Source organism: Acyrthosiphon pisum, chromosome X (assembly GCF_005508785.2).
Source record: "Acyrthosiphon pisum isolate AL4f chromosome X, pea_aphid_22Mar2018_4r6ur, whole genome shotgun sequence".
Taxonomy (NCBI): domain Eukaryota; kingdom Metazoa; phylum Arthropoda; class Insecta; order Hemiptera; family Aphididae; genus Acyrthosiphon; species Acyrthosiphon pisum.
In genome coordinates, this window is record NC_042493.1 from 82,619,044 (window position 1) to 82,672,155 (window position 53,112).

Below are 53,112 nucleotides of genomic sequence, written 5' to 3' on the forward strand. Positions count from 1 at the left end.
AAATTATATGGTTTCATAACAATAGACTTGATAAAAAATTTAATCTATGACAGTAAAGGTAATACAATTTTATATATCGATGAATGATTATGTTTTATTTTTATTTTGTATAATAAATGGATATTAAACAAATTCAAAAAGAATTAAAAAAAAAAATTAAAAAAAATGTTACATTTGAAGATCAAACACAAAACAATTCCAAGGTAGGAAATAATTTAAAAAACACATCAGATGTAAAGATTCAGACAATAATTAATACTAAAAAAAAATTACAAAATAGATTTAAAGATAAATTTTTTAAACCTAATGAAAAAGAGACTGTTTTTATAAAAAAAGATGATGAAGATGAAGATGAAGATAATATTAAAAAAGAAAAAAAACAACATAAATCTACAGATGTAAATAAAATAATTAATGTTCAAAAAAATTTACATGATAGATTTAGAAATACAATTGTAAAACAAAAACATGTAATTGAAGAACAATTTTTATTGTTAGTATTAGTATTATTAGTAAATAATAACTATATTAATTTTTAATTTTTAATTAAAAAAAAGAACGATTTTATATTGTATTATTATATTTTATGATTGGAACATAATATGGATAACTGCCATAGGCGTATTTAAAGTTCATATTTTCGTGGTAAATCGGTGTTTCTGTACAATGCCCATTGCCGGAACATTCTATTAAAATGGCCGGACAATATAAAAAATCTTTAAGCTGCAAATTGTAACTATTCAAATTTCCCATAAAATTCCCGGCTAATGCAGAAAAAGTCTCAATTTTTAGTTAATTTCTAGTCCTAAAAACTTTCGCTAAAATTGCAAACTACAATGGAACATTGGAACTAGTCGAACGGATATCTGCAAATTAGCTCGAAAAGTCAAAATGTTTTCAAATGTTTAGTAACTGGATTATATAGTAGGTACATAATATTATAGTCAGTTTTTATAAGCATTGAAAGTTCTAATTTCGACAAAAGGCATAATACAATCACGAAAATGTGCAAATTATTTTGAGTTAGAAACTTTTTCTTTTTAAATCTATCATATATATTTTTTTTAAATTCCTATACTTGATAAAATTTTCAAAATATTTTGGCTGTTCAAGGACATTTTCAATATTTTCAGTTTTTTTTCCATAAATATTAATACAATTTTATCTGTTGTGTCAAATAACGTGAAAATTTATTAAAAGGCTCCTGATATATTGTTACAAAAGTAATAAAAAAAAAATTAAAAATACATAGGCAAAATTTTTTTGAAAGCATTAAATTCAATTGTTGACAACATTTATCAAATTTTAAAAAAATGTTGTGGTTAAAGTTATATAAAAGGTTCAACTTTTATAGTTAAGAATTGACAATTTAAAATAAAGTTCCACGTAAGTAGGTTATTCTGTAACCAAAAAATCTCAAAATATAAAAATGCAGTTTTTTGTTGTTCTAATCCGGACGAAATTACATATTAAATAACCAAGAATAACGATTTTAGTTATTTTGTTGTAATTTTATAGTATTAATTCAACTTACCCGCTACCGTATTAATAATAAGTAATAACAATATAAATTATACACTGACAAATCGTCTCCGCTCAGAATCGTTTTTCGTATACAATGATATGATATCATTGAATTAAAATTTAATACTATAATCCATTATACAGTGACCCACTTGTAACCTACTGTACAGTAGAGTGACATCCACTTACCAAGGTTCAGAACTTGACTTGTTGTACTAAAAATTATCGAAATATGCAGTCAAAATTCTCAAAATATGCTTAAATATATGTACTATGTAGCAACATTTTTATATTATTTTTGAGAAATCATAAAACATATTGCAATTTTGGTAATAAAAAACTAAAAAATAAGTAGGTATATAAACGTGATAAATAAATAAATAAATAACAACTTATTTTTTAAAAATACGGACATAGAATACTAGGTTAATAAATAAGTAATGACGAATAACGTGATATGCGAACACCGTGATAAACGAACACGTACTGATGTTCATTCATTCGTACAATCTACAATCTAGATGTCAATTATAGTTTGAACACAGTTTTGTCACAAAGAGACTTATGAAATCTTACATATGCGAACATAGGGCCAACTGTAGCGAAGCTCCACCAATAACTTTAACAGCCCTCCACCTCTCTCAAACATTTACTTAATTTTTTTAAGCTCATTCAATTTTATAATAGTATGGTATTAGGCTTTGGCCTCCCCAAATCTCAAAATTATCGCCTATTGTACCTAACCAAACATAATATTTTTTAAGATATTTTTCAATGTTATCCAAATATCATTTTTCCCGACAATTGTATGTACATTTAAGTTGAAAAGTACACAAATATGCAAATTCAAACTTTGTATTTAATTTCGTCATTACATAAGACAAATTTATAACTTGCAAGCAGTCCCAAACCCTATAAACAATATATTTATTAGGAGGGAAAATGTCAATGGGGGGGGGGGGGGCTCAAACACCCAAACCTCACATGGCTACCCCACTGAGTCTACCAATGGGTTTAGCTCATAAAATACAACTGTACAAGTTTGAAACTTACCTAATAAAACCGTTATATTTATATCATAATCTATTTTTCTTTTCTTTTTATCGTAATTTGTAGGTACTATCCATGATAGTTTACTCAATTATAATTATAATATTAAGAAATTATATATTCAAAATTAAATTAGTACTCACAAACATCAGTATTTAAATACCTACCTACACTATCACTATGCCCAAAACTAAAAAATCATAATATTTTCCTTAGTACCTTATTATTCTGTTAAGTGTTTCAAATAAATATTGAAGCCTGAAGGTGTACACATAGTTATAGCAAAGATGATGTATATGAATTAATTATATATTACACCCAATGAACACAATTTCTACATTTTTTTTTTTTCAAAAACGTTTTTTGAAAAATAAAAATATCTTCTTAGAATCTTTCATTTACAGTAGTACTACAGGCATCTACAGTACTATAGCTGAACATGGAACCTTGCTTAATCTAAATAAAATCTTTGATGGCAGGTGCATATTTTTATTTTTTGTAGTGCACAAATTGTGTTGTAACTTGTAATGCACATTGCACACAAAAATAACCACTGCACATTACGACATATTATATCTAGTCTGGTGGATATAGATTTCAAGCGTAGATTTACCTGCAGCATATTATTGCATATATAAATATTATTATTTACCTTCCGTGACATGACTTACGTCAATATACATATATTACAAAATAATTTGCTGAAACTGCTTAGAAAAGGTTATGATGAGGCTCTGTGCAAAGGTCAACAAGTAATACTTTTTTGCGTTGTATAGGAAACAAGTAAAAACGTACTTGTAGAGAGGTATGCCTGAGGGGACTTGGTGAGTCATATAGGTATACACACGTTTTCCAATACTATATCATACGTGCTTATTAGTTATTAACGGGAGGCCCCGTAATTTTTTTCTATTATACGTAGAAACAGTTTCTTTTTGCGTGGTAGGGAAAGTAATAGTTATAATATATGTATTACTAATCTTTGTAATAAAAATTTAAATATAATCCCGAAACAGATAGATCAACAATGCCGAATATACAGGATATCGATGATACTCGTTTACCGGATTACCAAGTCTTTGGATTTTCAGCAAACATTTTTTAAAATTAAAAAATTATCGATGAACATCGCATTTGTTCAAGCAATTGAGAAACATCAATCATCACACTGATTATTTTTATAAACATACTGACACTGTATTTTATTGTATCTTTTTATTAGGGACAAAATAAAATTTAAATTCATAAAGAAATTAAAAATATATTACTTAAACTTTTTGAACCTGTTTATGTAGTTTTGTTTTCACTATAATACGCAGTGTTTGGAAGGAACGGATTCCTGGAACGAATTCCTTTTTATAAAAAAAGAACGAGAAAATGAACTAGTTTTTGTTTTTAAGCAAAAATAACAAAATTGTTCATTCCTTTCTAGTTCCAATAATTTACACAGATAAGTAGGTATGTAAAAATTTAAATTAAGATATATTTTTTTAATGTGTATAATAGATATTCCTAATTAGTGATTGTTATCGAGTATCGATGTTAAGACAATCGACATACGTTAGCCAACAATTTAATTTCGAAGAAAATCTCAAAATATATAATAATATATCGCATAAACAATAAAAATACCTATTTGTAGTTATATATTATAAATAAAAATTAAAGAAGTATGCATAATACGAAAAAAAAACCATTAATGATTAAATAAGAATTTTTATTTTATTTGGAACTAAAAAAGGAAATCGTTCATTTTTCAAAAGAACAACAAAGGAACAAATTCTTTTTTTATAAGGAACTTGCTAAACACTGATAAGTGATAATACGTCTGAATATAATCTATTGGTAGGTCGGAGATACATACTAAAATATACTTTAATACTTATATATTATATACTATATTATATATTATATACTTATTATATATTAATAGTTATATGATGTATGTAATCATTATAGGTTATGCCAGACACTAGTTATACTATTGTTTATTATTTAAATTTATCCAACTATATTTTTTCAGTGTAAGTTCTAAATATTAATTATTAATTATTAATATTTAGAACTTACATTGAAAATTATTGTGGTTATAAAGTAGATTAATATAGTTTTACTACCAATGTAATTATATGTAAGCGTTTATTAACAACTGTATTCCGTTTCATTAGCTATTTAAAAATGTATGACTAAGAATAGTGTAGTAGGATATGTACACTATTATTAATACCTACCTACCTTTAATATACGTTTAAAACCTATATAACATTATAAATGCACAGGTTTATTATGAACATAAAATATTATAGGTTATACCTATAATATAGGTATTTCTTTTTTCTTTATAATACGTACCTACATTATAAATTTTTCTCGGTTCATCGAGATTTTTCCGGAATCTCGTCGAGCCTGTCAGGGCCTCTGACCTACAATATATATGCAATCAACCTGGTGTAATATCGCGCCAAGTAAATCGACCTATTTATAAAAAAGTTTACATTGTTTACGATCTACAATATATACATTTATACCTAATACCTGTATATATATATATCAATAGTCACTGGTAATTTCGTAACATATAAATTATACATATTATAATTATAAACAACATTGTGGACTACATATAATATTATATTATGTTACACGTATTTAGCGCCAAGCATGTCTTCGTACATTTTGCGATCACAGTGTAGGTAGTCTATAGTATATTACTGAGTTTTTTATATACTGTTTAATACCTATCGGTTATCACTACCTATTTAAATATATTATATATATATTTTATATGATTTTCTTTCCTTCGCATATTACCATTTATGAAGTTGATTATTATGGCACGCGTGTCGTTATATATATTAGCGCATACCTTAGCGTTAGTTGCAGCCTGTAATGGTACATATAATGTATTATCCGTGATCCGTAAAATTGTCCGTTCGTTTGTAGTAAAACAAGAAGTTGGAATAGTAAAAAATCAGAGACTTGTATAATATACATTATATAGGCAGTATAGGCACCTATTAATAGAAATTAATGGATACCTAAATACCTGAATTATAGTGAATACCAGTCACAAGCTATATCACTATATCAGATATTATATGCAAAAATATTTAAATTAACACGTATGGGCAATAACAAACGGGTTTTGAATCAGCGATTTACTGATGGAGCTCAAATTAAATAAAAATAGTAACGCTTACTATTATTTAGGGTGTGTGCGTATATTTCACCATATATATGTTTACTATAAAGTATAGAGTATAGACTAGGTATAGAGTATTATAGGTATATATAACACAATATACTATACGTTTACGTTAAGACGGTTTTAAATATACACGAATACACGCCTTGAATTGAAAATTACATTATTATCCATGGATTTAAAACTATTTTAACGTTACCATAAAAAGTGTAAGCGTAGTTATTGATATGTACCTTAGGTAGGTACCGTACTACGTCCGTACCTATATACAAATAAACGTAGGTAATGTACTTAGTACTTACGCACTAAAGACGACAGTATAAGCAGCAAAGCAATTGATGCTTATTGCTTTAATATCTATAATATAATATGGTATATAGATAGTAGATACTAGAAAACCATATTACCAAAAATATATTTAAAATTTAAATATATATGCATATATTTATTATTTATTTAAGGTATACCGTATACGTAAAAATTGTTGAGCTAATATTAGGTACATCTAAATTATAATAATAATTGCGAATTACACTTAAAATTAAAATTGGTATAAAATTAACTATTACATCTCCTATTCTTATAGACTATAGATTATAATATAATCTAATATATCATACTATAAAATATATATACTTGGCAATCGGAAGAAAATCCACAGGAAAAAAATCCCCGAAAATAAAATCCAAAATCCCCAAAGCAAATACTTATATATTATATATAATTGTACATCATAAAATAATAAATACACTCATAACTCGTTTTAAAATTAAAATATAATATAAAACCTTAAGATATTGCCTAGATCAGTGTTTCTCAACCTGGGGGTCGCCAACTTATTATTTAGGGTCGCGTATGAATTAAAATTGTTTGCGTATTATATGTATCTGTAAGTATTTGGTATACATTTTGTTGATTAAAAATAATTATAATATTATATGTTGTATATTTATATATAGTATTATATTTTATGTTGTGTACAATGTACAGTAATTTTCGTATTGATTATTAATAGTATTTTTAAAAATATATGCAGGGGGTCGCTAAAAAATTGAAATTCAAAAAGGGGGTCGCCACAGTAAAAAGGTTGAGAAACACTGGCCTAGATAATAATCTTATCTTTAAATTGCATGAGAAGTCAATTCACTCTAGTGGCGTATATAGAAATAATTTTTGTGGTGGACTTTAATGCTATATGATATGATTGACAATTAAATGATACTTTAATTTTACAGTAAAATCTAAACAAATTTGTTACTTATATAGTCGTCGAAATTACCTCCCACTAAATATAAATAATTGCGGTGTTTTTACTTTATTTCGTCTAGATAATGTTATTAGTTATGACTTTTATTATAAAATTGATAATCGTAATATATTACTTATTAACACTTTAGTTAAAAAATCATTTAAGATGTTAGGATTCATAAACAGGAATACGATTAATTTAAAAAATATTAACTCATTTATAATATAATATTATTTAATTTCAGTATAATATTTGTCAAATTGAGATTCAACTTACTATATCTACTTTTCATTATTATTACCAAAGGGTATACCTATCCGTTTGTAAATAAACAAATGAATAAATATTTATATAGCAATATCATATAATATTATAATATGTACCTATTTATCAATATTATAATAATTATCTTTCAAATTATATATATTTTTATTATTATTAATTAATATTTTTGACAGCTGTACCCAACAGTACGGTTAGGTATAGCTTTGAGGATTTTTTTTCCTTTGGATTTTTTTTCGGGGATTTTTTTTCCTAGATTCAGATACGTATAGTGTCAATTATTAGACAACAATACGATTATTGTTGATTCATTTTCTGAACCAAACTAAAAAAGTAGTACCGTTTTTAAATATGTAATATGTTTGTGACGTTTATGTAAATTGCAGAATGTGGACATTTACCATCGACAAATAATTCATGAATAACATTTAATAGTTTAAAATTACTATATTTTATTGCCAGAATCCCGAACGAAAAATTCGGGGACAAAAAGTCCGGACTCAATTTTATTGTTAGACAAAAAGACCGAAAATACAAAATATTCTATTACATTTTGATTAATAATTGTATAATAGTTAATACTATATATTTCATGTATAAATATATAATTAGCATTCATTAAAAAAATTTAGGTGATTAATATTGTTAGTGTTTGGAAGGAACGAGTTCCAAAAGGAACTGATTCCTGGAACGAATTCCTTTTTATAAAAAAAAAAAACTAGAAAATGAACGACTCCTTTTTTTTTTTTGGAAAAGTAAAAAAAATTTTCGTTCCTAGTTATTTCCATTAATTTACACAGATATGTAAATAATTGAAATTAAGATATAATTTTTTAATGTGTATAATTAGTATTACCAATTAGTGATCGTTATCGAGTATCGACATTAATTGTTACTCATTAGTCATTAGTCACTTTATTAATGTTTCTCATAAGTTATAAGTTATAATTATTTATATAGAAATGACTAATGAGTACTTATATAAAATATATATTTATAACAATAAACGATAAGACAGTCGACATACGTCGGCCAACAATTTAATTTTGAATGAACTCGTTATTTTTCCAAAGAAACGAATTCTTTTATTTTATTAAGAAACGAGGGACTGAACGAATTCCATTTTTTAAAAAAAAGAACTAGGAACGGAACGAATATCTTTTTATAAGGAACTTGCTAAACACTGTAATTTTCTTATACAGTATTAAATATTAATATAATATTATATTTGATTACTATTCCTTTTACCTACAGCTTACAAAGTTACAAATATTATAGTTCTATACAAAAATTTAAAATAATGGATAATTTAAATATAAGTTCAAAATATACATAAGAATTAAGAAAAAATATAAACCTTTTAGGTTTTAAAAATATTATAAACAATTTTCAAAAAAATAGTCAATACAAACAGATCACTCTACAAATAATAACAATAATGAATTATTTTGAATAACAAGTATAAGGAATAATAGTAATCCTGTTACATTTTTTAAATGAATATTAATTATTTATATTATATGTAACTATATTATATACATAATATATTTTATTATTAATTATATGTATATATTTATAAATGAAAAATGTAATAGAATATATTATATTTGTAGACTTTTTTTCAAAACAGACTTTTTGACCGATTGCCATATTGCCTTTGCTTTGCCTATCTATATTATATGATAAGCTGCACTTAGCAACATTAATAGATGATATTCAAACATATAAACCAATAATACCACGACGCTATTATATTTTATAATACTTTAGTATTGTATAGGTAATAGGTATATTAATAAATCCAATTGATTTGGGAGTTGTGAATAGGTAATAACTATGTATATAATACCTTGGTAGTAAAATAGAAATATTACAAACTGTACCTAAACAATACCTATGTCCTATGCCATACACTGCATGTCTGCATGACAAAATGCCAATAATTATTTAGTATTTACATACCTACCTATAGGCTATATTATGTTTTCAGTTTTGTGATAGCCGATAGGTAGGTACACAATACACATTTTTCGAACAAGGTATCGATCGGTTTCCGGTCGCGCATCTGTCACGACTCACGAAACGTCTGTCGAAAATAATACCGTTCACGGGCCCGCCTGATTGCTATAGCTATATCCTGATTCCTAACATTTTCTTAACATTACTCATAGAAATATAAAACAACAGTTATCTCAAATCACTTAGAGTTTAGACCCATAGGCCATAAGGACTAAGAGTATATATGGACTACATTTAATAATAGTAATATATATGATTTAACTATCGGTGGTAGCTTATACTATATAAATTGGTATTGCTAGTTATTAAATAGGTAGGTAGTAGTTTATATATGTAATATGTTTATCGTAATAAATACTCAATCCATGCGGTTAAATTTTATCGTTTATAACTTTATGACTACCTTACGAAGTTACGAATAACGATAATGATACACCATATACCGCGTTGTTCAACTACAGCTAAGCTATTTACTTTAACAGAATTTACAAATTATTATTAACAACTTTCAATATCGTTTACATCATGACAAATTATATAGGTATCATCACAGCATTTTGATACGTATCCTCTGCTCTTTACTTCACCTATATCGTAGTTCTCCACTTCTTATTGGCTGTCAATCATATACATACATATATAATATAGAACAAAATCATTCAATGAGAAGTGGAGAACTACGATATAGGCCGGATGTGAAAAAAATGAGTATCTACTGCGCAAAACTAGTACAACTGTGATGATACCTATATAATTTGTCATGGTTTACACAAAGCTTGGGTATAGGTACCTATACGTATAGATAGTTCAAGTTCTTATAGACATTTAAGTTACTTACCTACTAAACTTGGTAGTTTTAACAGTTAACTTTTTAACTTAAGTTTAAAAATTAAAATAATGTAAAAACCAATGAGATAAAGTTCTTAGTTTCTTACCTTTAAGTTTGATAATATGAATATAAGGTAAATTCACTCTTTTAGTCTAATATTTAAGTCGAAAAGACAAAATTGGTTCTACTGAACTCAAATTTGATAGGTAGGTATGTGTTCTATTGGGGTTTTTTGTTTGTATTTATTATTTACACTAAAGTACTTAACGTATTTACGGGGGGGAGGGGGTCCGGGTCTCAACCCCTCCAAAAAATGGAATAGTGTAATTATTAATTCATAACTTACAAAACTCATATGTAGGGCTTGGTTTGAGACTTCTTGCATTAACATGTCTTTTATAGTGGTCGAACATTATTCAAGGCAAGTTATACATTTTTTTTTATGAAATGGCAAAATTAAATACAAAGTTTGTATTTGTATATTTTTAAAAATATCTCGTCATATTTTAGGAAAAGTGTATATTTGACTATTTGAGCAATTTTTTGCATATTTGTGCATATTTCAAATTTTTTTTTATATTTTTGTGTACATACATCTGTCGGGAAAAATCATATTTGGATAACATTCAAGAATATTTCTTAAAATAAATGATTGGGTAGGTTAACATAGGCGAAAATAATATTTGAGATTTGGGGAGTATGAAGCCTGAAGCCCTATTATTATAATATTGAATAAGGAGGAGGCTTGGCCCCCAACCCCCCCCCCCCCCCTATTTGCGAGTATTTGCGGAAGGTAGGTAAGGTACGTAAGATTTTATGAGTCAATTTGTGACAAAACTTTGCAAAAAACTAATTAACATCTACATTCTAGATTATACAAAGAAATGAAAATCAGTAGAAACCTATCACGGCCTAATTCTCGAATATTTATCCACAGATACCTATTGGCTATTGCACTAATGGATAATTATACAAGGTGTTGCATTGCACTTCCACACATCGATCACCTAATTCGGTGACTCGTCACTATATCGGCAACAAAATCATATCTACGCTGTAACTGTAACGTTGTAACGCTGTAACTAATATAACTGATCCATAGTATATTATAATCTAAGGTTATTCCTTAACCTAGTAGATATTCCGGTACTTTTAAAAATTAAATTGTTTTATCTATAACGATGGTTTAAAAATGCCTAAGACATGCAATAATGTCCATATGAATCAATATATATTATATTCGAATTAGTAAACCCGTGCATAAATTATTTTTAATAGTTTTTAAGTATCTACTTATATAAGAGTTTTTTATTTCCAAAATTGTCATATTATGTTTAATGCATTTTTCGAAAGTAATATAAAAATTTAGTTACTTATATTTAAGACTGCATATTTCGAACATTTTTATAAGACCTGAACTCTACATATATATGTATTTTCATCATATTATACACTTACTTATTTTTTAGACCCCTCCCCCCCCAAAAAAAAATGAAAATACGCCATTGCGTAAAATGATCGTTTTTAATTGAATTTTATATTTATAATCTTTTAGATCTTTTTGTAATTTTTATATATTTATATAAAATATAAATAGGTATTATGTACCTACGTATCATTGTCAAGGTGCAATGAGGAAAGTGCTCTTAAAAATAAACTACCCAGTGGCTAGCGTTCAAGTCAAATTCATACAATTTAACCAAGAATAATTTATATTATGGAAAACAATGTTGTAATCTGTAGACGCCAGAGTGCCAGACGATATAGTGAAATAGTGATTATTATTTGTGTATTATTAGTTATTACATAATAACACACAAAATACAAATATACAATCCATAAAAATGTCAATAACAAAGTAGGTACAGTAGGGTTTAGAATACATTTTCACGGTCCAGATTTTTACTGATTTAAATTTTTGAAATTCCAGACATTCACAGTCCAGATTTTAACATTCCAGGTTTTTACGCAGGTTTTGCTGTATGCTTATATGCCTGCATTTTATAGTAAATAATTTAAAACTGTAGAAAAAATACATAGGCACAATTTTTTTTTATAAGCACCTAAAGTTCAAATATTGACAGAATTGACGAAAATTTGCAAATTATTTTGAGTTAGAAATTCATAAAAATTTTTCTTTTTAAATCTAAGATTTGAAAATGTAATACAGGATTCTCTGTAAATTTGTCTACCTTTTTCAAAAAAAAAAAATGTCTACAAGAAAGTCAAATTAAATTTTTATGAACGTTTCAAATTCATATTTTTACAACATTTGATGTTCACTCGATTTCTCATGTAACGATTTTCTTATTTTATTGTAATTAAAAAACGAATGACTATAGATATTTGAAAATTTCAAGAATGTTTATATTAGCATTTTCTATACTCGATAAAATTTTAAAAATAATTTGACACTTTTTGAACTGTTTACAGACATTATTAGTTGTAAATTTTTTTTCTATAAATATCAATAAAATTTTATTTGTTGGGTAAAAAAGCGTGAAAATTTAATGCAAGGCTAATAATATATTGTTACAACAACAGTTGGAAAATATTAAAAATACATACTAAATAATAGTATACATAATAACTGAATTTAAAAGTTTTATTTTCATAAACTGTACTGATTCTATGATACTCAAAATACAATTTTTAATGATTTTAGTAATATTTAACATATTACTCCATGCCCGGATTAAGATAATTTTTGGCCTGGGGCCAAATTGTAATGATATGTATCCGTTATCCATATATTATATTATATTATAGGAAACGTATTACTCGCTATTGTTCAATATTCGTTGTGGGCCCGGCTGCCCGTGGCCATGCCCCCCTCCTTAATCCGAACTTGGATGTTACATAGATGATCTACTACAACCAGCTGGCAAATGACAACGTCGTTGAATATAGGTAGGTACTCATCTAGTTTATCTATTCACTATTAATATTTATTGGTAAAAAAACATAGGTACTTTAATTGCACAATTTTAGTGTTTAGAAGTTTTTTCATGTTTATTCATTAACATTAACATCACATTATTTTATTGCTTTTTCTTGGTACTGTAAAAACATTTCAATATTTTATCATTACGATTTACGAAAATGTTTAATATACTTTTTTACTCATTGTAATAGTAATATATTCAATATTCTATATTGTTATTATCACAAACTGTACAAATACCAACATTGACATTACAACATTGTAAAGAGGTTTAAAAGTTAACTAGTAACTATAACTTGTGGATTGTTGACAAAACAACTTGGATAAAATACTTCATAAAATTTTTCCTAACTACTACATATACAATTACGTTAATTTTAATTTTTATTAAATATTTCTTAAACTAATTTAATATTTTGTCACCCCCAGGCATGTACTCGGTGCTCACCGGTGCTCGTTCCCTAAATTTCGCCTTCGTATATTGATTTGCTCTGAAACATAGTAATAATAAATAATTACCTATGTGTTTGAGCAATTGAGCTTTTATGACTTTTTAAGAGTTTATATATATTTGTAAAATTGTACTCACTTATTAATTTAGTTTCAATATATGAATGAATGCTTGATGTTTAAACTTAAAAGACCGAAGTGTGAGCTAAAATGGGTTTGAAATAAATAAAATGTTAGGACAACTGCAGTCTGCAACTACTGCAGTACCTACCAATCCGACATTTTCGAAAACACGAACAAAACAGAAAGTCTAGGTGTTTGATTTTATTTAAGTATTTAACTACAATTTATCGTAAAGACACAAATATAATTGATTGATGATTGTCGAACAACATTTTTTGCACCTACTACCTTCGACCTACCTATATAGTATACATTAGTACCCAATACCTATATGGCTAATGCCTATATAATATTATTAATTACTAGCTGCCCGACTTTCCTCCGGAAGAAATTATTTTTTTATAATTTAATTTAAAAACATAAGACTATTTTTGGCTATACAAATAATATAATATAATCACATATTGTAGTTATTGTTATTGCTAAGTTCTGAAAATAATATATCCTACATTTTGAATTCAACCACTGGAGTGGTAAATTTTAATCTTTTTATTATAGAATAGAGATAAGGTAGAAAAATATGTAACAATAAATTATTTGTTCAATGAATAATATATATTTCAAATGGAAAAGTGCAAGTGCAAACAAATAAATAAATAATTGATAATAATATAATAATAATAATAATAATAATAATAATAATAATAATAGTAATAATGATAGTAACAATAATAAATAAACAAACAAACCGGTTTCCTTCGTCTCCAAAATAAAGTTAGATTCTTATATATATATAGATTGTCACCAAATTGTTTCCAATTTTGTTGCATACTTTATGAAAAAACCTAACAAACGTTGCTGCTTGGCAGGCCTTCTAAAGCTAAACATAATTACCAATTTACATTAATTATAAGGATTTATGTGAAAATCTATAGTCTAAATAAAAAAACGAAGTTGCTGTCACAGCATAATAATACATACACGGTAACACTTATATGATACCTACCCGCACAAACAAGCACATAATGATTCAATATAATATGGGTTGCCTACTTACTAGGTAGTCGTTATTGAGTATTTGAATGCTTGTATTTAAGTACCTTTTTATTCTTTTTGGTATTTCAAATACTTTCAAAATACTTTTTCTTTATATTTTATTCCAGAATACTAAATACCTTTTTATCTATTTTTACCGTCGTATTTCAACGAACAATATTTTTGTTTTGTATATTATTATTTATTATAATTATTTTAAAAATTGGTCTTAAAATAATATTTTATAATGCTTCTAAGAATATTTAAGATTTCACTAAATACACAAATCACACAATACCTACCTTAAACGCATATCTATACCTTGCGCACCTTGCTGAAGTTTAACTGCGGACAATAAAATAGGTTTGTGTATGTGACATCTGAAATTATTTAAGCAATTAAAAATGTATTAATATTATTAATAATTATTTATTTCTTAATAGTCGTAAGTATACATTTTTTTGTGATAAACGTACTAACATTTCAACATACTATGCAAATAAGTATATTGTTCAACAAAACATTTTGTTTAAAGTATTTTGAAATGTTGAATTGGTAATTTCAAAATGTATTTGTCTTTATATTCAAATACTTTTGAAAGACAGATGACAGTATTCAATAGGTACGTATTTCAAATATTAATCACACCAAGCATTCAAATGCGTATTCTGAATACATTTGAAAAGTATTCTTAACAAAACTCTTACAGACTTACAGTCTTACAGTCTAAGAGCCTTACTAGGTACTACGTACCAGTAACCAGCTAGGTACTGTAGTATGTACATCGACAAACAATATTATTATGTATCACTGTATCAGTACCTATATCTAGAATTATCTATCTCAACGAGTATGTGTAAAATATAATCAAAATCTCCGTAGTTTGTTTTTGATATACCTACCTATTGCGAACGATCCTCCACAGCGAGCGATGCGTTTTCTTGTAGGACGCGACTGCAGTGTGACAATCATTGCAACTCAAGGACTATGGAGTTCAAGGTATCACTCCTACCAGGTGGGGTGACCCGAATTCTACAGAACTACTGAAGCGTGATCAAAAATATTAGATAATATATTATTGTTATACATGTCACGATGCATCAATTCAGGTATATAATATCGTAGGCTTAAAAACTCACTAGTCACTAACTATAAAAATTGGCTTACGATTTTCTGAAAGATTTAGAACTCCATATACATCACGTTATAGTGATTTAATGGCCAAAACCAAATACAAGTAGGTATCTTTGGATAAAAAACTCATTATTGACACATAGTCAATTTTTAATATTTGAAAAATAATGTACCTAAATAAATAATTTGAAAACGGAGGAAGTATAGGTGTCCGCTCTGCTGTGCATACCCATAGGTATCGAGTACTCGAGTGTACCATAATTGAGCAAGTATAAAAGTGTGAAGTACGTATGTGTTAAATTTTAATTCAATGATAAATCATTGCATACATATGAAAAACGACTCTAAACGAAGACAGTCCTAAGTCTGTATTACTAATTATCAAATAAATGTAATAACATATGAATTTTTAAACATTTAAAAAAATATATTTCGACTATGTATTTTTCAATTGGTGTATGATCAATATATTATTATGAGGAACCTGAAATTGAAAATTATTTTCAAAATTCTTGACCAAGCGAAAATGTTTTAACGATATTTAAAAGAAACTAATTTCTTGATTATTTTAAAAAATAAAATGTTTTACTTTTGCCCCTTAAATGTACCAACTAGATTCAATTTGCTACCAGAAATCACTCACAAAGTTGAAAATTGAAGCATTTTTCCTTCTAAAAAAACTGAAAATTAGTCTTCTGACATAATAAATTTAAAATAAGGTGAGTAAGTGGATGTCGCTCTGCTGTACAGTAAGTTACAAGTGGGTCACTGTATAATGGATTGAATTTGAATTCAATGATGTAAATATTATATTATCATTGTATACGAAAAACAATTCTGAGCAGTGGCGGTTTGTCAGTGTGAATATTTTATATCATATTTATATTGTTATTACTTAATACCTATAGTTATTATTAATACAGTAGGCTAGTAGCCGTAACAGTTGAATTAATATTATAAAATTACAACAAAATAACTTATTCGTTATTCTTAGTTAAATAACTATATAAAAAAAACAGTGTTTTTATATTTTTGAAATTTTTTTTGTTACAAAATAACCTACTTACGTGGAACCTTGTTGTAAGTTTTTAATCCTTAACATAAAAGTTAAACATTTTTAACTACAAAATCATTTTTAAATTTTAAATTTGATAAATGTTGTCAAAATTCGAATTTTAAATGATTATAAAAAAATTGTGTCTATGTATTTTTAATATTTTCAACTGCTATTGTAACAATATAATATCAGGAGCTTTGTATTAAATTTTCACGTTTTACCCAACAAATAACATTTTATTGATATTCATATAGAAAAAAAAATTAAATAATTTTAAAACTGACAAATGTCCGTAAACAGCTCAAAATGAGTCAAAATATTTTCAAAATGTTATGGTTTATAGAAAATGAAAATATAAACATTTGTGAAATTTTCATGTACCTATCTACAGTTATTCGTTTTTTTAATTACAAGAAAATAACAAAATCATTACATGGGAAATCGAGTTAATATCCAATCTTGTAAAAATATGAACTTCAAACGCTCATAAAAATTATATTTGATTTGCTTGTAGACATTTTTTTTTTATGATAAAGGTAGACAAACTTATGAGGAATCTTGTATTACATTTTCAAATCTTAGATTTAAAAAGAAAAATTTGTATGAATCCTTAACTCAAAATAATTTCCTAATTTTCGTGATTTTTCCGTATTTTGTCAAAATTTGAATAGATATGCGAAATAAACAACCAGTGAAAATGTCATATAAATAAGTTTGTTTTAGAATTACACCAAAAACCATTCCTGTTTTCCCTTAATTTTATGTTGTTTTTCCTGGTGCTTTTAAAAACTATTGGGAATTTCAAATTTTGACCTCCCGAATGCACTAACTAGATTCCCATCGAACAAGATACTGTTGAAGAAAATCGAAACAGTTTTACTGCCCAAACGGTGGTGACAGACACAAAAATAAAAAAATAAAAAACCCACATCATTGTAAAATCAATATACATTCATCGCTCCGCTCAGAATCTAAAAGAACACACTATGTAAAATCAAATATCAATATTATAGGTATATTGTATTCGCTCAGAATCTAAATTTTATCAAAGTATTATTATTTGATATTTATTTATTAGCTATTACCCAACATTTCAGTTTTTGCTGTTGGTAAGATTTTGCTTGAAGCCGACGATATTATCTAATTCCAATTTCCAATATCTTAATATCTATCTAGATAACCGTATCTATGAGCGTCACAGACGATACACAGAATAGATAAAATCTATTATTTACATACATTTTGTGGTCGATATAATATTTATCCTATAGGCCATAAAAACCTCCGTCGATAAAATATATTAGGTAGCAACAATATGCAGACTACTCTAAAGTTTTTACCATGAATCAAAATCTGAATTTATTTTCCAACTTTATAGTTTTTACGATTACGATTTTCCAAATCTATGATAACAGCATTTAAGCGTTTAATTTCACGTACCGCGCTATCGAACGATTTTAATTCCGATAGTGAGTTATTACCGCCGCTGACCGAACACGTTTCGAATAATAATTAATCATTGAATTAACGATACTGATAACTCTGATATTATTTATGAATAATCATCAAACTATTATTATGTATTCACCTCCGATACGACGATACAACGATTAATTTATTAAACATACATCGACCAATCGGCAGTAACTACGACGATTTCGAATAGGTACTAATATCGAATGGTTATCCATAGCTGGTTTCCGATATCACGAATGATAATAATTTAGAAAACATAATATGATTGTTGTGTTGTTCTTGTGAAAAAACGTTAGTTTAATTTGTCAGTTAACTATTTTCTAATATGTTGTCGTTAATGACGTTTTCGTAGTTTCATAACGTTGCGCGCCCAAATGGGAAACATTCTGCGTAACTATCAACCAGACGGTCAGATTTATCGATCTCACCATTGCATCATAACGCAGTGTCAATTGTTCTTGTTTTAGGTGAGTATTCAATAGCCGTTGAGCGAATTTGTATAGATTCCATTCGGTTTGAATGATTTGCACCTATATTATCCTAAAACCCATTTATGCTGTTAAGTTACGCCAAGTGGTTATTCGTACCGATGTTTCCTTAGCGTTTACATTATTGTGCCGCTTACATGTATTTTCAGGTTAATTATTCCTTTCTGTTAGTATACAGTTTTTATAACATTTATTCAGAGTTTCAGTTGATATTACTTTTATAATATAATATACAATTCACATTTAGTAGACATTTGAAGTATTACAAATAACCTTGTGTCAATTGTAAATGAAGTGAAATTGGTAAGTGTATTTTCTGTAGCGTCTGTAGTACTATACTCACATTCCTTATATTCTTATCTACACACTACACCTTCATGGTTTGGTTATATTTTTATTTGTTGATAGTATTCTTAGATCATATATAATGGATGGAGTCATAGCATATTACGCGTATAAAATGAGTTGAAGCCAACATAACTATAGGAACTATAGGACCTGTGACATCTGCGCTTGCGCAACTGTTTATCTTAACTGCGCGTCTGCAGCACTTTGCGCCAAACATTAATGATAAGAGACCAAGCGCATGTGCATATCACTGAGGTCCTACAGTTATGTTGGCTTCATAAATTGTTTGTATGACTCTATCCATTGTATATGATCTAAGATAGTATTACATTGGTACCTATACTAACATTTAATATTATCATTTTTTGCCTTTTATATTGAATGATTAACAATGCAAATGTAAAATCGATCATTTCCAACAAAGTAACACAGATACCAAAGTCATATTCCGGATTAATATTAATTAGACGTTAATTTGTTTATTATATTCCAGGTTTGATAGGTGCATATACCTAAATTAATATAAAACCGAGTATAAAACTAATATGGTGGTGATACTGATATTTTATTTTTTTTCTGGTTGAGGAGAAATCGTTTGTACATCTAAAATACTCATAACTCGCTTTAAAATTAAAATGTAATAAAAAGCCCATGGTATTGCATAGATAATAATCTTACCTTTAAATTTTATAAGAAGTCAATTCACTCTAATTTTTAAACCGACAGAGCTTAACGTGATCTGCTGAGCGTACAATTTATATTACGCACTTGTAAGACGAAGACAAAAAATGTTGGTGTAATGTCCTCTTAGTACAAACTCTAATTTAATTTGAATGTAATATAATATTAACAAATTATTTTAATGTTGATTTAATGTATTTTATAGTAGGTAGCTTGTCAAATATGGAACTAGATATTGATGAAATGCCCGATAACTCTCATCATAAAAAGTATTCTAGTGAATTAGCTACCCAAGGTATATTATATATATGATTTACTTATGTTCCATACTATCATTAATTTTAAAAAAAAATATTTTTATTTAGATAAAATGATTATTAGAATCAAAAAGCAAGAACCAGACGTTGACATCGAAGGTAAAGATTCATCCACAGAGCATGATGAAGTTGTGTAAGTTTCAATACAATTGATTAAAAAAATACACAATTTAATAATCTGGTCTCAGATTCTATAGGATTTGATAATTATTATAGAATACAGAAACAAATTGCAACGTCAGCTATTTTATTACATTTATTGAATCAATAGTGAGCTAATGGTCCTTTAAACATGATTTAATGGCTCATGATTGGTCTATTAAATTGTATTGATCCATTAAATTAGTTCATTTTTATGCAACCTGGCATAAGTGTTTAATATTTATTCATGGGCTCAGTCTTAACAGTTTTTTCTGCAATATTTGAAAAAAAATTACTCTATTTATTATTTTTTTTTTATTTATTAAATAATGATATTTTATGTATCATGAATTATTTATCAAAAAAGCTTCATACCTATTTAAGTTAAAAATATTTTAGACTATTAAATATTAACAATCAATGTATTTTGATGAATATAAAAAAAAAGTTTTTTAATAAAGGTTTAACAAATAATTGTATTTTAATTTATAGATTTTTATGCTTACAAAACTTTCATTGAAGTATTATGAAATAATAATTTTATATAAAAATTAAGTTCGGAATGATTGTCTATATTATAATTGTAATATGTAAGCATACAATTATTTAAATACTTCAAAACGATTGAAATGTCGTTATCAGATGAAGTGTGCTGTGCTGTATCAATTGTTATATTACCCTGTAATTTATAGACGTAATATCAAAGCTGATAAACGTAAAACCAGTGGTTCCCAGCCGGGTAGAATAGTGATGATGAAATAACAAAAATTTTGTTGTTAAAATAATTATGTCATTTTACAATCAGCAAAATTGAAAACAAGAAATTAATTTTACTTATAATTTATTATTAATTACTAAGTTAATAAGTCATTTTAGTTGTATAATATATAGTTATTTTTTATCACTAAATAAAAAAAAAGGTAACCTGAATAAGAATGTCATAAGCCCGACCTGCGTGCAGTGAACCCGTTTAGGTCGGCCGCCCGAAAACGTTCTTATTCTGGATAGAGTATAGAACTATTTTTATTTTTAAAATAATCTTGAATAGTAAAGCTTTCAGTTTAAAGATCAGTTCAATTAAAAATAATTTATTTATCTTTTTGTAACTATATAACATAAAATGTAATCAATAATAACTCATATACAAATACAATTTATTTTTGTTGCTATTTTCTATATTTTTCATAAATGTAATATTTTATTTTTATTTAAATTTAATAGGTTGTGTTATAGTTCATTTAAATCAGAATATTATTTAAAATAAAATATATATACAAATTATAGGTCGTACACGTGCGAATTTGTTCAAAAAGTTGATGAAACTGAATCAGAGTTGATTGACATATGTGATGAACCAATTGAATCTATTCGTCAAGATGAAAACTATAGTAAGTTAATTCAAAATATTTGTTTTTATTATTTTGATTTAGTGAAAATCAGAATAGTTTGTTATAGCTTAATTCCAGATTTATATGTTTAAAGTTTTTTTACATGTCATTATTGAGGTTATATAGTCTTAAAAGAGTAAAATAATGTGGATGATTCATTGAACAGAGTTCATAGGAAAATTTTTTTTTGCATATTTGAAAATATTTCATGAGTTAGGGAATATTTAGCATATTTTGTAAATTATGAAGAAAAAATACTCATTAATTTAATTTTTAATATTATGGTACCTAAAAAAATATTTTACCAACCTTAGTTTTTATAAAATATAATTTTAATTAAAAAATAACACTCAGCTATTATAGTACTATTATTTCTCTGTGCCATCATGTATTACTTTACCAAACCTATACTGATAACAAAAACTTATTTATTTATCAAAAGTACAAAAATATTTTGGGTTTGCAATTGTGTGTAATTAAGTTTATAAAATTAATAAAATAAAAAATCTACAAATAATTATATTTATTTATAGAACCATTTTACATAAAATACCCTATTTTAACTGTTTTAACTTTTACTAAAATGCAATTATTCCATTATGCTAGTATAAATCTGACTATTCTAAAAAAAAAATTGCATATTTAAGCATATTATAATAAGATTTATTGATTATTTTTGCATATTTTGTCTAATTTTTGAGAGAACAATATAAGAACATTTGTAGGTTTTTGATATGTAAATGTCTTATGGCTGGGAGTACTTATGGCTTATCCGTACGTACTCACAACTCTCCCTTTTAGATTCTGAGTGGAACGATGAATGTAATGATTTCACAAAGATGTTTTTTTTTTTAATTTTTTTTTTTTGTGTCTGTCATCACTTTTTAGGATAGTAAAAGTGCTTGGATTTTCTTCAACAGTATCTTTTCTGAAAGGAAAGTGAATCTAGTTGGTACTTTGGGGGGTCGAAAGTGAAAATTTTACAGTAGTTTTCAAAAGCGCCGTGAAAAACAAAAGAAAAATTAAGGAAAAACGAGAATTTTTATACAAAATCTGTTTTCGAGAAAATTGACTTTGGTTTTTGGTGTAACTTTACAACAAATGACCGTAGATACATGAAATTTTTACTGAATGTTTATATTAGAATTTTCTATACGCGATAAAATTTTGAAAAAAAATTGACTCTTTTTGAGCTGTTTACGGATATTGTCAGTTTTCAATTTTTTTAGTTTTTTTTTCTATAAATATCAATAAAGTTTTATCTGTTCGGCTAAAAATGTAAAAATTTAATACAACGCTCCTAATATATTGTTACAATAGCAGTTGAAAAATATTAAAATTCTTATGTCAACTATATTCAGTAGAAACAAGACATATACATGTACCGATGTATCTGTATGTAGTGTAGATACTCTTAGTTTTTTTTTTTAGAGAAAATCAGCATCGTATTTAAGGTGTTTTAAGAGAATCTAAATCCGGATTTAGTTGTAACCTACCCATACATTGTAATATAATATAGTATGAAATATGAATATGAGATAAATATTATAACCTTGGATAATATAAGGTAATTTAAGTACCTAGATCAGCGGTTCTCATCCTTTTTATACCCACGTACAACCTAATATACTCTGTTCGCCGAGAGAAAACGCCGCGGCCTGACAAAAATTGGTTCGTTCTGCACATTCCCTCACGTCACTCACCCATAGCTGCCAGCGGCAGGATGTGACTGCCGACAGACCAGGCATCTTGGAGGGGAAATAGAGCCTCGGCGAGCCATGTGCAGAACTGGCGTGTTCTCTCGGCGAACAGAGTATATACAGTTTAACAATTATCGTAGCCTCTTATAACCAAATAATCTATTTTATTTTTTTATAAAAATGTATACGTTATTTTACATGACATATAGAATTGTATTTTATTTTATAACTACAAAGTTATTTTGTTATAACAATATAACAAAAATAAAATGAAATATGTATAATTATTATTTATATCAAATAAACCAAATAATATTTAATATAAGTTATGATCTATTGACAATTCCTTTTTTTGTTTTAAAGGAAAATTTTCTTCGCTTACCACCTATAAGCCTTCCGTGTACGACAGAATAGAAACGCTGATCTAGATATTTGACTTCTTTATTTATTTGTTTTAATCATTATTACAATATTCATAGCACCTGCATAATATTACCAATCCTATAAAACATACTGGGTATTAACTAAACATTTTGAATAATAGTACCTATATTTATAATTATATTTTTATTATTATTATCAATACTAAATTTATTTATATTATCTATCATTAATTACTGCTGTTTTTCTAGATTTATAGATATAAAGTTAAATTATAAAAAAAAACTTTTTCATAGACAAATAGGTAATAACTATAGTTCCTGGGCGATTAAGTAAGTTGTAGTCAAATTTTTTTTGAAATGATAGTTAAATTCAGATAATCCGAATCATTTAGTGAATTATCACTCTTTAGTAAATATTATATCAGATTTTAAATAATTTGTTTTATATTATGTAATATTCATTATATTATTTACTAATGACATTTTTCATGATTTTTAACATTTTTTAAATTTCTTTAGTTTCCAACAACCTGAAAATGTATATTTTCTCCATGTGATATCAATAATTTATAAAGCAATATAGATAGATTGTTTGTATGGTATGTAAATATATTTGATTATATCTGAATGCCTCTAATTGTATAAGAAATGCATTTTGATGATGTATGAACTTGGAATGTGCAAGATTAATATAAACTTTTTTAGCTTTTAAAATTAATATGCCAGAAAGAAATATTAAAATATTGCACTCGCTTTTGTGGAAAAGTTTCTTATTTCTTAACAATATATTTGATTGTCATGAACTATTAAGACAGGTGAATTTTAAAGTACTTGCATTTAACCAAAAAATAATTGTATGTACCTTTTTATTTTTACTACTCGTCCTACCAATATTGTTTACTTAAATGTATTAACAAACATTAATTTTAGTCATAACATTTTTGTAAAACTAATGGAAAAATTTTAATAGACTTGTCATTCCTAAAAAAAAAAAATGAAATGTTGATAATATGATAGTAAAAAATACTAGTTTATTGTCAGATTAAACATTTTTATTCAGATCATATATTATGTCTATAATTTTATTGATTGTAATTATTAGATGCATTTAAATTGTAAATATAAAACATGACATTGGTATAATCGTTGGTTATATTTAAGTAATAAATACCTAATAATATTTAATAATTACTGTTTTTTTATTGTATACATATACAATTAATACTGTAACATGTTAAATATTTAAAATAAAATATAAATAAATACGTATAAAAATTATATTTTAACAATTAATTTTCACAATAGTATATCCAGCTGTAACTAACTCTGATGATGAAGATACCAAGGATGTGACGTGGCAACCACCATCTAATATTTTAACTCCTGGGGAACGCTTAACACGCAAACATATTAAGTGTTTGTATCCAAAAGTTGAAAAACCTGTATCAAAGAAAAATAAATGTAAAAATAATAAGAATAACGAAGTACCAATTAAACGCTTGGTATGTAATTCGTAAAATGGTACCATTCATTGAATTTGAATAGTTAAATATTTATAACCTTTTATTTTACTTCAATTAGAAAAAGGGTCGTTTACCAAAAAGTAAACAAGTTTTAGAAGACATAGATGTTTCAAAGCCAGCTACTGATTTAACAGACGAAACAACTGTTGGTGAATCAATAGCAAAAAAAAACTGTGATTCACTGCCTCCTAAAGGTAATATTTTGCAGTTTTAATCTAAAGTAAAATTTAATACATATAGATATAAGTATTCATAGCAAAACCCTTTTAACATGATTGTATTAAAGTTAAAATGCTAATACTAATAGGCACTATAGCTTTTACCTGTGTCTGTTTAACGTTTAAAGTTATGAGTTTAAATACCAGATTGTACTGTTTTTTTTTTAAATTTATTTTTGGTCATAATAATGTTAATTTGCAATAATTTGTGTTTTAGTTGGGAGACCAAGAAAAGGTATGGCGACACCAAAACAACGCCTGGCACGTATTATAAAAATACACAAAATGATAAAATAATTACTCAGTAAAAATCAGAATAGAATGCATTTTAATATTTAAGTGCCAAATAGTTTATATTTTTAATAACCGGTAGTAACTTATAATGTTCCAGTAAAGCAATTGTATATAGAAGTGTAAATTAAATTACAACTACTTAAAAGTATTCTTACTTTTGCTGTCATTTTGTATAAATCAAAAATTGTTATTAAAATGTATATTTTACTCTACACTTTATATCCAAAATAAAAATTATATTAAATGTTTTTTGTTGAAATATTCTTTAATCAGTATTCTACTTCATAAAGATAACTTTTTATGTAAGGCAATATTTATTTATTTTATTACTTCATTTTATATAATAAATAAATTCAACAATGATGTTTTTCACTAAATTTGCTTGTTGTAAATGTTAGAGACTAAAAACGACAGACTGTATTTTGTTAGATTTTTAGATATTACATGTAAGAATTTAAAAAAAAATAAGTAGTCCATTTATGAATTAAAGTATTGTAGCTTACTTATCTTTTATAATTAAATAAATCTTAAAAAATTATTATAATAAAAAATATTTTGAGTAATAACACAAATGAAATAGTCAATTTTCTTTGTAATATTGTTATGCTCACTACCAAAATTTCAAATTAATTTTATTGTGTTTACTTTATGATAAATAATAGTACTAAATATTTTACCGTATTTATGATGTGTATAAAATTATTTTAAAATAAATATTATTTTGAACAACATTTATATTAAGTAAAAACAAACTACAAAGAATTGTTGTATTTATAGAATTATAAAATAGAAATTATCTTAAAGTTAAAATATTTAGTTAAAATTTGTAAAAATATTAATTTTATTGAATACCTACATTTATATTTTTATTATTATTGTATTCATTTTAGAATTTAATCCTATTTTTGTAATTTGTATTTTATTTACACATTCATTTTTTTGTTTTCATATTTAGATAAGTACAAAGTTTTATATGAAAAGTTTATTAAATAATCTGTCTTAAAGATATTGATGAACACAAGCTTTATTTAAAAAATGAAAATATATAATTTTAAATAATGGCCTCGTTTTGTAATTTAAAAAAAAAAATAGGAAGTTAAAGTATGTCTAAAGGTTTCTATGCTTTTTTTGTAAGTATAAAATAATATTGAACTAATAGATAGTACTGCACGTCATAATAGAAGCATTGAGAATGGTGTGTCAACATCTAGGGAGTAATGCAGCCCGTCTTGACATTAAGTGTGCATATTGAGAATATTGCTTAGAATTATTAATGTATTGTAGTGTAACTCATAATTACAGAAGATTTTTCAAGTATTTGACTGATTAATTGACGTAAATATTTCTGTTAGCAGTGTTAGCCAATCGCAAGTATAATACCATACTATAATATATACAATGTGGACTATTATTGTCAAATTTATATTATGGTCAAGGTCTAATATTATCGAAAGTTGATAATCATAGTGGCTTGTACCCTGATTGCTATTTAAATGGTCCATGGCCAATCCACGTACCTACTACCTAGTACCTATAAATTAGAATTCAATTTTGTGGGAGTGAACTATTGATGTCTAGGGGGAAACCTTCCTTCTGATGGCCGAAGGAGACCTAGTTATTTTATAATTTCTATGAAATAAACTAATACGATAAAGACCTATAGAAGTGTGATACAATTACTATTTGATATAATCAATATACCATATTTATATTATGACTTATGAAGAACTGTCAGCTATAATTACAGACCGCACATATTACAAATTGTTATACCTGTTTTAACTTAACCTATGCCTGACGAAAACTCGGACTACTTGAATACATTTGGGCTGATAACTTATAAATATTTTTTATCAGCCCAAAATTGGGCCGAATTTTCTGTTTTCCCGGGGCCAATTTATATTCCCAGCCCGGCCTTGATAGGTAAATAATTGCAATAATATTCAATCATGACTAAAAAAACTTATTTAGTCATACATTCAATAATTACAATTTTAGTCTTTAACTGTGACTGTCGACAATATCAATATAAGACTGTTTCTTTTAATAAGGTAGGTTAACTTTTATCCATGTCATTTTTTTACAACTATAATTTTATTGTATTCAGTTTTATATTCTGAGTGGAACGAGAAAGCTAGTGGTTTTCAATGGTGTTTATTTTATTTATTTTTTTTTTATCCTGTAAGTATACAAAATGTCTACTAGAAGGAGTGTTTCGATTTCAACATATGTATAGTATTTTATCTTTTAGCTGTGACAGCTTGAGTCATATTGCTCATGACCCGAGAGTCATGTGGTCGAGCTAGGTCGCCAACCACGAGCCGAGACCCCAAAAGGTCGGAGCGCCGTGGATTTTTATGTTTTGGAATGCCAGAAATGTTAACAATAATAACAATAAATAGACATGACACACTGTTCAGGTAAAAATATAAGTATATTAATTAATTTTGGCGCCGAAAAAGCAGTCAGCATAAAACTCGGACTGAGAAAAATAAAGTAAAAAAAAAAACACACACCACAATAATAATATGAATCAGCCAATATGGCAATAATAATATAACTTCTAAATTATAGGGATACGGGGTTAAAGATATATATATACAAGTTCAAGTACGTTACCACCATGTCTCTTAGGTGCCATCCGATGGTACTACGGCGATCGCGGCACCCTACTACTCCAACATTGCGCTTGGACCAACGTCTGGTTAGAAAGTGTCGTCCGATGGCTTAGTCGAGCACAAACGTACGAAAAAGACGACGGATGACAGAGACAGTGGGGAGTAGAGAGACAGAGCGAGAGCATGTGGTCATGTGGACACACATTAATCAGCCGATATCCCTATACACGTTATTAGTCGGCGTGGCCCAGACCACGGAGACAAAAGAGGGGAGCGTCTGTGCTTTCGTCGCACCGGCAGGTATTGTCGTCGATCGGCGGACTTGGACCCACGGGACAAAGTCGGCTGTCGCACGCACATGCAACATTTTTAAAATTACAGCCTAATGTGTACAAACGTTGGTCGAATTGTCACCCAACTTTAATCGTCACATAGCAAATTCGATCAAGATGGTACTTTAGACAGGTAATTTTTCGATTTTCTCAATAATTATTTAATGCCACGAGAAAAACCACCGACAAATTACAAAAAACCGCTAAAAATGGGCTTTTAATTGCTAACGCTTTGTTTATCACCATAGAAACGAATAAAAAATAATCTATACATATAAAATCCAAATACCACTGACTCACTCCTCGCTGAAACTCAAAAACTACACAAAGTACGAACATGAAATTTGGAATAGAGGTTCTTCTCATATTTTCACAGTGCAATAAGAAATGATTTTCAAAAATGTAGCAATTATAATTATTCACCTCCAATATGACGTATTGTGCCCGTGGGTAGTGATGGGCACTATCGAATAGTTTTTAGTATCAATTGTCATTTGATAGTTTAAAAAACAACCGAGTGATTTTTCAACTGAATAGATATTATTACTATCGATTTCATTGAAAAATTATCGAGTAATACACTCGATAGCTTAAAACAATCAGACAGTGCCCATCACTACTCGTGGGTATCCAGCATTCCAGCTACCTGCAACTTATCCTTTTTGTCCGACGGTCAACAGGAGAAATTGTTCCGAAAAGTTTATCGATAAAAAATAATTTTATGCATTGCATGTAGATACACCAATACTCCAATTATATTTTAAACGATAATATTATAACCCCCCAAAATATATTAATATATAAGTATTAAATACTCCTAAAAATCCGGGATGATCAAACTATGACTTCAATACTATTTTAGGTACACTGTATACAAATTTTTTTTCAACTAAAAAGCTTTACTAATATATAGGCTATATTTTATCTCCCATCTCGTTGTGTCCTACCTGATAATACACTGTTCGCATGACCATAAGCGAAACTCACGGGCAACATCACGCGGGATGGCTAAAAATTAAAATATAACATGATTTGCTTCTATAGTTCTATACCTAAGCAGAGCGAGTTATGCTCAAAAGGAGATAATTAATCACAATTTTTTCACGGGCAACGCCGGGTTATTCAGCCAGTAATATTAGGTATATAATTGATTCAACTTACAAGCTATAATGAATAAAACCAATATAAAATATCCTGACTGACAAACCATCTCCGCTCAGAATCGTTTTTCTTATACAATGATATTACATCCTTCAATTTAAGTTTAATACAATTAATAATACATTGACCAATTTATAACCTACTGTACAACAGAGTGACATCCACTAACCCGCTTTTTTAATATTTGAGTATCATTGTATCAAAGTATTTTTAGTTTCCGCAAAACTTGCTGAAAATGTAATCATCGTAAAAAACCAGACTCATACATTTCGTCTTCACTGTTACGACGCTGTCAATTTCGACGCCGAACGTTTCACAGCTGAATGTTTCGCCACCGCAATTTTTGCCACCAATCACTGTCGGTTCAATTAGGGGCTATTGCCCCCCTCCCCCACACGAAAAAAATACTACTTGGTGACGTCTCGGGCCTTGGCCAAACCTGGTAACTTCACGTCAAAAACCTAGTACTACTCGGCCTAACCTGGTGGCTTCATTGCCAAACCTGGTAACTTCTCAGCCAACCAGCTAACTTCTCGGCCAACTGGATGACTTCTCGTACTAAGCCTGGTGACTTCTCAGCCAAATCTGGCGAGTTCTTGTCAGAAACCTGGTGAATTCTCATCAGAAACCTGGCGACATTTCAAGACTATTCTTTTTTTTTATATCTATTTTTCCAATGAACTCTTGCATCAATTGGTCAAGATTGAATATTCATCGGTATTGAGTCTTATACGTCTTTTTCAGTTTATAACCTTCTGTATTTCCCTAATATTTGGATGTCCCATAGCAAAAAAAGTTTATAAAAGCGAAGTTTTCTGGTTATTCGCCTAATTTTCCAATGAACTATTGCATCAATGGATCAACAGTAAATATCCATCGGTATTGAGACTTCTCCGTCTTTTCCAGTTGATAATCTTCTGTATTTCCCTATAGGTTTAGCTGAGAAATCACCAGATTTCTGATGACAACTCACCAGGTTTGGCCAAGGCCCGAGACGTTACCAAGTAGGCCGAGACGTCACCAGGTTCATAGAGAAGTCATCAGATTTGGCTGAGAAGTCACCAGGTTTCTGATGAGGACTCACCAGGTTTCGGATGAGAACTCACCAGATTTGGCCGAGAAGTCAGCCGGTTGGCCGAGAAGTCACCAGACATGGCCGTGAAATCAGCTAGTTGGCCGAGAAGTTAGCTGGTCGGTTGAGAAGTCACCAGGATTGGCGGAGAAGTCACCAGGTTCGCCTAGAATTCATCGGGTTTAGCTGAGAAATCACCAGGTTTCTGATGAGAACTTATCAGGTTTCGGATAAGAACTCACCAGGTTTGGCCAATAAGTCAGCCGGTTGGCCGAGAAGTCACCAGACATGGCCGTGAATTCTAGTAATATAGTAATAACAATAACAATAACAATAACAATATCAATGGTAATGGTAATGGTAATGGTAATGGTAATGGTAATGGTAATGGTAATGGTAATGGTAATGGTAATGGTAATGGTAATGGTAATGGTAATGGTAATGGTAATGGTAATGGTAATGGTAATGGTAATGGTAATGGTAATGGTAATAGTTATAGTAATAATAATGATAATTAAAGTAATAGTATTAACAATAATAATTATAATTATTAAAGTTATAATAATAGTAAAAGGATTCTGTAGTGCATTGCTTAACACATTTATTATGCACAACACCTCTTTAAGAAAACTTAAAATTCCTGCAACAGCATAATAAAAATATTTTGGATACCTATTTATTGTTTATTATTTACCTATTACTCGAGTAACATCTTTATCTGCTTGATCATCTATTTCAGAATTTAATAATGTCACAATAGCAGTATAGTTTTTCAACATGGCCTCACAATTCTTGTAGCGGCAAACCCACCAAGTATCACATACTTTTAAAATGTTTCCATTTTTCAAACCAAGGTTTGTCTGAATTTCTGATAGTTTTAAGTTGTTAGATGGATGGGAAAAGTGAACATATACAGCCTCTAATACCATTTAATACATTGCGTGCACTCTAAACATAATTAAATAAAGATAAATAACAACTAATATAAATTTTAAATTAGTACATTATTGTAGATACATATACCTTAATATTTTTACAAAAATCTACCATAACTAAGTTGAGTCGATATGCCATGCGCATAAATTGCACACGGATGTATTTCTTTTATTTTCGCTTGAACACCATTGAGTTTTCCTGACATCACATTTGCTCCATCATCCCAATGATTGCGCAATGATATTCAACGATTTGGTGTCAATTTGTTGGAGTTTAAAAAAAATGTTTATAGCAGTTACAATACTACTAGCACCCTGGCCACTAGAAACATTAACAAACCCAATAAACCGTTCATGTACTTCTAAACCAACTACATATCTCACACAGATTGATAGTTGTTCTTCTCTAAAACACCTAGACAATCAAATCAAACATAGTTAATGATAGACTTAGGTTACTTTATTATTGTACAAACATTACATGATTATTTAAATTTTTATTTATAAATAATCATATTAATAAATAGCAACAAATTTGTACACCTTGCATCGTCGCGCATTATAGAGAAAAAACCAACATCAGATAGTTCACTTAAAATTAATCGTTTGACCTAATCAGCACACAATTTGATTAAATCTTCTTGTATTACCCAGCTAGTAAGGTTAATTTTTTTCAAATACATGTCTTCACATTCATTGTCATATTTTGAGAAAAGTTTGCACATTTCTTTAAAATTGCCTAGAAGTAATGAATCACAAATAATAATTTGAAATAAATAAAATAATAGTTGCTTATGAATGCTAACCTTGATTGTTTGAATCATATTTTTCATCATGACCCCTAAAAGAAATTCCTTGTTTGGCCAAGTACAAGGCTATATCAATCAAATGTGTTAAATAATTACGATTTCTTTTTATTTGTTGCTGATGTTGAGAACATAATTGTGATAACACTGTACCATTTTTTTACTACATTTATATTCATTTATTCTTGAAAGACAAACTAAATGGTTAGTAGTAGAAGCATGTGATTTAAATCTATAAGAGAGCTGGAAATCAAATTAATAATTATTATAATTAATTAAACAATAGAATTAATAATGTAACTTGCACTTTTCCAATTATTGAATCCAACTTTTGTAAATGAATCTTCAGCATTTCCAGATTCACTGGAAAACATGCGGCAAACGTAGCAAAAACCAGAATCTTTATTAATACTGTATTCTAGCCATTCAAAATTCTTAAAAAATCCAGCTGAGAAAGAGCGATTTTGTGAACCAATTTTCTTTTTAGGGAAATTCTAAATAAGCAATATAAAAAGCAATACTAATAGAACAACTAATCATCTAAATTAAGCGAAGGAAATTACTTGCAAGTGATATTAAAATTAAAACAAAAAATATAATGCCTGGGTCAAATGTTAATAAAATACATACTTTTAGAATAGGTCTTCTAGGACCTGAGTCAAAATCACCAAGATCTAAATCATTGACATCACTAGAAACATCAAGTCCAGGGTCATCAATATCTTTTTCGCATTTAGAATGGGGTAAATCATAGACTGCAGTCGGAACATTATTAAGACTCGAGTTTGGTTTTTTAATATTAAAAATACCAAACATTTTATTAATAATTATTGTATTGAATAGTTTTCACTTTACTGCGATATAATACAAATTAAAAACACTTATAATTTATATATTAAAATTAATTATAATCAAGAGTCACAACGATAACAAGTATTGAGCACCGCTATAATAAATATCACGGTTCACGGACCACGGTTTTCACTTTTCTTATTCTAAGACCGTGAATACGATGTTTACAAAATTTACGACACGGACTATGGACCATGGACGGTTTTTGTGGAAAGGGGATCAAGTCAGTTTTTAAAAATTAAATATCATACTTGAATACTTTTGTTTTGAAACTAATTTTACGCGGGATTGGCTGGTGGCACTGATATATGGCGCTATCTTATTCTCAATAATATTATCTATCGAGATAGCGGTTTTCAGAAAAACCGTTCATTTTCCATTTATAGATTCTTCGACCGTGATCACGATTAAATATATTATAACATAAATCGTGCCCGTGATTAAAAATGACACTGATAAAATGAATCTGATAATAAAATGTTTGATAATTATACAATGTTGATAAATTAAAATTATTAAAGACAATCAACACACAACTTAATAAGTTATAATATGCCTTATGGGATTCGGGAATCACACATTACGTTCGAAAACTGGGTGGGCTAAGCCTACCCAAGCCCCACCACCCCCCATATTTGCGCCTATGATCCTGGTTACTTCTCGTCCGAAGTTTTATAACTGCTAAGACAAATCTGGTGAGTTCTCGGTGAACCTGGTGACTTCTCTGCCAATCCTAGTGACTTCTCAGCCGACCGGCTAACTTCACAGCCAAATCTGGTGACTTATCGGCCAAACGGCCGAATTCATAGCAATCCTGGTGACTTCTCGGTCAACCGGTTGACTTCTAGGAAAATCCTGGTGAGATATCATAAGAAACCTGGTGAATTCACAGCCAAACCTGGTGACTTCTCTGTGAACCTGGTGCCTTCATGGCCAAATCTGGTGACTTCTCAGCTGAACGGGTAATTTCTCGGCCAAATGGCTGACTTTACGGCAAATCCTGGTGAGTTCTCATCTGAAACCTGGTGAGTTCTCAGCCAAACCTGGTGACTTGTTTGCGAACCTTGTGCCTACATGGCCAAACCTGGTAACTTATCGACTGATCGGCAAACTTCTCGGCCAAATAGCTGACTTCACGGCAGAGTCTGATGACTTCTCGGCCAACCAGCTGAATTCCTAGCCATCCTGGTGACATCTCAGTTAACCTGCCGACTTCTCGGCAAATCCTGGTAACTTCTAGGCATACCCTGTTGAGTTCTCGTCAGGAATCAGGTGACTTCTCTGCGAACCTGGTGACTTCTTAGCCGACGGGCTAACTTTTCGGCCAACTGGCTGATTTCACGGCGAACTCTGCTGACATCTCTGTCAACCAGCTGACTTCTCAGCTATTCTGGGGAGTTCTCATCCGAAACCTGGTGAGTTCTCATCTGAAACCTGGTAAGTTCTCAGCCACACCTGGTGACTTGTTTGGAACCTGGTGCCTACATGGCCAAACCTGTTGACTTCTCGGCTGATCAGCTAACTTCTCGGCCAAATGGATGACTTCTCAGCTAACTTGGTGACTTCTCATCCTAGACCTGGTGACTTCTCTGCGAACCTGGTGACTTCTTAGCCGACGGGCTAACTTCTCGGCCAACTGGCTGATTTCACGGCGAACTCTGCTGACATCTCTGTCGACCAGCTGACTTCTCAGCTATTCTGGGGAGTTCTCATCCGAAACCTGGTGAGTTCTCATCTGAAACCTGGTAAGTTCTCAGCCACACCTGGTGACTTGTTTGGAACCTGGTGCCTACATGGCCAAACCTGTTGACTTCTCGGCTGATCAGCTAACTTCTCGGCCAAATGGATGACTTCTCAGCCAACTGGCTGACTTCTCAGCTAACTTGGTGACTTCTGATCCTAAACCTGGTGACTTGTCTGCGAACCTTGTGCCTACATGGCCGAACCTGGTATTTTCTCGGCTGATCGGCTAACTTATCGGCCAACTGGCTGATTTCAAGGCGAACTCTGCTGACATCTCTGTCAACCAGCTGACTTCTCAGCTATTCTGGGGAGTTCTCATCCGTAACCTGGTGAGTTCTCATCTGAAACCTGGTAAGTTCTCAGCCACACCTGGTGACTTGTTTGGAACCTGGTGCCTACATGGCCAATCCTGTTGACTTCTCGGCTGATCAGCTAACTTCTCGGCCAAATGGATGACTTCTCAGCCAACTGGCTGACTTCTCAGCTAACTTGGTGACTTCTCATCCTAGACCTGGTGACTTCTCTGAGAAACTGGTGCCTTCATGGCCAATCCCGGTGACTTCTCAGTCAACCGACTGACTTCTCGGCAAATCCTGGTGACTTCTCGTCCTAAACCTGATCACTTCTCAGCAAAACCTGGTGACTTCTCAGCCGACCGGCTAACTTCTCGGCCAACTGGCTGATTTCACGGCGAACTCTGGTGACATCTCTTCTAGGCATATCCTGGTGAGTTCTAGACGAAACTGGTGACTTCTCTGACAATCCTGGTGACTTGTCTGCGAGCCTGGCGCCTACATGGCCAATCCCGGTGACTTCTCAGCCGACTGGCTAACTTCTCGGCCGATTGGCTAACTTCACGGCCAAGTCTGATGACTTCTCGGGACCTGCCGTTTTCATAACCATCCTGGTGACTTCTCAGTCAACTGGCTGACTTCTCGGGAAATCCTGGTGACTTCTTAGCCGACCGGCTAAATTTCAGCTATCTTGGTGATTTCTCGTCCTAAGCCCGGTGACTTCTCGGCAAAACCTGGTGAGTTATCAGCCAAAGCTAGTGACTTCTCTGCGAACCTGGTGCCTTCATGGCCAAACCTGTTGACTTCTCGGCTGATCAGCTAACTTCTCGGCTAAATGGATGACTTCTCAGCCAACTGGCTGACTTCTCAGCTAACTTGGTGACTTCTCATCCTAAACCTGGTGACTTGCCTGTGAACCTGGTACCTACATGGCTAATCCTGGTGACTTCTCAGCCAAACCTGGTGACTTGTCTGCGAACCTTGTGCCTACATGGCCGAACCTGGTATTTTCTCGGCTGATCGGCAAATCTTCTCGGCCAAATGGCTGACTTCACAGCCAGGTCTGACGATTTCTCGGCCAACCAGCTGAATTCCTAGCCATCCTGGTGACATCTCAGTCATCCGGCCGACATCTCGGCAAATCCTGGTGACTTCTAGGCAGACCCTGGTGAGTTCTTGTCAGGAACCAGGTGACTTCTCTGCCAAACCTGTTGACTTCTCGGCTGATCAGCTAACTTCTCGGCCAAATGGATGACTTCTCAGCCAACTGGCTGACTTCTCAGCTAACTTGGTGACTTCTCATCCTAGACCTGGTGACTTCTCTGCGAATCTGGTGCCTTCATGGCCAATCCCGGTGACTTCTCAGTCAACAGACTGACTTCTCGGCAAATCCTGGTGACTTCTCGTCCTACACCTGATCACTTCTCAGCAAAACCTGGTGACTTCTCATCCTAAACCCGGTGACTTGTCTGCGAACCTGGTACCTACATGGCTAATCCTGGTGACTTCTCAGCCGACCGGCTAACTTCTCGGCCAACTGGCTGATTTCACGGCGATCTCTGGTGACATCTCTTCTAGGCATATCCTGGTGAGTTCTAGACGAAACTGGTGACTTGTTTGGAACCTGGTGCCTACATGGCCAAACCTGTTGACTTCTCGGCTGATCAGCTAACTTCTCGGCCAAATGGATGACTTCTCAGCTAACTTGGTGACTTCTCATCCTAGACCTGGTGAATTCTCTGCGAACCTGGTGACTTCTTAGCCGACGGGCTAACTTCTCGGCCAACTGGCTGATTTCACGGCGAACTCTGCTGACATCTCTGTCGACCAGCTGACTTCTCAGCTATTCTGGGGAGTTCTCATCCGAAACCTGGTGAGTTCTCATCTGAAACCTGGTAAGTTCTCAGCCACACCTGGTGACTTGTTTGGAACCTGGTGCCTACATGGCCAAACCTGTTGACTTCTCGGCTGATCAGCTAACTTCTCGGCCAAATGGATGACTTCTCAGCCAACTGGCTGACTTCTCAGCTAACTTGGTGACTTCTGATCCTAAACCTGGTGACTTGTCTGCGAACCTTGTGCCTACATGGCCGAACCTGGTATTTTCTCGGCTGATCGGCTAACTTATCGGCCAACTGGCTGATTTCAAGGCGAACTCTGCTGACATCTCTGTCAACCAGCTGACTTCTCAGCTATTCTGGGGAGTTCTCATCCGTAACCTGGTGAGTTCTCATCTGAAACCTGGTAAGTTCTCAGTCACACCTGGTGACTTGTTTGGAACCTGGTGCCTACATGGCCAAACCTGTTGACTTCTCGGCTGATCAGCTAACTTCTCGGCCAAATGGATGACTTCTCAGCCAACTGGCTGACTTCTCAGCTAACTTGGTGACTTCTCATCCTAGACCTGGTGACTTCTCTGCGAAACTGGTGCCTTCATGGCCAATCCCGGTGACTTCTCAGTCAACCGACTGACTTCTCGGCAAATCCTGGTGACTTCTCGTCCTAAACCTGATCACTTCTCAGCAAAACCTGGTGACTTCTCAGCCGACCGGCTAACTTCTCGGCCAACTGGCTGATTTCACGGCGAACTCTGGTGACATCTCTTCTAGGCATATCCTGGTGAGTTCTAGACGAAACTGGTGACTTCTCTGACAATCCTGGTGACTTGTCTGCGAGCCTGGCGCCTACATGGCCAATCCCGGTGACTTCTCAGCCGACTGGCTAACTTCTCGGCCGATTGGCTAACTTCACGGCCAAGTCTGATGACTTCTCGGGACCTGCCGTTTTCATAACCATCCTGGTGACTTCTCAGTCAACTGGCTGACTTCTCGGGAAATCCTGGTGACTTCTTAGCCGACCGGCTAAATTTCAGCTATCTTGGTGATTTCTCGTCCTAAGCCCGGTGACTTCTCGGCAAAACCTGGTGAGTTATCAGCCAAAGCTAGTGACTTCTCTGCGAACCTGGTGCCTTCATGGCCAAACCTGTTGACTTCTCGGCTGATCAGCTAACTTCTCGGCTAAATGGATGACTTCTCAGCCAACTGGCTGACTTCTCAGCTAACTTGGTGACTTCTCATCCTAGACCTGGTGACTTGCCTGTGAACCTGGTACCTACATGGCTAATCCTGGTGACTTCTCAGCCAAACCTGGTGACTTGTCTGCGAACCTTGTGCCTACATGGCCGAACCTGGTATTTTCTCGGCTGATCGGCAAATCTTCTCGGCCAAATGGCTGACTTCACAGCCAGGTCTGACGATTTCTCGGCCAACCAGCTGAATTCCTAGCCATCCTGGTGACATCTCAGTCATCCGGCCGACATCTCGGCAAATCCTGGTGACTTCTAGGCAGACCCTGGTGAGTTCTTGTCAGGAACCAGGTGACTTCTCTGCCAAACCTGTTGACTTCTCGGCTGATCAGCTAACTTCTCGGCCAAATGGATGACTTCTCAGCCAACTGGCTGACTTCTCAGCTAACTTGGTGACTTCTCATCCTAGACCTGGTGACTTCTCTGCGAATCTGGTGCCTTCATGGCCAATCCCGGTGACTTCTCAGTCAACAGACTGACTTCTCGGCAAATCCTGGTGACTTCTCGTCCTACACCTGATCACTTCTCAGCAAAACCTGGTGACTTCTCATCCTAAACCCGGTGACTTGTCTGCGAACCTGGTACCTACATGGCTAATCCTGGTGACTTCTCAGCCGACCGGCTAACTTCTCGGCCAACTGGCTGATTTCACGGCGATCTCTGGTGACATCTCTTCTAGGCATATCCTGGTGAGTTCTAGACGAAACTGGTGACTTCTCTGACAATCCTGGTGACTTGTCTGCGAGCCTGGCGCCTACATGGCCAATCCCGGTGACTTCTCAGCCGACTGGCTAACTTCTCGGCCGACTGGCTAACTTCTCGGCCGATTGGCTAACTTCACGGCCAAGTCTGATGACTTCTCGGGCAACCAGCCGTTTTCATAACCATCCTGGTGACTTCTCAGTCAACTGGCTGACTTCTCGGGAAATCCTGGTGACTTCTTAGCCGACCGGCTAAATTACAGCTATCTTGGTGAATTCTCGTCCTTAGCCCGGTGACTTCTCGGCAAAACCTGGTGAGTTATCAGCCAAAGCTAGTGACTTCTCTGCGAACCTGGTGCCTTCATGGCCAAACCTGGCGACTTCTCGGCTGATCGGTTTATTTCTCGACCTAATGGCTGACTTCACGGCCAAGTCTGGTGACTTCTCAGCCAGCCAGCTGAAATCATAGCCATCCTGCTAAATACTCATTCATCCGGCTGACTTCTCGGCATATCCTGCTTAAGTTCTCGACGAACATGGTGAGTTCTCAGTCATAGCTAGTAGACTTTTCTGCGAACCTTGTGCCTTCATGGCCAAACCTGGCGACTTCTCGGCTGATCGGCTAATTTCTCGACCTAATGGCTGACTTCACGGCCAAGTTTGAGGACTTCTCGACGAACCTGGTGACTTTTCTGCCAATCCTGATGACTTCTCATACGACTGGCTAACTTCACGGCCAAGTCTTGGTAACTTCTCGGCATATCCTGGTGAGTTCTCAACGAACCTGTTGACTTCTCTACTAATCCTGGTGACTTCTCAGCCGACGGTTGACTTCTCGGCCAACTGGCTGATGTCACGGCGAACTCTGCTGACATCTCTGTCAACCAGCTGACTTCTCAGCTATTCTGGGGAGTTCTCATCCGTAACCTGGTGAGTTCTCATCTGAAACCTGGTAAGTTCTCAGCCACACCTGGTGACTTGTTTGGAACCTGGTGCCTACATGGCCAAACCTGTTGACTTCTCGGCTGATCAGCTAACTTCTCGGCCAAATGGATGACTTCTCAGCCAACTGGCTGACTTCTCAGCTAACTTGGTGACTTCTCATCCTAGACCTGGTGACTTCTCTGCGAAACTGGTGCCTTCATGGCCAATCCCGGTGACTTCTCAGTCAACCGACTGACTTCTCGGCAAATCCTGGTGACTTCTCGTCCTAAACCTGATCACTTCTCAGCAAAACCTGGTGACTTCTCAGCCGACCGGCTAACTTCTCGGCCAACTGGCTGATTTCACGGCGAACTCTGGTGACATCTCTTCTAGGCATATCCTGGTGAGTTCTAGACGAAACTGGTGACTTCTCTGACAATCCTGGTGACTTGTCTGCGAGCCTGGCGCCTACATGGCCAATCCCGGTGACTTCTCAGCCGACTGGCTAACTTCTCGGCCGATTGGCTAACTTCACGGCCAAGTCTGATGACTTCTCGGGACCTGCCGTTTTCAAAACCATCCTGGTGACTTCTCAGTCAACTGGCTGACTTCTCGGGAAATCCTGGTGACTTCTTAGCCGACCGGCTAAATTTCAGCTATCTTGGTGATTTCTCGTCCTAAGCCCGGTGACTTCTCGGCAAAACCTGGTGAGTTATCAGCCAAAGCTAGTGACTTCTCTGCGAACCTGGTGCCTTCATGGCCAAACCTGTTGACTTCTCGGCTGATCAGCTAACTTCTCGGCTAAATGGATGACTTCTCAGCCAACTGGCTGACTTCTCAGCTAACTTGGTGACTTCTCATCCTAAACCTGGTGACTTCTCTGTGAACCTGGTACCTACATGGCCAATCCCGGTGACTTCTCAGTCAACAGACTGACTTCTCGGCAAATCCTGGTGACTTCTCGTCCTACACCTGATCACTTCTCAGCAAAACCTGGTGACTTCTCATCCTAAACCCGGTGACTTGTCTGCGAACCTGGTACCTACATGGCTAATCCTGGTGACTTCTCAGCCGACCGGCTAACTTCTCGGCCAACTGGCTGATTTCACGGCGATCTCTGGTGACATCTCTTCTAGGCATATCCTGGTGAGTTCTAGACGAAACTGGTGACTTCTCTGACAATCCTGGTGACTTGTCTGCGAGCCTGGCGCCTACATGGCCAATCCCGGTGACTTCTCAGCCGACTGGCTAACTTCTCGGCCGATTGGCTAACTTCACGGCCAAGTCTGATGACTTCTCGGGCAACCAGCCGTTTTCATAACCATCCTGGTGACTTCTCAGTCAACTGGCTGACTTCTCGGGAAATCCTGGTGACTTCTTAGCCGACCGGCTAAATTACAGCTATCTTGGTGAATTCTCGTCCTTAGCCCGGTGACTTCTCGGCAAAACCTGGTGAGTTATCAGCCAAAGCTAGTGACTTCTCTGCGAACCTGGTGCCTTCATGGCCAAACCTGGCGACTTCTCGGCTGATCGGTTTATTTCTCGACCTAATGGCTGACTTCACGGCCAAGTCTGGTGACTTCTCAGCCAGCCAGCTGAAATCATAGCCATCCTGCTAAATACTCATTCATCCGGCTGACTTCTCGGCATATCCTGCTTGAGTTCTCGACGAACATGGTGAGTTCTCAGTCATAGCTAGTAGACTTTTCTGCGAACCTTGTGCCTTCATGGCCAAACCTGGCGACTTCTCGGCTGATCGGCTAATTTCTCGACCTAATGGCTGACTTCACGGCCAAGTTTGAGGACTTCTCGACGAACCTGGTGACTTTTCTGCCAATCCTGATGACTTCTCATACGACTGGCTAACTTCACGGCCAAGTCTTGGTAACTTCTCGGCATATCCTGGTGAGTTCTCAACGAACCTGTTGACTTCTCTACTAATCCTGGTGACTTCTCAGCCGACGGTTGACTTCTCGGCCAACTGGCTGATGTCACGGCGAACTCTGCTGACATCTCTGTCAACCAGCTGACTTCTCAGCTATTCTGGGGAGTTCTCATCCGTAACCTGGTGAGTTCTCATCTGAAACCTGGTAAGTTCTCAGCCACACCTGGTGACTTGTTTGGAACCTGGTGCCTACATGGCCAAACCTGTTGACTTCTCGGCTGATCAGCTAACTTCTCGGCCAAATGGATGACTTCTCAGCTAACTGGCTGATGTCACGGCGAACTCTGCTGACATCTCTGTCAACCAGCTGACTTCTCAGCTATCTTGGTGATTTCTCGTCCTAAGCCCGGTGACTTCTCGGCAAAACCTGGTGAGTTATCAGCCAAAGCTAGTGACTTCTCTGTGAACCTGGTGCCTTCATGGCCAAACCTGTTGACTTCTCGGCTGATCAGCTAACTTCTCGGCTAAATGGATGACTTCTCAGCCAACTGGCTGACTTCTCAGCTAACTTGGTGACTTCTCATCCTAAACCTGGTGACTTGCCTGCGAACCTGGTACCTACATGGCTAATCCTGGTGACTTCTCAGCCAAACCTGGTGACTTGTCTGCGAACCTTGTGCCTACATGGCTGAACCTGGTATTTTCTCGGCTGATCGTCAAATCTTCTCGGCCAAATGGCTGACTTCACAGCCAGGTCTGACGATTTCTCGGCCAACCAGCTGAATTCCTAGCCATCCTGGTGACATCTCAGTCATCCGGCCGACATCTCGGCAAATCCTGGTGACTTCTAGGCAGACCCTGGTGAGTTCTTGTCAGGAACCAGGTGACTTCTCTGCCAAACCTGTTGACTTCTCGGCTGATCAGCTAACTTCTCGGCCAAATGGATGACTTCTCGGCAAATCCTGGTGACTTCTTAGCCGACCGGCTAAATTTCAGCTATCTTGGTGATTCCTCGTCCTAAGCCCGGTGACTTCTCGGCAAAACCTGGTGAGTTATCAGCCAAAGCTAGTGACTTCTCTGCGAACCTGGTGCCTTCATGGCCAAACCTGGCGACTTCTCGGCTGATCGGTTTATTTCTCAACCTAATGGCTGACTTCACGGCCAAGTCTGGTGACTTCTCGGCCAACCAGCTGAATTCCTAGCCATCCTGGTGACATCTCAGTCAACCGGCCGACAACTCGGCAAATCCTGGTGACTTTTGGCATACCCTGGTGAGTTCTTGTCAGGAACCAGGTGACTTCTCTGCCAAACCTGTTGACTTCTCGGCTGATCAGCTAACTTCTCGGCCAAATGGATGACTTCTCAGCCAACTGGCTGACTTCTCAGCTAACTTGGTGACTTCTCATCCTAAACCTGGTGACTTGCCTGCGAACCTGGTACCTACATGGCTAATCCTGGTGACTTCTCAGCCAAACCTGGTGACTTGTCTGCGAACCTTGAGCCTACATGGCCGAACCTGGTATTTTCTCGGCTGATCGGCAAATCTTCTCGGCCAAATGGCTGACTTCACAGTCAGGTCTGACGATTTCTCGGCCAACCAGCTGAATTCCTAGCCATCCTGGTGACATCTCAGTCATCCGGCCGATATCTCGGCAAATCCTGGTGACTTCTAGGCAGACCCTGGTGAGTTCTTGTCAGGCCCCATGTGACTTCTCTGCCAAACCTATTGACTTCTAGGCTGAACAGCTAACTTCTCGGCCAAATGGATGACTTCTCAGCCAACTGGCTGACTTCTCAGCTAACTTGGTGACTTCTCATCCTAGACCTGGTGACTTCTCTGCGAACCTGGTGACTTCTTAGCCGACGGGCTAACTTCTCGGCCAACTGGCTGATTTCACGGCGAACTCTGCTGACATCTCTGTCAACCAGCTGACTTCTCAGCTATTCTGGGGAGTTCTCATCCAAAACCTGGTGAGTTCTCATCTGAAACCTGGTAAGTTCTCAGCCACACCTGGTGACTTGTTTGGAACCTGGTGCCTACGTGGCCAAACCTGTTGACTTCTTGGCTGCTCAGCTAACTTCTCGGCCAAATGGATGACTTCTCAGCCAACTGGCTGACTTCTCAGCTAACTTGGTGACTTCTCATCCCAAAACCTGGTGACTGGCCTGCGAACCTGGTACCTACATGGCTAATCCTGGTGACTTCTCAGCCAAACCTGGTGACTTGTCTGCGAACCTTGTGCCTACATGGCCGAACCTGGTATTTTCTCGGCTGATCGGCAAATCTTCTCGGCCAAATGGCTGACTTCACAGCCAGGTCTGACGATTTCTCGGCCAACCAGCTGAATTCCTAGCCATCCTGGTGACATCTCGGTCAACCGGCCGACATCTCGGCAAATCCTGGTGACTTCTAGGCAGACCCTGGTGAGTTCTTGTCAGGAACCAGGTGACTTCTCTGCCAAACCTGTTGACTTCTCGGCTGATCAGCTAACTTCTCGGCCAAATGGATGACTTCTCAGCCAACTGGCTGACTTCTCAGCTAACTTGGTGACTTCTCATCCTAGACCTGGTGACTTCTCTGCGAAACTGGTGCCTTCATGGCCAATCCCGGTGACTTCTCAGTCAACCGACTGACTTCTCGGCAAATCCTGGTGACTTCTCGTCCTAAATCTGATCACTTCTCAGCAAAACCTGGTGATTTCTCAGCCGACCGGCTAACTTATCGGCCAACTGGCTGACTTCTCAGCTAACCTGGTGACTTCTCATCCTAAACCCGGTGACTTGTCTGCGAACCTGGTACCTACATGGCTAATCCTGGTGACTTCTCAGCCGACCAGCTAACTTCTCGGCCAACTGGCTGATTTCACGGCGAACTCTGGTGACATCTCTTCTAGGCATATCCTGGTGAGTTCTAGACGAAACTGGTGACTTCTCTGACAATCCTGGTGACTTGTCTGCGAGCCTGGCGCCTACATGGCCAATCCCGGTGACTTCTCAGCCGACTGGCTAACTTCTCGGCCGATTGGCTAACTTCACGGCCAAGTCTGATGACTTCTCGGGCAACCAGCCGTTTTCATAACCATCCTGGTGACTTCTCAGTCAACTGGCTGACTTCTCGGGAAATCCTGGTGACTTCTTAGCCGACCGGCTAAATTTCAGCTATCTTGGTGATTTCTCGTCCTAAGCCCGATGACTTCTCGGCAAAACCTGGTGAGTTATCAGCCAAAGCTAGTGACTTCTCTGCGAACCTGGTGCCTTCATGGCCAAACCTGGCGACTTCTCGGCTGATCGGTTTATTTCTCGACCTTATGGCTGACTTCACGGCCAAGTCTGGTGACTTCTCAGCCAGCCAGCTGAAATCATAGCCATCCTGGTAAATACTCATTCATCCGGCTGACTTCTCGGCATATCCTGCTTGAGTTCTCGACGAACATGGTGAGTTCTCAGCCAAAGCTAGTAGACTTTTCTGCGAACCTGGTGCCTTCATGGCCAATCCTGATGACTTCTCACGACTGGCTAACTTCACGCCCAAGTCTTGGTACTTTTCGGCATATCCTGATGAGTTCTCAACGAACCTGTTGACTTCTCTACTAATCCTGGTGACTTCTCAGCCGACGGTTAACTTCTCGGCCAACTGGCTGACTTCACGGCTAAGTCTGGTGACTTCTCGGCCAACCGGTCGAATGCATAGCCATCCTGGTAAATACTCATTCATCCGGCTGACTTCTCGGCATATCCTGCTTGAGTTCTCGACGAACATGGTGAGTTCTCAGCCAAAGCTAGTAGACTTTTCTGCGAACCTGGTGCCTTCATGGCCAATCCTGATGACTTCTCATACGACTGGCTAACTTCACGCCCAAGTCTTGGTACTTTTCGGCATATCCTGATGAGTTCTCAACGAACCTGTTGACTTCTCTACTAATCCTGGTGACTTCTCAGCCGACGGTTAACTTCTCGGCCAACTGGCTGACTTCACGGCTAAGTCTGGTGACTTCTCGGCCAACCGGTCGAATGCATAGCCATCCTGGTAAATACTCATTCATCCGGCTGACTTCTCGGCATATCCTGCTTGAGTTCTCGACGAACATGGTGAGTTCTCAGCCAACCTGGTGACTGTTCTGAGAAACTGGTGCCTTCATGGCCAAATCTGGTCCTTCTCGGCTGAACGGGTCGTTTCACGGCCAAGTCTGGTGACATCTCAGTCAACTGGCTGACATCTCGGAAATTCTGGCGAGTTCTCAGTCAACCGGCTGTCTTCTCGGCAAAACCTGGCGAGTTCTTGTATGAAACCTGGTGAGTTCTCGTCAGAAACCTGGTGATTCCTCAGCTAAACCTGGTGAATTCTCAGCTGCACTTGGTGACTTGTCTGGAAACTGGTGCCTACATGGTCAAACCTGGTGACTTCTCGGCTGATCGGCTAACTTGTCGGCCAACTGACTGAATTCTCAGCTATTCTGGTGATTTCTCATCTGAAACCTGGTGAGTTATCGTCTGAAACCAGATGAACTCTCAGCCAAATGTGTTGACTTTTCTGAGAACCTGGTGCGTTCGTGGCCAATCCTGGTGACTTCTCGGCTGATCGGCTAACTTCTCGGCCAAATGGCTGAGTTCTCAGCCGACCAGCTAACTTGTTGGCCAACTGGCTGACTTCTCAGCTATCCTTGTGAGTTCTCATCCGAAACCTGGTGAGTTCTCGGCCAACTTGCTGACTTCTCAGGTATCTTGATAACTTCTCGTCCAAAACCTGGTTATTTCTCGGCTAAACCTTATGACTTCTCAAAAAATCCTGGTGAATCTTGTCAGAAACGTGGTGAGATATCATCAGAAACCTGGTGATTTCTCAGCCAACTGGCTGATTTCACGGCGAACTCTGGTGACATCTCTGTCAACCGGCTGACTTCTTGGCAAATCCTGGTTAGTTCTCAGTCAACCGACTGATTTCTCGTCATATCCTGGTGAGTTCTCGACGAACCTGGTGACTTCTCTGCCAATCCTGATGACTTGTCTGCGAAGCTGGTGCCTACATGGCCAATTCCGTTGACTTCTCAGCCGACTGGCTAATTTCTCGGCCAACCGGCTGACTTCACGGCCAAATGGTTAACTTCACGGCTAACTCTGGTGACATCTCAGTCAACCCGCTGACTTCTCGGCAAATCCTGGTGAGTTCTCGTCAGAAACCAGGTGACATCTCTGTCAACTGGCTGACTTTTTGGCAAATCCTGGTGAGTTTTCAGTCAACCGGCTAACTTCTCGGAAAAACCTGGTGAGTTGTCGTCTGAAACTTGGTGATTCCTCAGCTAAACCTGGTGAGTTCTCAATGTCACAAGTTATATCTGTTCTTGGTATTCTCTATTGTCTTGTTCTTATATTTGTTGTTTCTATACCCCTGTATGTTCTTCTAAGTCGAGGTATAGTTGTTTGATCTGGATCATTGTTTTGATGATGAATAGATTTCAAATGTCTAAACCAATTTTTGTAAGTAACTGTTAAGTTACATTTAACGCAAGTTTTGTTATTCATTTTCATGTGTTATTTAATTTTTTAAACACATTTTTAAAACACAAACTCAATTTCTTGAATGTCCATATTCGTCAGTGTAACTAACCCGAATTATTGTCTTAAGAATATCTTATAATAAAATTTCAAATAAAATTTGTTTTTAAAATTTTTATTCGCTTTCATATCCACTTTCCGAAGAACATGTGTCGTCAAAGTTTCCTTGTGGTAGATTTTCTTCCTGGTTTTCTTTAAGTATTTCAATTGACAAATTGTCAATGAAATGATTTCTGGAGTTTTCAATGAGAACATCTTTACAACAAAATCCACCACACCTATTGTCAGTGTCGTCATCCTCGTCAACAGACATTCGGTCAGACCATTCTTCGTTAATTTCAAACTCTTCATTGTAAAAATATTTTTTTTCCGGTTTATTCAAAAAATACATTTATTATAGAATTATAAAAACATTTTAATTCATCATTTTTCTTTTTATTTGTTTCCAAATAACGTAACATAACAACGTCTAATATTTGACGAACGAACGTCTAACATCTAACAACTAACATAAATAGAAACGGAGTTATACTTAAATGACCTTCTAGAGAAAACAATGGTGGAAATTAAACAACTCGAAAACACCCAGCTTGTTCTAAGATGTTTCCCGAGTCAAAAATGTCGTCACTATGTTACAAAGTTTTGAAAGATTCCGCAAGGCGTCCCGAATATTCCTCTGAAGGACTGTTGAATACTAAACAATACATAAAAAAAACTGTGACGGTCAGGATTTTAAGATTTTTATTTCAACACCAATACAATTGTATTCATGACATTTTGAGTACTAACACTCAATTGGGGGATTCCATTTGGTTCTATAACATCAACACACTCTTTAATCTCTATGCTTATATTTTGTATTTCTCTTAACCCTTCTAAAATCGGTATGAAAAGAGGTGTTGCAACATTTGAATTTGGTTTTGAAATTGCCAAGAGTTGGTCATCACAATCAATCAAGTCTCCAAATTGGTTATGTTTTTGTGCATGGTAACTTGGCTCTACAATGTTGCAATGAATTTCTTGGAATGCACCCAATTTCAATGTGTCTAATATATTTGAGTATTTTAAATTGCCTTTAATCTCTTTTAATTTTTTGTTTTGAAATTCTGATGTTGTGACAATTTTTTTTTCAATCTTCCCAGTTGTATCTACAGAAATCTAATTTTTTTGAAAAACTTGAGATGGCTTCTTTCACATCGGAATTTTTAATAGGTTTTGACTTTGAAGATTCAGCTGCCAGTGCATCTTCCGATTCTTTAACCATTCTATTTGGTCTCGAATGTTCAGATTCTGAATCATCTGAAAATTTGAAAACATCCTCTAAAACATCCTGATTCCAATGGTAAAACCCAATTTTTGTATATTTATACCGTGAGTTAATTAATTGTATAGAATTGATGAAAGTAATTCCTATACTATTGCCTAAGCCTGTTATTTTAACATATTTTTCATTAATTTATTGTAATAAATGAATGAAAAGACTTCAAAATATATGTACCCAAACATTAATGAATGCCCTGATGTAATCGATGTTAATAATTGGAGAATTACAAGAATAATTTTATGGTTAGAATTCTTGAAAAAAAGAACGTAATCATCAGTCTTCTTTGAGGAAAAGGTATGGTAAAATACAAACAATCTTACAAACATCAGAAGTTATTTTAGGTGGTTTAGAAGCTGGGTTTGCAATTGCTGGTATTTTAGCCACACCAATACTTCCTGTTGCCGGTGTGTTTTTCACAACTGGGGTTATACTCAAAGCCATAGAATTTAAAATAAAAAAGAAATATGTTTCACATTATGACAAAACTAAATTAGCTGAACATTCATTAAACAATATTGAGGCAAATTTTTCAAAGTCGTTGGAAGATTCAAAAATTACATTGGAAGAATATAACATAATACATTCATTTATACAACAATACGAATCTGGGAGTGTAAAACCTCAAGTTGAAAACCAAGAAGAAAAAACACAAGAAGATTTACTTAAGGAAATAAAAACGCTTACAAATATTTTTTTACAAAAAGTACAACACAAAAACATGTGAAAAACACGTTAATGGATTCTCTAATGCCACCTAATCAAGTTGAAATGAAGATGCTAACAGAGGGGGCGAAACGCCCTCTCTGCCTTAAACGAAAAATATTTCATTTCATCAGAGAGTAATCACGAATATGCATGTATATGCGTGAAAGGTGGATTCTAATCCACCTTACATTAGAGAATCTAAATATGCATGTATATGCGTGTAAAAAATATATTTAAGGTAATAAAATGGATTTTTATTTGTCTAGAACACAGAAGAAACGTCTTATAGATTTCAACAATAATAATTCTGAAAAATTGTTGAGATTGCTCATTAAACCACAAAACATGACTCTATCTAAAGTATACAAGTGGGTTATTTCAATACCTAAGGAATCTGTCAAAGGACATTATGTTGAAATACATAAAACCCAACATGGTGGTTTTCTGCCAATAATACCTGTTTTAGCTGCTGTAGCTGCTGCTGCTGGGATTGTAGGAAATATTGCCAGACCTATTATAGAACATAAAAAAGCACAACAAGAAATTGGCTTATTAAAAGAACATTATTCCAACATTGAACATGAATATGCTTCAAAAAGTAAACGTGGCCTCACACCAGGTTTTCTTGACCAAGTAAATGTTGATGTTGAAAAAATAAAAGGCTCTGGGCTTAATGAAGGTTGGGACTGAGAGCTTGTTAATGAGGAAAAAACTGTAAAATATTTTAATGATAATCAAGAAATTTTCAACAGGCTTTTAAAAATAAAGACTGAAGAAGATGCTGGTAATACAGATGTTTTTAATGAAGAAAAATATTTAATCTTGGAATTTTTTTAGAAAAATAAGTTTTTTAATTTTCCGACATACCTAGCCATTTTGTTAATCATATTTTTTAAAACAGTTCAAAAAAAAAAATATTCAAGTTTAATAAAAATCGCCCAAGTTAGAGCTAATTATTATTTTTAATTTTAGCCGCAAAATCAGCGTGATCGTAATAATTAACATGCGAAACGTATTTTGTTAATGCCGTATAGGTAACATAACTATTATTCTTAGAAATTCAAAATAATAATTAGCTCTAACTTAGGCAATTTTCATTACATTTTAATATTTTTTTTTTCTTAAACTATTTTAAAAAATACGATCAACAAAATGGATATCTTGGAAAATTAAAAACTTGTTTGCCAAAAAAAAATTTTTGATAATTTCTGAATTTTTGAAAAAAAAAATCAAATATTATGCTATTCAATCAGAATTTCCATACTTATTACTTATTCCAAGTTTTTACGTTCCAGAATTGTGCCGTCCAGATTTGAAACGTCCCGGTTTTTACATTCCAAGTTTTTACGTGGACCCAAAAAAATTGCATTTAAATATATTGATTTTCCATGGATATACTAAGGGTGATATGGAACTTCTGGGACATACTGTATAGACGAATAGTATAGTACAGTACAGTTAAGTGCATTCGCCACTGATATAAGCGTAGGTACCTACATTTTACACGAGTTGAAGTAGTGTACAAGTGGTTAAGATCAAAAATATTTATTAAATTTTATTGTGTCTAGAAAATGCTAATAAAAATATCTGTTGAAAATTTTCCGTATCTATAATTGTTTGTTTAAATGGCAGAAAAAAAAATAAAATAGATTCTGACAAAAACTGGTATTGTGTAAACATTCTGTTTTTATATTTTTTTTGTTTTTACCGATTATTTTGAAAAGTACTTGGAATTTTTTACATTTGAGTTATTTCTCCTCAAAGTACCAATTATATCAAATGTCTTTCCAAAAGTTGAAGATTTTTACTGCTCCAAAGGATAATGAGATAAAATAAATAAAATGAAAATAAAATATAAAATAAAGACAAACACAAAAATCAGAAACTAAAATCAAAATGACAGAAATCAAAAATAAAATTGGGAGATAATCAGTAGATACCTATATACACGACCAAAACTTAGAAATTATAACAACATGAAATATAATACAGTTCTACTTATACGTACCTCGATATAGTTATATTTTGTTACAGGCCGGCTCGTATAGTAGTTGTCGACTGATCTTAATTGTTTTGTTTTTTTTTTGCAATACATTTTCAATATGAAATGGGTTCCACAACAGAGCGTTGAACACAAATGTAGTTAAACAAAACAAAATATTTTGAAAATTGTAATGATGGTGTAAAGAAAATGCTAATATAAACATTCAGTGAACATTTCATGTATCTATATTTTTTTTAGAGTCACAATAGAAACCAAAATTGACTTTGCTTAAAAATTCCCGTTTTTAAATTCTGAGCGGAGCTATGAATTTCTATTGATTTTACAACAATGTGTGTTATTTTTAATTTTAATTTTTTTTTTATATTTGTGTTTGTCATCACGTTTTAGGACAGTAAAAATGCTTGGATTTTCTTCAACGGCATCTTTTCTGATTGGAAAATTCTGATAGTAAATATAGTTGGTAATTTGGAGTTCAAAAGTAAAAATCCCAATAATTTTCAAAAATTTTATAAGCATTTAAAGTTCGATTTTTGTCAACATTTATGTAATTGAAAATTAAAAAAAGGTGGGTAAGTGGATGTCGCTCTGCTGTACAGTGGATTACAAGTGGGTCACTGTATAATGGATGGTATTAAATTTGAATTCAATGATATAATATCATTGTATAAGAAAAACGATTCTGAGCGAAGACGGTCAGTCTAGGTATAAGACATAATATTATATATGGTATTAAAAAAAAAATTGACCTATAATAGGTACCTATAATAAATTCCAAATTAATCATATCACAATATCCATTAGGTACTTATAACGCGTTATACAATATGTAATTTCGTCCAAATTTGTACTTAAAATGACTATAAAAATAAACTGTGTAAATGTATTTTTTAGATTTTTTGGTAACAGAATTAATTACTTACGTAGAATCTTGTTTTAAATTTTCAATTCTTAGATACAAAAGTTGAACATTTTATAAATTTTTAACTACAAAATAATTATTCAAATTAAAATTTGATACATTTTGTCAAAATTCGATCTTTAAATGCTTATAAAAAAAAATTGTGCCTATGTATTTTTAATATTTTTCAACTGATAATGTAACAATATATCAGGAGCTTTGTATTACATTTTTACACTTTTTGGCCCAACAGATAAAACTTTATTGATATTTATAGAAAAAAAAACTAAAAAAAATTGAAAACCGAAAATGTCCGTAAACAGCTCAAAAAGAGTCAAAATATTTTCAAAATTGTATGGTGT

General features: G+C 33.6%; 2 protein-coding genes across 4 annotated transcripts; one reads left to right on the forward strand and one right to left on the reverse strand.

The window, feature by feature from the left end:
* Positions 1-18,390: 18,390 nt before the first annotated feature.
* Positions 18,391-26,918, forward strand: LOC100165111. 3 transcript variants are annotated; one of them, XM_008191679.3, is made up of 7 exons: positions 18,391-18,844; positions 20,103-20,189; positions 20,260-20,344; positions 21,637-21,740; positions 25,129-25,325; positions 25,405-25,540; positions 25,782-26,918. In XM_008191679.3, exons 2-7 carry the CDS (start codon positions 20,117-20,119, stop codon positions 25,859-25,861), a joined length of 675 nt encoding a protein of 224 aa, XP_008189901.1. In that variant the 5' UTR covers positions 18,391-18,844; positions 20,103-20,116; the 3' UTR covers positions 25,862-26,918. The 3 variants fall into 3 exon arrangements, with proteins under 3 accessions (XP_008189901.1, XP_001946513.1, XP_016655964.1); XM_001946478.5 differs by having other exon boundaries at positions 18,394-18,844; positions 20,100-20,189; XM_016800475.2 differs by lacking the exon at positions 18,391-18,844 and adding an exon at positions 18,851-19,168 and having other exon boundaries at positions 20,100-20,189.
* Positions 26,919-32,587: 5,669 nt separating this feature from the next.
* On the reverse strand, positions 32,588-33,552 carry LOC115033165 (zinc finger MYM-type protein 1-like). Its single transcript, XM_029485265.1, has 4 exons — positions 33,475-33,552; positions 33,084-33,276; positions 32,783-32,929; positions 32,588-32,715 (listed from the first exon to the last, which is right to left on the reverse strand). The coding sequence occupies exons 1-4, from the start codon at positions 33,550-33,552 to the stop codon at positions 32,588-32,590; spliced, it is 546 nt and encodes a 181-aa protein (XP_029341125.1).
* Positions 33,553-53,112: the final 19,560 nt, after the last annotated feature.

Excerpts from the sequence above, each read along its gene's own strand:
- LOC100165111 (XM_008191679.3), top strand. The coding sequence starts at position 20,117 with ATGGAACTAGATATTGATGAAATGCCCGATAACTCTCATCATAAAAAG. Across the intron at positions 20,190-20,259 it reads TAGTGAATTAGCTACCCAAG|ATAAAATGATTATTAGAATC; the intron begins GTATATTATATA and ends ATTTTTATTTAG. Across the intron at positions 20,345-21,636 it reads ACAGAGCATGATGAAGTTGT|GTCGTACACGTGCGAATTTG; the intron begins GTAAGTTTCAAT and ends TACAAATTATAG.
- LOC115033165 (XM_029485265.1), bottom strand. The coding sequence starts at position 33,552 with ATGTTCCGACTGCAGTCTATGATTTACCCCATTCTAAATGCGAAAAAG. Across the intron at positions 32,930-33,083 it reads CAATAATTGGAAAAGTGCAA|TGTTATCACAATTATGTTCT; the intron begins GTTACATTATTA and ends AAAATGGTACAG. Across the intron at positions 32,716-32,782 it reads ATATGATTCAAACAATCAAG|GCAATTTTAAAGAAATGTGC; the intron begins GTTAGCATTCAT and ends CATTACTTCTAG.